Genomic DNA, 72,089 nt, shown 5'->3' with positions numbered 1-72,089 from the left:
GTTTAATTGAAAATTATGTGCAGCAGGTCAAATTTATTACTGGTAAGTACTTTAAATTGATGTACAGAGTAGCAGGAGAACAGCTGATGTGATATTACCGAGTAACGAAACAATTATCACGCTTGCCAGATGGATAGTTCGTTATTCGGTAGAACGATAGTCTCTTAATTTTACAAAAACAAAATACATGTAAAAAACTACCGAATAACGACTAACGAATCAACAAGGCTGGTCTGAATACCCTAATATGTATCATGAAGAATAATATCTACAGATGAATTAGCAAGAACAACTCCTGTTAATTCTCCTACTGTGAATAAGAATACAAACCCTAGAACTCTTAATATAGCTGGGGAATAGTTTACAGCCCTATTCTGAAAAAAACTCTCAACTGAGTTGAGAGGAAATATTTGAGAGATTTCTTGTGAGGCATAATTTGTGAGGCTATTCTTGCTCAAACCTCATAAGAAAAAAGCTTAAAAAAGTCACCACGTGGGGTAAAAAGCTTTTTGCTGTCAAACAGCTTTTTTAATAAAAATAAACTTACAAAAATGGATAATTAGCATATGTAAGTAATTTTGCAAATTTTAAATATACATATATATATATAATAATTTCATATATATAATAATTAAATAAGTAATAATAAAAGTGTAAAAAAATAAAAAAATTAAATAAAATAAAATGAATTATTTAAACATATGTAGATGTCTTTTTATTCATTCTTAGAGAAAGTAAAATGTACAGTGACAGTAAGTAAGTAAGTAACTTACATATATGTATGTATATATCGTCACCTGAAATGCAAAATAACGTATCATCAAAAAAATCGAAATTGAGTGTCTTATTGATTACGCTTCACTACTTCAAATTATTACATAATATTACATATGTTCAACATTTTCTGGTTCTGCGGTCATATATAAACCAGGCTTAACCAATATTAATATTTTGCTTCACTCATGTTCGATTTTATTTCGTGTTTCATTCATGCCAATGTAAATTTCTGAAAATGTTGTTACGTTATTTTGCATTTCAGGTGACGATATGTATATATTTATTTTTACAGAGGATTGGCTCATAGAGAGCATATAACTATTACCAACGCATTTTTGGTAAGAGCCATGCCCGTAAAAATACAAACACGCCAGGAAACGCAGATCAAAAGATATATTCGACTTCTGCATATACAAAGAACAGTTCTCCCATGCTCAAATATTAAAAAAAAAAATGCAAAATATTGATTTAAAACCAAGGTTCTCATTTACTACTCCGTAGCAGCAAAATTTCTACAATTATTGCTATGCTATCGCTACCGCTATCACTTTTCCGGGAGCCACAGCAAAGTCGTAGCATAACAATGTAAAAGAAGTGCTCTACTCTGCTCCGAGTTTTGTTAGGTAAAAAACTATAGCTGGAGCGGGAGCAAAAAATTAAATTCTGCGCTATGCTCTGGCGTAGCGGTAGCAAAAAATTGGGAGCGGTAGCACAGTAGAGCTAATGAAAATTTTCATGTGCTACAACTCCCGCATGTGTTTGTTGTTTTTTTTCTTTTTTTTTGCTATTTTCTGTCATTATATTTGAATTAATTGAATAATTCAAACAAAAAAATGTTATGCAAATCATTTTGGCACTTGTTGCGTCAAGTGACTTTATAAATCTAAAATCAAATATTTTAAGAAATATATTAATACAGTCAATTAGATAATAATTGAATAAATTATATATATTTTTTTATCATGTAAAATATTTACCATTTATTTACCTTGGAAATACCATACAAAAACTTCCTTGAAATGTTTAGCCCTAAATATTAACATTAAAAACTGGACCAAGGAATGTAAAAATTGTCCATAGAAAATACACGACAATCCTGATTTTTTATCTTTAAAGGTATTTTAAGGCATCGCTTGACATTAGACGCATGTTTCTCAGAATTGATCACTCTTCTTCTTCACATTTCGTGCGAATGCGAATTTCTTGGAAAAATCAAGTTTAGAGCCCCGTAATACCTCGCCGGTGTGAGTTTCGACTTTGTTGCTGTGGGCACTTTTGTAGAGTGAACAATTCTGAGAAACATGCGTCTAAAGTCAAGCGATGCCTTAAAATACCTCTGATCTGTAGGAATTTAAAGATAAAAAATCAGGATTGTCGTGTATTTTCTATGGACAATTTTTACATGCCTTGGTCCAGTTTTTAATGTTAATATTTAGGGCTAAACATTTCAAGGAAACTGAAAAAAAAAAATAATAGTTAAAAAAAACACCCTAATGTACATATATAAAAAAGGGGAAAGTAATGTAGTTAAAACTAATTTCGAAAATTCATAGAATTGAGTATTGTAATACATAGAATAGGAATAGATGATGTTTTTGGTAATATAAAAATGGTAAATCTATATATATAAAAATGAAATGGTGTATAATTGTAACGCTAAAACTCGAAAACGGCTGAACCAAATGAAATACTTCCTTTGGGGGATTTGTTTGTTATTACCACGCGCAGGTCATGTCTTAAAATCAGAATAAAATATTAAGGGGGCGTGGCACCTCCCATACAAATTGAATTTTTCAAGTCGAATATCTTCAAAAGTGTTTAAGGTAGGAACATGAAAATTGGTACAGAGCTACAGGATAACAACACCACTCTCACCTATAAAACCGGGGGCTATCGAATAAGGGGGCGTGGTACCTCCATACAAACTAAATTTTTTAAGCAGAATATCTGTGAAAGGGTTCAAGGTAGGGACCTGAAAATTGGTATAGACCTATATGGTATCAAAAGCCTTCTTACACATAAAAGAAGGGATAATCGGAAAAGGGGCGTGGCACCTCCCATACAAACTGAACTTTTCAAGGTGAATATCTTCAAAAGTGTTTAAGGTAGGAACATGAAAATTGGTATAGAGCTATAGGAAACAACACCATTCTCACCCATAAAGCTTGGCGTTATCGAAAAAGGGGACGTGGTACCTCCCTTACAATCTTTAATTATTTTGGTTGTTAATCCACCATATATTTATCTCATTTTCCACCTAGCACGACATTTTGGTTGTTCTTGCTGCAGCGGTTATATGGTAATTTTGGTTGTGTTACGTGCTATTTTTGGTTTATGGAAATGGCAGTTTTATGAAACAAACACAAATTAAATTAAACGTCAATTTTGCTTTGCAATCGAACACGCAAAATTTAGAGGTCAATAAAAATGCGCCTTGCTTTACTGATATATTGATATATTTTGTTTTAAAAAGTGAGTTATTTAGTGAAAGTGATTTAGCATGTTGGCGAATACCGATTTATGTACATTGGAATTTATCATTCAATTGATCTGCTTCCTTAGTTTAATTCATTCATTTTTGGAGTTTTCAAAGGTAAGTTATTGGTCCGTAAAACCTTATATGAACTTTATGCAAATGAATGATCATTTCCAATTAGATATTTGTTACGATGTCAAGAATCAGTACGTATGGTAACACTTCTCGGAGTTCCCAGGCCGCAAGGAGAACACGAAATAGCAGAGCACGTCAAAGGGAAAGTGTTATTGAGAGGGTATCACCACGAAATAGACTGCTGGAGAGTAGCACGCACCAGTTAGAAGATGTCAACCAAACATACAATCAGCAAGAACGATTGAGAAGAAGGGAAGTTCACAATCAGCAACAACGATCGAGAAGAAGGGAAGTTCGTGCTCGCCAAAGTGATGAAGTAAGATCACAACATGCGATTATTCGACGACAACAGCGGCAACATCTTTCTTTTGTGAACTTTGAACGGGCAGGTTTTCGATATGATCCAAACATTCAATATAGCGCATCTGTTCAAATCGGTCAGATGTCAGTAGTTTGTCAATATTGCAATGCAGTCAAATTTAAAAATGAACCGTTGCCAGAATTGCTTCCACCACCACAGCCATTGTTCCAGCTGCTTTACGATGAATCTCCTCACTCGAGCTATTTCTTAAAGCACACTAAAATGTACAACGATTGTTTTCAAATGACGTCGTTTGGCGGTGAAATTGTAAATGAACAAAAATACAATCCAACGTTTAAGGTATTTTTGCCAAACAATATTCGACAGAAACTACAGAGCTTTCCTCCAATTATACACGTTCATGGGCAAATGTTTCATCTCGCTGGATCGCTGTTGCCGCATCCAGATCAAGAACACAAATATCTCCAAATTTACTTTCTGGGAGATTAACATGATGAAGTTAATCGGCGTTGTGCTATCTTCAATACAACGAAAAGAGAAATAATCGAACAATTGCAGCAAATGTTACACGAACACAATGGCATCATTAAACTGTTTACGATTTCGTTGGAACGTATGCCAACAGAGGATCATAGTATAATCATACAAGCGGACAAAAGACCAACAGGGACACATGAAAGACAATGTAATGCACCTACAGTTAGCGAAATATCAGTTGTTGTTGTTGGAGAAAATTTGCAGTCACGTAATATTGTTATCAAACGTAGAAACCTAAACGCACTAAAACGGATAAGTGAGACACATCGGTCTTACGACGCAATGCAATATCCGCTCATGTTCTGCCGTAGAGAAGACGGATATCACTTAGGATATAAGATGATAAATCCGGTGAATGGTTAGTAAAAAAAAATTTTGTTTGCTACTTCATATAGGTAATTTAAGCTTTTAGGTGTCGAGACAAATAAAAAAGTCAGTTCAATGAAGTTTTACGCATATCGAATGATGATTCGCTAAAACTATGACGACCATTTACTGAGATATGGACGGTTATTTCAACAGTATGCAGTTGACATGTATGTTAAAGTTGAGACAGAACGACTTAATTACATGCAATACAATCAGTCGAAGTTGCGATCTGAAGAGTATATTCACTTAAGAGATGCAATGAATGGTGATGCGGATTTTACAGATATTGGGCGACTCTATATTTTGCCATCGACATACATTGGCAGTCCTAGACACAAGCATGAGTACTCTCAGGATGCGATGACTTTCGTGCGCAATTATGGACGGCCGGATTTGTTTGTTACATTTACTTGCAATCCAAAATGGCCAGACATTACGAATCTATTGCATCCCGGTCAATCACCAAGCGATCGCCACGATGTTACAGCACGCGTGTTTAAACAAAAACTCAGATGTTTGATGGACTTTATTACGAAACAACGTGTATATGGCACTGTTCGATGCTGGATGTACTCATTGGAGTGGCAGAAGAGAGGTTTGCCCCACGCACACATTCTTCTTTGGATGGTGGAGAAAATTACACCTGACCAAATCCGCCGAAATTCCTGATGTTGAAATAGATCCAGAGTTGCACGAAGTGGTGATGGCCAATATGGTTCATGGGCCATGCGGAGAACACGATCCATCTTCGGTTTGTATGTCGGACAGTAAATGCAAAAAACGCTGTCCCCGTGCTTTTATTTCGGAAACTCAAACTGGAAACGACGGATACCCTCTCTATCGGCGTCGCCCACCCGCTGACAATGGCAGAACATTCATCACTCAATTGAAAGGAAAGAATTTCGTGGTTGATAACACATGGATCGTTCCATATTCGCCAATTTTGTCTAAGGCATTCAAAACACATATAAATGTTGAGTATTGCAGTTCAATAAAATCAATTAAGTATATTTGCAAATATGTCACCAAAGGAAGCGATATGGCGGTTACTGGCGTTGAACGAGATGAAATTAGCAAATTTCAAATGGGCAGATATGTGAACTGCAAGGAAGCAATCTGGAGAATATTTTCGTTTGCAATTCATGAACGCCATCCTACTGTTGTGCATCTGTCAGCTCATTTGGAGAATGGCCAGCGAGTTTATTTCAACGCAGAGAACATAGTACAGCGAACGGAAATACCGCCAGCAACCACTTTAACAAGTTTCTTTGCAACTTGCGCCAGTGATCCGTTCGCGAGAACATTGCTTTACTCGGAGATGCCTCGGTATTATACATGGAATGCATCGTCTTTCCCCCGGCGCAACATAACCCTGGCGATTCATTTTTAAATTTGACTGCATTGCAATATTGACAAACTACTGACATCTGACCGATTTGAACAGCTGCGATATATTGAATGTTTGGTTCATATCGAAAACCTGCCCGTTCAATGTTTACAAAAGAAAGATTTGTAAAAATTTTGTTAAAGTATTCACAATGAAATTAGGAAAAATCGTTCATATTCTATTAAAACCAATACCGGTGTAATTTTTGAAATGAAAAAAATAGGCGTGTCATGAAGACACGCGATAGAAGTGAAACTGAATGATTGGATCGGCAAGGATTATTTAATTTTCTATGTTTAGAGGGAGAGGAATCATTTTAATCACGTGTCAAACACTTCTTGATAGTAAATATTAATTTATTCATCATAGGGACATTCGTTTCTCCAGAAGCAATCCTCGAATATTTATCGTCATTCCAGAGTAATGTGTGTTGCTGAGCGAACAGGCTCTCCTCCATGGGGATGTCTTCACTCAGTTCATCTATAGGTATCTGATGAACGACACAATCCTCATTAAAGAAAGATTCATCAACTTTGATGTCGTACAGTTGATACAATAGACTCGGCACTAAGCATCTTAGCCATATTTTAATATTTCTCTTGTTTCTCTTTAATAGTTCATTCTCTGTTATTTACACTATTGTCCACACTGTCACGTAAGAGGTTAAACCGTGTTTGCCTCCGTTCCCTGCTATCTCGTTCAATTTCAGTTCTACTTTTTTTCCGTTTTCTATTCTGATCAATTCCTTCACTCGCCCGTTTTTTCTCCCGCCACGTTTTTGTCCTTTCTGCACCCGACTTCGGCATATTTGCACAAAACTCTCGATTTAAGTAATGAGACACGTACGTTGCTTATGATCACTGTGTTAGAAACCAACAGCTGTTTTCCGCGATCGCGACGCCGCCTGAACGCAGAGAATGACATGAAAGACAGAAAGTCTTCCGTCTCATTCTCGCACGATACACGAAAGCCTCTCACTCTCGCCCGATAGACGAGACGTAAGGTAGTCCGTCTCACTCTCGTTCGATTCCCAGAGGCCTCTCACTCTTACTTACTACGTTAGAGCGAGCGTCACCAAAAAGGTTGCCGATCGAGATTTCAAAACCCTCCCATAAGAAGGTTTCACTTCAAAAAAAAATCTATTTTGGGCAGAACGAAGTTTGCCGGATCAGCTAGTATTTTACATAAAAAATATATATATATAATTTATTCAATTATTATCTAATTGACTTTATAAATATATTTCTTAAAATATTTGATTTTAGATTTATAAAGTCACTTAACGCCACAAGTGCCAAAATGATTTGCATAACATTTTTTTTGTTTGAATTATTCAATTAATTCAAATATTATGACAGAAAATACCAAAAAAAGAAAAAAACAACAAACACATGCGGGAGTTGTAGCACATGAAAATTTTCATTAGCTCTGCTGTGCTACCGCTCCCAATTTTTTGCTACCGCTACGCCAGAGCATAGCGCAGAATATAATTTTTAGCTCCCGCTCCAGCTATAGTTTTTTACCTAACAAAACTCGGAGCAGAGTAGAGCACTTCTTTTACATTGTTATGCTAAGGCTATGCTGTGGCTCCCAACAAAGTGAGAGCGGCAGCAAGAGTAAAATGAAATGCTATGGGAGTAGCGTAGTTTTTCAAACGCTGTTTAAAACAAAACAAACACAGATGTTTTCTACTATGATGGCTGCTTTCACACGTCACAGATATTTGTGATAATAGTGAGCATTTGAGCTTTCGAATTTTCACCAGAATAAGGTAACCCTCACCACAGTGAGAAACATCACTGTTGTGAGGTTGGTGACTTTTGTGAGGGCATGAGAATAGGGCTGTTAGTCATGTACCATGTAGTGTAGCTAATCAACTAAAAATCTTGATACCTGTAGGTACAGCAATAATTATTGTAGATGAAGTAACGTACATAACGGGGCATCTCGACAGGATAAAATTGATGACCTACTAACTGTCAAATCTTTTGCTATTGCCATTGCCAAATCTGTAAGTGGGCATTGGTTATCATAACATATTCATTTGCAAAAAGGCGTCGGGTTGGTAGGTTCGAGCTGATGTACCGCATGTTTTGAGCTCTTGAAAATTTTATTTTATCAATTGCGAAATGCCGTCGGGTAGGTAGGTTCGAGTTGATGTACCGCATGTTTTGAGCTCTTGAACTGTTTAAAGTTTTATATGGATGAAAAAATTTATATAGAAAATAACAAAAAAGGGAAATATACTTTTTTTAAAAATGTATTTCTTGTAAAAACAGATTTTATATTTTCGAACTAACGGGTGATTTTTTTGAGGTTAGGATTTTCATGCATTAGTATTTGACAGATCACGTGGGATTTCAGACATGGTGTCAAAGAGAAAGATGCTCAGTATGCTTTGACATTTCATCATGAATAGACTTACTAACGAACAACGCTTGCAAATCATTGAATTTTATTACCAAAATCAGTGTTCGGTTCGAAATGTGTTTCGCGCTTTTTTATCGACAAATTTTGTTCAGCGATGAGGCTCATTTCTGGTTGAATGGCTACGTAAATAAGCAAAATTGCCGCATTTGGGGTGAAGAGCAACCAGAAGCCGTTCAAGAACTGCCCATGCATCCCGAAAAATGCACTGTTTGGTGTGGTTTGTACGCTGGTGGAATCATTGGACCGTATTTTTTCAAAGATGCTGTTGGACGCAACGTTACGGTGAATGGCGATCGCTATCGTTCGATGCTAACAAACTTTTTGTTGCCAAAAATGGAAGAACTGAACTTGGTTGACATGTGGTTTCAACAAGATGGCGCTACATGCCACACAGCTCGCGATTCTATGGCCATTTTGAGGGAAAACTTCGGACAACAATTCATCTCAAGAAATGGACCCGTAAGTTGGCCACCAAGATCATGCGATTTAACGCCTTTAGACTATTTTTTGTGGGGCTACGTCAAGTCTAAAGTCTACAGAAATAAGCCAGCAACTATTCCAGCTTTGGAAGACAACATTTCCGAAGAAATTCGGGCTATTCCGGCCGAAATGCTCGAAAAAGTTGCCCAGTTGCTAAGACGCAGCCGCGGTCAACATTTAAATGAAATTATCTTCAAAAAGTAAATGTCATGAACCAATCTAACGTTTCAAATAAAGAACCGATGAGATTTTGCAAATTTTATGCGTTTTTTTTTTTAAAAAGTTATCAAGCTCTTAAAAAATCACCCTTTATGATAATTATAGCATAAGTTTTGTATACCAATTAATAAATATGACAAATTTGATAGGAGCTATGATACTTTAATTTTTGCTTGCATTGGTTTATGACGGAGCATCTCGACAGGATAAAATTTATTTTATACTAACTGTATTGCCGTGCCTATTGCTTGTGGAGGCTACCATAAATTTATGCCACAATTATTATACAGTAGTCTAAAAATATGAATTCTTATATGTCCCAGAAATACATTTGTAAACAAGGATCTTTATCCTTTTCTTATTTTTCCCAGAAATACCTATGTAAAAAAAGGAACTTTCTCATTTATTTTTATTTTCCACATAAAAGATATAAACAGTTCAAGAGCTTAAAACATGCGCTACATCAGCTCGAACATACCTTCCCGATATGTAGATAACTTGATACGAGTCTCTTTGGTTCGAGAGAGAGTTGTCAAAACTCGCATATTTTATAACATTTGCTAATGATGCCACTGCTGAAAAATATTAGTTTGGGCATTTTATAAAAAAATTTTGGGTATTTCGCAGTTTCCACATTACCACTGAGGTATGCAAATAGCGCATTACCGATATTATTTTTGGGTGCTCGGTTCCATAGTAGGCCTATACCACCCATATATTTAAGTAATTTTACAAACTACTAACATCTAATTTTACAAAGCTTCAAAAACGCACTAATTTTGGCTGTTCGTTTTAGCGCTGTTATTCTGGGATCCCGCCTTTTTCACTAATGCCGGCCATAGACTACACAAGTAAACTGCACAAGTCTGGCACCGCGCAGTGCGTTTGTGTAGTGTATGGGGGTGTTTGTGCTACTTGTGCAGTAAACTGAGCAATATCAAAACGATTTTGATATTTTTACACAAGCCTGAATACTGCGCAGTGAATTTGCGTAGTATATGGCGAAATTAGCTCAGTTTTGTTTCAGTTTTTGTGAAGTTAACATCAAACCAAAAAAAATAACAACGCATTTATTTTAATTATGAGTGATGACAAACAGTTTTGGACCGAGTTCCTTGAACTTTATAAAGAATCACCTTCATTATGGCGAATAAAAAGCAAAGAATATAGCAACAGAATAATGAAAGCTGAAGCATACGAAAAATTAGTTTTAAAATTAAAAGAAAAATATCCCGACGCAAACAGAGATATGGTGGTTAAAAAAATTAATAAATATAGGACAACATACAGAAAAGAATTCAAGAAAATTCATTATTCAACACATTTCAATCCAGACCAACAACAGCAATTTCTAACGTATCCACTCCATCGCCAGTAGAGCTTATAAATGCTCCATGTGACCCAACAACATTTAATTCACAGGAAAGTGAATTTTTTATGTTTTGTATTACCAAATACTAGAGCAAAATAAATAAAAAAAGAATTATTTGTTTTTTGTTAATCCAGTCGTTTATATTATATAATTCTGGTGTTTGGTTAAAAATTATTTTTAATTGGTTGAATCATTGACATTTTTGTTTGTGAGTTTTTCATATATACTGTTTTGCCATGAAACAGATCCTTCAGAATTAAAGTATTTACAAAATTGGCTTCTTATATCTTTTGCATTAGTTGCATGATTTCTTATAACAGTACGATTTACTGGTGCTAGGACTTCTGTTTCTATTGTACCTGCAAGATTACTGTTGGCGTATACTTGGTCATTTTTTTTCTTAAAAAATTATGTAAGTGGCAACAAGCGAGGACTATGAGAGAGCAAGAATGATAGAATATAAGATTACGACACTAGTTTACCGTTAGTTTTTTTCGGTTTAGCTCGTGACAATTCTTACAAAAACAAATACATTGTGCAACAATTTCGTGACGTAACAGTTTTGCGTTGAGAAGAACAAGCATAGAAATGCATACAAATTGTAAACAGAAAAGTAAACACTTTTGGAAATTCAAAAAATAATATTAATTCATTCGTCTTTACAGGAAAAGTTTCAGTGGAATGTTTAGAATATTGTTGCGAGAAAAGATATATGTAAGTAGTTTTAGCCACATTCACAATAAATAGAGTAGCATGTGTGGAAATTGTTCAAATGAAGAAAAGAAGTGAAAGTGTACTGTTGTATAAAATTTCTTTTTAAATTTCTAAGCATAAATATATTAATTTTTTAAAATGAAATGTGCAGTGGCTTGTTGTAATAATTGTTATGCAATTAAAGGATCGAAAACGATTTTTTTCAGTTTTCCGGCCGATTTAAAAGTTGCCAAAAAATGGGTGTTATTTTGCAAAAGAAATGATATATTTAATACTAAATCCTCTTTAATATGCAGAGATCACTTTAGAGATGAAGATATTATGAACCTCTTTTATCATAATTTCATACATCTGATACATCTGAACTTATAATATATGTATATATTTATATACAACACAAGAAACGTCTTCTCCATTTGAATCACAACTTAATAGACAATTTTATTATCAATAGGCCGATATATTTCTTTAGAAATGATTCAAATCTTTTCACTCAACAATATTCAATCGCTTCACTAAAACTTTTCATTAAAATCGAAAGAATTAATAATATTATGCGAATTTACAAAAGTGTTTACTTTTCTGTTTACAATTTGCAAGCCATTTGACAGTTTTTCGCTCTTGTTCTTCTCAACACGGAACTATGACGTTTCGTAATGGCGGTCGTCGTAATCTTATATTCTATCATTCTTGCAAGAGAGCAAGAAAAGAGATTTATCTATGGCATTTCGCAAAAACTATGTTATGATAACAAATCCCCACACACAGAATTGGCAATAACGGTCTTTACACGATCAGATATGCGTGACAACATGGCTTGATGTACAAGTTTGACGTTTTCGTTTACACTGTCATGCATGTGTGTGAACTTCATTTTCCTTCAGCTGTTAACGAGTAAACATGGCGCGCGCATTAGTGGCAGCTCTTCTGATTGAAGAAATTTTAGGAATGGAGGAAGAGGAAGAAATTGCAAAAAGTGGCAAGAAAAAACGAGTTTTGGTGCAAGATTGGCGTAAGAAAAGACCAACACGCTCGCATACAAATTTGTTAAAAGAACTGGAAATATCTTGCCCAAAGCATTACAAATGAATGAAATGAAATGAATTAATTTTACATTTTAAATTGTCCAAGGTAGCGTTACCATGCGTTCATGCGCGACACCATTACTCTTCACTGTCTTTTTTCGACTGAAAAAATGCACTGCGTGCATCATGCAGCCCTTCACACGATCACACTTGTGTGACACACCAGCAGAAATATTAAACAAGTTTAAAAACTTTGAACATGCGTGACAAGCATGTTTTTTCCCCCTTTACACGGTCAAACTTGGTGTGATGTCACACATATTGTCACGCATATCTGATCGTGTAAAGGCCGCTAATGGCAATAGCTAATAGTGATGGGCGATGTTGTGACTTTTAAGGAACACTGCTACTTGTGACTGTGACTTTGTAGTAGCAGTGATTTTAAACTGTGACTAGAATAAAAATTGTAACAGACATAGGCCAATAAAGTAGAACAAAATTGTTTCCTTTTTTCATTTAGGTACAATGTACATATTTATTAGAATAAACAGAAATTAACATAGTAAATTCATTTTTAGAAAATCACCAAATACAAAGTATATACATAAAAGATAAAATTAAATAGTGTTAAAAATATTTACATTAAATGGAAAAGAAGGGCAAAATATCACATTTTGCGAAAACAGCATCCACTTCTTTAAAAAATTGCCACACAAAACTCATTTTGGTTCTTTTTGACACAGACTTCTTTAATTTTTATTAAGTATAAGTAAACTGATTTGTAACAGTTTCGTACAAAAATTAATGTAAATGATTCGTTATTTTTTAAGACGCACATCTTTAAAGTCGCACTAAATATATTCTCTGAAGGTTTTTTTCAATATAAGGATACTCAATAGAAGCTATTTAAAGTAAACGAAAACATACTTTTAAAAATATTTCGTTACTTATAAAATACTTTTTATACGTTTTTTTAAATTACTATATAAATTGATGCAATTTTAAGATTAAAAGTTTTATAATTGGCTTTACTACAGCATTGAGGTTTCTGTAATCAATTTAATTTGTACATGAATATTACCCGTTTAAAAATAAATTAACTTTTTATATGTTTACCAATTTATACTTATCTAAAATTGAAGAAAATTCATAGCTTTAATGAATATGAATTCCTCACAGTCGCAATTTTTTATATTCCACGGTGAATGCTATTTTGTCACAGTCGCAATTTTTCATATGATACTGTGACTGCTACTTTGTCACAGTCGCAATTTTTCATATGATACTGTGAATGCTATTTTGTCACAGTCGCAATTTTTCATGTGATACTGTGACTGCTACTTTGTGCGTTAATTCCAGTCACTGCTACTTTAGAAAACTTGTCACAGCTGTGACCAGTGATTTTTAAGTAGCAGTGACAAAGTCCCAGGTACTCAAATATTTGCCATCTCTATTAGCAATAGATTTGGCAATTAGTATGACATAAATTTTATTCTGTCGAGATGCCCTGTAAAGCAAGGCATACACACATCAATTATTGTATCAACTTCAACGAATTGAACAACTGATTGCTACGTATATGGGGCAGTTGGATGAGTTGAATCAACTGGTTGAATGAAAATGAAAATTTTTTGATATTTTGTGAAGTTGGTTGTGTTAGTTGAATAGTGTTTGGGTTGGTTGTGCGATTTCAAACGATTTCGCCATTTTATTTCGGCTGTCGAAGAGAGCGCGTCATATGTAATAAGTAAAGCAGCAACTTCCGAGCTCATGTTTAAGCTACGAAGTGAATATTCAAAATGAAGTTGGCCTCAAAATTGTATTAAAAGTTGTGTCGTGTGTAGCGACAAGGGCAATTTCTAGCCCAACTCAATCAACCAACTAATTGATGTGTGTATGCCTTGCATAACGTTAATGTATGTACGTAGTTGGCTTTTCATTTTATTGATTCTGTAATTGACCGTAAACCGTTTAACAAAAATTTGTTGGGAGATTAATCCGTTCCCTAAGTGATATTAAACATTTTTTACTACAAAAATATCTATACTGTTATATTGAAATTTGATTTCATCATAGAGGACTACTAGAAGTTTTGAGAATGTCGGCTGGTGACGCATTATCCGCACAGAATATACAGCTCTCCCCTTTACGAAGTTTGGATGACTTTATATTAGGGTCTGCTCGTTTTCAAATTCCAAATCTAAAAGATGTGGATAAGTGGGGCAATCGTGTAGTAAAAAATTTACTATATTATCAAACAAACTATTTTCTCCTATTTTTGGTTATTTATGGTTTGATGATTGTATTGAACCCTCATAAAATTATTTGCGGAGTTACGGTACAAACACTAATAATAGTGGTTGTGTTGGGATTTTTCTTAAAGAAGCCGAAATCAAAATTTAAGCATTTTGCCAATTGGTCAAGTATTATCCAAGAAAATCCACAGCAGAATTGGTATTTCCTTTTCGGTGTTGTTTTGAGTGGCTATCTTACATTGCGCTGGTTGAATGCAATGTTATTGTCAAGTTTTACTCTACTTCTTCCCATGTCGTGTAAGTATCATTTAGTTATTGACCAAACAAATTTTTAAACTCTGAACAAGTTATATTAAGTTTGGGCACGATTCTGATTGCTTTGGTGGTAGGGTGAAAAGAACTAATTTCGGTATAAGTGATGTACATATATAAGGGATATACTGTGTAAATGTGATTTATATTTAATATACACAAATAAGTAATTACCAATTCTCGATCAGCCTCAAATATTGAGAGTATCGATAATTCGAAAACGATCATGAATCAATAGTGGCCATTCGAATTTACAACAGCTCTGCCATAATTTCGAACATACCTTGCCATTTTCGTTGAAGTGAAGTGATTGTAAAGTTTTTCATATTTTTATAAAAATAACAAAAAAACCTATTTATCTTATTGATAAACGAAAGAACATCCATAATTAGGTAAATGTTCAGGAGAGCGGCTTTTCCGAAAACGTGCACCAATTTTCACGGGAAATGTCTTAAAAAATTCGTTTTTAATTCCGATTCACGAATATGTATGGCGCGTTATCTAATTTTATGTATTTTTGCAATAAAAACAATAAAAAATATTTCGATTTTGCACAATATTCACGCTATAAATGGCATCACTATTCGAAATTCAATTGAGAACTAGTGATAAAAGCAGTGATCGGGTTCGAAATATCGATACTCTCGATATTCTAGACTAAACAAAAATTGATAAAAATGAGAGATATATAATAGAAAAATATTATTAATTGGAAAAATAAAAATAAATTAAAATATCGATATTCTCAATATTCGATTTTGAAAGAAAATTGGTAAAAATGAGAAATACACAATAGAAAAATAATAATAATTGGGAAAATATAAATAAATTAAAATATCGATATTCTCAAAATTTGAGGCTGATCGAGAATTGGTAAAAATGAGAAATACATAATAGGAAAATTTATAATTCATTATTATTGCAGAAAGAAGAAGAATTTGGACACAGAAGAATTTTGAACACCGGGGTTTTGGACCGACCAGGGATATTATTTTTCGAGCGCTCGACCCCGGTGTTCAAAATTCTTCTGTGTCCAAATTCTTCTTCTTTCTGCAATAATAATGAATTATAAATTTTCCTATTATGTATTTCTCATTTTTACCAATTCTCGATCAGCCTCAAATATTGAGAGTATCGATAATTCGAAAACGATCATGAATCAATAGTGGCCATTCGAATTTACAACAGCTGTGCCATAATTTCGAACATACCTTGCCATTTACGTTGAAGTGAAGTGATTGTAAAGTTTTTCATATTTTTATAAAAATAACAAAAAAACCTATTTATCTTATTGATTAACGAAAGAACATCAATAATTACGTGAATATAACTTATAGAAAGTATAATTTCAACATCCAAAGACGTGTAAAGTGCAAAAATGAATTTTTGATTTCGGGAAATACGATGTTTTTTGATAAAAACAAAGAAAATACTGATTTTAAAGGCACGCGCCTAACATATTCGTAAATTAGAACTAAAAACGAGTATTTTAAGACCTTTCCCGTGAAAATTGGTGCACGTTTTCGGAAAAGCCGCTCTCCTGAACATTTACCGATAATTACGTGAATATAACTTAAAGAAAGTATAATTTCAACATCCAAAGACGTGTAAAGTGCAAAAGTGAATTTTTGATTTCGGGAAATACGATGTTTTTTGATAAAAACAAAGAAAATACTGATTTTAAAGGCACGCGCCTAACATATTCGTAAAATAGAACTAAAAACGAGTTTTTTAAGACCTTTCCCGTGAAAATTGGTGCACGTTTTCGGAAAAGCCGCTCTCCTGAACATTTACCTAAAATTTTTATCATGTCGGGATGACTGAAGTACTTTCGAGTAGTACTTCTTTCGGATGCGATTTAGAATAACATCCCCGGATTTCGGGGTTAAAATGGGTATGTACGGATAGAGGAGGTCCTCCAGATCAAGAATATATCTGCATATATGTATGTAGTTGCAGCTGACTTATGGTTTTTGAGATATTTGCATTTAAACTTTTGGCACGACTACGATTTTCCGTCCTCAGACTCGTAGTTTCCGAGATATTTCACTTTAAAGTTCCACAAGTTTACATGCAATTTAGTCCTATTTTGTTTTGTTTTGTTTTTCTTCACATGTCATTACAAGTACCAGTGTTGCCACATATTGTGTTTTAAAGAAACTATGAAAAATTTTTCTATTTAACATTTATAAAGAAAATGGTACAAATGGTTTTTGTATCTTATGTTAATTGATAAATAAAGATAAAAAATAACATTCCTTTGTGTCGAACTACTTTCTGCACTGGCGGCCTTCGGCCGCGCTTCAAAAAAAATAACCCTCATCGATCGAACACCGGGGTATTCATAGTTCCTTTGTGTCGAACTACTTTCTGCACTGGCGGCCTTCGGCCGCGCTTCAAAAAAATAACCCTCATCGATCGAACACCGGGGTATTCATAGTTCCTTTCTGTCGAACTACTTTCTGCACTGGCGGCCTTCGGCCGCGCTTCAAAAAAAAAATAACCCTCATCGATCGAACACCTATTTTAATCAAAAAGAGAGAAAAACTGAAAAAATTTCCATTCTATAATACGTTTTTTCTATTTAATATATAATATAGACATTTTTGATTATATTTTCAGGACACAAAGTATGGCAACACTGCTATTTGTCTTAAATGTAAACACCCAAATGTATGTGCGTTTTCCGAATTTACTTTCGTCAATCTGCACTACCTTACCTGGACCACCAATCTTCCCTTTGAATTCTTGGTGGTCTAACTGAAATATAACTACCGCTTCCATGCAGTAGCTATACCAGTCGGAGATAGTGGCAGATGACAATTTCTTTCCAGCTCTGACGTAATCCTCCCTATAAATGCCTTCCCGAGTAAAGCGGTGGGCAAAGCAATACATTAAGTAGAACATGTGGGGAAAGTTTAATTTTACGCCTTCAAACCACGTGCCCGCTGCCCTTGAAATAAGGGACTTCGTCCTACAATTGCCCCTAGTGCATTTAAAATACCCTACTGGGTGGCGTTTGTGCAATGCCATTTGAGCTTTGTGAATGGCACAAAGCCGGCTTTTTGGTAACAAACCGTATACCTCGGCAAATAATACGCACGATTCATGTGTGCCCAAGTATTTTACCATTTGTGCTAAATTCCACTGCTGTATCATCTTAACATCACGACGCATTACTGCTGCAGCGCCCGTGGATGGAATATCATCATCTTTGAAAAAAATTAGATATTATTTTATACGATACTGTTTTCAAAGAAAATTTCAAAGCTCCCTGAAAAGCGCCGCAGGCGAAAATTCCACTGCGCGATTTTTTATTCCAAATTTTCGTTATATTTTCAATATAATATCTACATATATTACATTGAAACAAGCGCCGCAGGCGAAAATTTGGAATAAAAAATCGTGCGATTATATGGACGTAATATATTGCCTACTTTTCAGAAAGCTAAATAACGCATTATATTTACCTGATTGGTTATTTGCCATCATTATCAAGTTATTTTATTTAATTGTATTAATAATTTCCAATTGCGTCAATACGTTTAAATTAAGGCACGCGAATATACATAGTAAAATAAAAATTTGAATTCCATTGAAATCAATAAGCCGTTAATACAGAAGTAACCGACCCTTAATTGAGCGTGGCCCTAAGGATCCACCCCACCCCACCCCTTTTCACAAGTGTTAATACTGTTACGAATTTACTGCTTGCTAGTTTACTTTGTTAGGTTCGTATCTCTGGATTGACAAATAAAATCAACACTGTTTAATTTAATTCAACAATTCTTTATTTCACAACTCGTCTACACTATAGCAGTTTACTCTTAGCACTGATTGATTACGTTGGCGCTGCCACGGCTTATATAGCCACGCACTTCTCGCTGATGCCGACGTGTCCTTCTAGAATATCGCGTCTGGAAATTACCAGAACATACGGCTATACGGCGCCAGACGCAAGCAGACAGTCGCGGCGCCAGACTCAGCAATTGTTTAACTAGACAAGCAGACAGTGCGGCGCCAGATGTCTATTGTTTCGACAAGCAGACAGCCGTGGCGCCAGATGTCTACAACAAGACAAATGCTATTCCATATACCCACAGCTATTGTTCATAATCAGGGATGCATATAGCAATACAAATACAACTTAATACTACTTTTTGTAACACTGCCCTCCACTAAAGCCTAATCGTCCCGATTAGGCACAAATCCTCTTGAACCAAATGGGGCGAGCCTCTCCAAATGTACTACTTTCATTTTACATCGTGCTTTCCCATTTCTTTGTATGCGGTATACCACATCATCAAGTCGTTTCATCACCATATAGGGTCCTTCCCAGGCTGTCTGCAGTTTCGGGGACAAGCCTTTCTTTCGAAGTGGGTTGTACAACAGGACCAGATCACCTTCTTCAAAACCTTTTGAATTTGCCGCTTGATCGAACCGGTCCTTCATCTTATTGCTCATCAGATGCGTATGCTGTCTTACCATTAGATGCAATTCATTCATTTCTTCCTTTAAGGCAGAACAATAATCTCCATCATTTCTTACAGCTGTAGGATTTGTTCCAAACTTAAGATCAGCAGGGAGTCGCAGATCAGATCCGAAAATAATCTTTGCTGGCGTGTAACCAGTTGTCTCGTGCTTCGCTGAACGATACGCCAGCAGGAACATCTGGATGCACTTGTCCCAATTCCGTTGATCTTTATCAACGATTTTCCGCATATGTTCTTCGAGCGTTCGGTTGAATCTCTCCACCATTCCATCTGATTGTGGATGTAACGCTGTTGTCCGTGTCTTGTGGATGCCCAATAATGTACAGACTTCTTGGAAAATGGAAGATTCGAAATTCCTGCCTTGATCTGAGTGTAATTCCATGGGCACTCCGAACCTTGTTATCCAATTTTCTACAAACGCTTCGGCTACTGTCTTCGCTTCTTGGTTTGGTAAGGCATATACTTCTGGCCATTTACTGAAATAATCCATGACAACCAGTAGATATTTGTTTCCGGTCGTACTGGTTGGGAACGGACCTGCAACATCTATTGCGACTCGTTCAAATGGTGATCCCACGTTGTACTGTTGTAGCCTACCGCGACTTTTGGCTTTAGGACCTTTAGCTGCCATGCACTCTACGCAATTACTTATCCATTCTGCTATGGAATCTCGACAACCGATCCAGTAGAACCGTTGTTTAATCTTCTCTATAGTTTTTGTAATTCCAAGGTGCCCTCCACTAGGTCCATTGTGATATTCTTTCAATACTTTCGGGATCATGGACTTCGGTACTATGATCAGCAGACGAGACTGTTTGCCATCTTCGCTTTCCCAGGTACGATGAAGGTATCCATTAACGAGGTTTATGCTGTTCCATTGGGCCAAATATGCTTTTGCAGTTGGACTCTCGCTACTTATTTGTTCCTTTGGTGGTCGTACCCCATTTTCTTTGGCCATTACCAGCTTTGCAAGATCAGGGTCCTCCAGCTGATTGATTCTGATGCGGTGAGGAGTCCAATCATCTTCAGGTTCTATATTCAGTAATCGCACGTCGATTATACCTTCTTTTCCTTCTGATTTGGAGCAATGTTTACATTCCAGTGGACAAGGGCGACGTGATAATGCATCCGCATTTTTGTGGTGAATCCCCTTTCGATGTTCCGTTTAGAAGTCGTAATTCTGTAATCTTTCGATCCATCGTGCAATTTGGCCTTCCGGATTCTTAAACTGTAATAACCATTTTAATGCTGCGTGATCAGTCCTCAGCAAGAATCGTTGTCCATACAAATACTTGTGGAAATGTTTTACACATTCCACCACAGCTAGTAGTTCTTTTCGCGTCACACAGTAGTTTTTCTCTGGTTTCCCGAGCACTCTGCTGTAATACCCAATTACTCTTTCTTGTCCGTCGATGAGCTGAGACAGGACACCTCCAATTCCATAAGCGCACGCATCTGTATCCAGGATGAATTTCTTTCCAGGTATTGGATAAGTCAACATCGGCGCCGTACAAAGTAGTTCCTTAAGCTGCTCAAACGCTTTTTCTTGTTCCAACTGCCATACAAACGGGCGATTCTTCTTTGTTAAATCATGTAAACTTCTAGCCACGTTCGCAAATCCAGGTACGAAACGGCGGTAATACGTGCATAAGCCGAGGAAGCTGCGGAGTTCATGAATGTTGGTGGGTCGAGGCCAATCTTTCACTGCTTTTATTTTTCCTTCCTCGGTGTGAATTCCCTCAGTTGACACTTTATGTCCGAGATATGTGACCTGCTTCTTCCATAATGAACACTTTTTGGGATTCAAGCGTAATCCGGCTGATGCTATTCGCTGAAAGACTTCCTCTAGATTTTTCAGATGATCATCAAAACTTTTTCCCATGATGATAATGTCATCAAGATACATCAAACATGTCTTCCAGTTCAGTCCTTTTAACACATGTTCCATCAGTTGCTCGAACGTTGCAGGCGCATTACATAACCCAAATGGCATCACAGAGAATTCCCATAACCCGTCGCCCATACTGAAAGCGGTCTTTTCACGGTCACATTCATCAATCTCGACTTGCCAATATCCACTTTGTAGATCTAATGTAGAAAACCATTTCGCTCCAGACAAGGTGTCTAATGTATCGTCGATTCTTGGTAGAGGATAACTGTCTTTCTTTGTGACATCATTCAACTTCCTATAATCTACGCAGAAACGGGTGCTACCATCTTTCTTTTTAACTAAGACGATAGGTGAGCTCCATGGACTTATTGAAGGTTCGATTACACCGTTTTTGTGCATGTCTTCAATAATTTTGTTAGCATCCTCACGTTTTGCTAGTGGAACCCTACGCGGAGCTTGTCGGAATGGTTTAGCGTCTCCAGTATTTATGCGATGTTTGACAATGGCGGTTCTTCCTGTGTTTCCTTCGTTTGCAAATATGGATGCGTATTTTTCTAATAGTTTTTCTGCTTTTAATTTTTCATTTCCATGCAGTTCGTTCAGCAAATTATTTAGGAGTGTAGGACTTATCTGCTGTGGCTCAATAGTAGGTTTCTGTTGTGACCGTTCGCATCGTGCTATTGCACTTATATTCTGGCACTGTCCAATTACTGCTCCTCTGCTTTCTCCAGACTTATAGGCGTGTTGAATTCATTCACTACTCTGACCGGAATGGTGGCGTCTTCACTAGTTTTCACAAGCGTTCTTCCTACCAATATGGGTGTATCTATTTTTGTTGGTTCCACAATCCACAACTCTTCAGTCCCACCTCCTTCATTCACTTTAGCCCATACAATCACCTCAGATTTTGGTGGAATACTCTGATTATCATTAACAATCACCCTCTTACTTTCAACGTTGGTCACATATCCGGTGTTTATAGGCATCTCCATGTTCTGGCAAAACAGCATTTGCTTGTTTAAATCCAATCACGGGGTTACGATCAATCATGAAATCTACTCCCATTATAATTTCATCCGATGAAGGTGTGATTAACTTCCAGGGTACCAATCATCACTTTGCAAAACACTTTTCCCGCGACAGCTGCTTCCTCCCCGGTGGCCGTTCGAAGCTTGCAACCGACTAATGGTTCAACCGTTCCTCTTACCACATCCGGTCGAATAATTGAATGTGTGGCACCAGTATCCAAAGTAAGCGTTGACAGTCGTCCATTTACGATGCCGTTGATAGTAAGATTGTTGTCATGGCGACCTATTTGTGATATCGAGATGGGGCAAATAGTTGTGGGAACCAGCTCACGCCCCTTTGAACTGTTCCGTTTTAGTTTAACGACTTGTGAGATGTGGATGCTCCGTCCTCGTTATCTGTTGGTTGTTTCCGTTTTGATGGGTTTACTTTTATATTGCAATTTCGGGCAAAGTGACCCGCTTTTCCACAGTTGAAACATCTTCCTGTTGTATTTACTCGCGGTGCAGCAATTGTCTTCAGAGTCTTCAATATTTCTTCCATCAGCGCCGGTTGTTCCATTTCAACCCTTTGTACTTTGTGTGCTGGTTTACTTAGTAGGGAAGCTGTTTCCTGTGTGAGGGCGTGCGAAACCGTTTCAGCAAACGTTCTTTTTGGCAATGCATATGTGGCGCGTTTGGTGTCCACATCACGAATTCCATTTATGAAACATTGACTTTTTACCCTCTCAATGTAATCCACAGGTGCATCTGCATTTGCCAAATGAGCCAGTCGTTCGATTTCAGTTGCGAACTCTTGCAATGACTCGTTCATCTTCTGACCCCTATTTTGCAGTTCGATCTGGTATATTTGTTTCCGGTGCTCATTACCATATCGTCTTTCTATCGCACTCATCAATGCCTCATAGTTGTCCCGTTCACAGTCCGGAATAGTCTGAAGGATTTCTGCCGCAGGTCCTTTCAATGATACAAACAAGGATGCCACTTTGTCCGCTGCATTCCAGTTATTGGCCATTGCTGTCTTTTCAAACTGAAGTTTGAAAATTTGAAATGGAATACTTCCATCGAATGTGGGTGCCTTCAATCTTTGATTATTTGTTGATGGTGCAGGGCCATGTAGTTGCAGTTCTCGCACACGATTACTTAATTGAAGAACTTCTGATTTTAAATTTTCTTCGTCATTTTTTAAAGTGCTTAATTCGTCTTCAAATTTTGAAAATTTCTCTTGCACTTGTTTTTGTAGTTGTGTAGTATTTTCCGTAATCTGTTGTGTAAGGCGAGACTCTAACTGTGATGTATTTTCAGCTATTTGCGTTATTTGCTGTGCCAGACGATTTTCTGTTTGCACTACATTTTCTGCTATTTGCTGTACCAGACGATTTTCTGTTTGCACTGCGTTTTCTGCTATTTGCTTAATAGCCACTAACAGCATGTTCGTGTCTACGCTTGATGATGTTCGTTGTTCTTCTACTTTTTCTTCTACCTTTGTAGAAGTTTCTGGGCCATCAAATTCGAATTCGTCGACATTAATTCCATCCGCTTCCATTGCTTCACGTAATCGTGCCTGCAGATCCGCCTTTTGCCCGCTTATCGGCAAATTACGCTCCTCCAGTTCCTTTTTTAATTGCTGAATTCTCAATTCTCCGAATTTAACCATCTTGAATTTGGATTATTTGACAATCCCACTTCTGACACCAATTGTTACGAATTTACTGCTTGCTAGTTTACTTTGTTAGGTTCGTATCTCTGGATTGACAAATAAAATCAACACTGTTTAATTTAATTCAACAATTCTTTATTTTACAACTCGTCAACACTATAGCAGTTTACTCTTAGCACTGATTGATTACGTTGGCGCTGCCACGGCTTATATAGCCACGCACTTCTCGCTGATGCCGACGTGTCCTTCTAGAATATCGCGTCTGGAAATTACCAGAACATACGGCTATACGGCGCCAGACGCAAGCAGACAGTCGCGGCGCCAGACTCAGCAATTGTTTAACTAGACAAGCAGACAGTGCTGCGCCAGATGTCTATTGTTTCGACAAGCAGACAGCCGTGGCGCCAGATGTCTACAACAAGACAAATGCTATTCCATATACCCACAGCTATTGTTCATAATCAGGGATGCATATAGTAATACAAATACAACTTAATACTACTTTTTGTAACAATACTTACAACCGTCGAGTCCTATTTAAAGTAACCCAAATGTATATAAGACCTACCATTTTGATTCGTTGGGTTATTACTGTCTTCCTTTTGTGCTTATTCTTCGTCGTTTGACAGTTCATATTCAGTAATTTTGCTTACATTTCAAGGAACAGTATAACACGTAATTGAAAGCTGTTTTATTTATTAAATTGTACATAAAATTGCAACTTAAAATTCATAATTTATCATTAAATCAATTAAATATATTTCAAAGAATGTGTGTGTGTTAAATTGGTTAAATTTTTTGCAAGCAGTGCAACAAAAACTTCAAAAGAAGAGAGCCATTGTTTGAGCAAATGTGAAAATGTGCGTTTTTTGCTTACTTATATCTAAAAAACAAATTAACATTTAACAATAAATTTACATTTAAACAAAAGTTTAATTCATTGGCTATCCGTGCTATATAAATTTAAAAAAATCCGTGCACGCATTTAAGAGGAATAAGCAGTGAAAATGAGATACTAAACTAAACCCAACCCAAAATAATTTTTAAAGTATATTTATTTTCTTAAAAAATATACAATTAGTGTAAATTTTTGATAAATACGAATGTGTACAGTGTAATTAAATATATATTAATTAAAAAATATGTGAAAAGTGGGTTAAACATAGTCAAATAACGAGCATTGTTTTTACAAATTTTTGAAATTTAAAGTGAAATATCTCGAAAACTATGGGTCTGAGGACCGTATATGTGTATACATTTTTTAATGCTGAGGACCTCCTCTATCCATCCGTACCATCAAATCGCGGCGCCGGAAGAATCGTAATATTGCCAAACTTTTATATCCACTAACACTACACTAATTCGTTTCTAATCATTTATTTTATTTTAAATAGTGGAAAAATAACATTAATTCCACATCAAACTTTAGTTAAAATCCATTTATTCATAAAATAAGGAAGTGGTTGTAAACGAACAAAAAATTAGTGTTACCATATTTTGTAATGAAATAAAAATAAGAAAAAAGAAAGATTATGACGTCATAACTAAATTCATTATCGTGTGTTGAGTAATGTGAAATTTTTCAGAATTCTCATTATCTTGATGAATTCCGGTGTTGGGTCGGACAAAAAGAAGTTCAACGCAAAAAAAACTGAGCACGCTCAGGTGTTGGTCCGACTGAGGGTTATTTTTTTGAAGCGCGGCCGAAGTCCGCCAACGCAAAAAGGAGTTCAACGCAAAAGAACTAAGCACGCCCAGGTGTTGGTCCGACTGTGGGGTATTTTTTTGAAGCACGGCCGCCAATGGAGAAAGGAGTTCTATGCGAAAAACTAAAATGTTATACATTTCCTGTAATTGGGGTATTATTTGTTTCCTTTATTTCTTTTGGTTCTTCTGTAAAATATGGACGTAAGGTAGCACAGATTATTAGTTAGAATGCAACGCTTTTGTTATTGTATTAACAAAAATAAATGAACAAAAGTTTAATGTTGAATAAAAGTATTTTTTGCACTATTTAATATCAAATAAATGTATAGAAACGATTTAGTGAAGAGTTAGTAGATATAAAAGTTAAAAATATAACCATAAAATTCATTATAAAAGGGAAAAACACGAATTTTTAATAGTTTAGTTTTTGAACTTTAAATTCAAATATCTCAAAAACCATAAGTCAGCGGCAACTACATATATGTGTACTTATTCATGATCTGGAGGACCTCCTCTATCCGTAAATACCCATTTTAACCCCGAAATCCGGGGATGCTATTCTAAAATTTACCCTTTCTGCGTTGGCGGCCTTCGGCGCGCTTGTAAAAAATAACCCTGGTCGAGACAATACGCAGGGTGACTGAAGGACTTTCGCCTAGTACTCTTTGCGTTGGCGGCCTTCGACCACGCTTAAAAAAAAGGCCCCGAGGGGTAAAAAAATTTCCAATTTCCGAATTTCCGTATAAATAAGGTATGTGCGGATTGAGGAGCTTCTCCAGAGGAGGAATATCCAAAATTAATATAAAAATAACATTTATTTTCTAAAATATTCACGTCTAAAAATTCAAAAATCAATTCATTTACATTTCAAATTTATTATGTAGTTTTTCAGCTCAATTTTGTAATTTAAAAATCACTAATCAAATTTATGGCTGAGAAGTTTAGAGTGTTTAAAATTATGAGGTAAATCAGATTTGCCACATCTTAAAAACCAAAAGTGAAAGATTTTTCAGCGTTTTCTTTGTTTGTATTTTCGAGTGATTCTTTTTTCTTTACTAACTATAAAAAGAAACTATAAAGAACATTTTTCAAGCTAAAATTGAATAAGTGAACACACTTGCATATAAATACATATATGAATATGTGAATAATATGCGATTTATATTTAATAAACACAGATAAGTAAAATCATGTGATAATATTTTAATATTTATATGATATAATATTACATTTTTATATATATGTGAATTAACCCAACAAAATATTTGTAGAGATCTGTTTGCATCCTAAACTTATTCTCAACTGAAAATGTCACTTTTTGAGCCGAATTCTCGACATTTGCGGGAAATTTTGCTTTTCTTTTTTAATTCCAAGAAAAGTGCGGCTGAGGACCCGTCCACGCTTTACTGAAGCTGACACATACATAGATAATATTATTACTCTACTACTACCATCCATATGATTCCTATTAAGTATTAAAAAAATAAAGGATTTTTGTAAAGCAACTTGTGTTAGTTTACAAAAAAAATGGATCATAAAGCATTTCGTGTGTTAATTAAGCATTGCTTTTTGAGCGAATAAGGGAAAACACTTTTGGACCGTTTTTATACAAGAAAGCCTTAAATTTACAAAACAAAAAAAAACGGCGGAAGCAAAGCTGTAGACCTAATATAATCCTTAATCTGTCGCTCACCACTCTTCAAATCCCCGATGTGTGGAAAGTCGGAAGAGTGGTCCCACTACTGAAACCTGGGAAACCCGCCAACAAAGGGGAATCTTATCGTCCGATAACTCTCCTCTCCCCAGTAGTGAAGACACTTGAGGCCTTGTTACTCCCGACCTTCACTCACCACCTGAGCCTAGCCAGCCACCAGCATGGATTCCGCAAAGTGCACAGCACCACCACAGCACTTAGCGTCATAAACGCTCAGATAGTTCGTGGCCTCAACCAGAAACCACCCTGCGAAAGAACGATCCTCGTAGCGTTGGACCTGTCAAAAGCTTTTGACACGGTCAATCTAACAACGCTACTGCAGGACATCGAAAAGACCACTCTCCCTCCAGGGCTAAAGGGGTGGACCATGAACTATTTGAGCGGTCGTCAGTCATCCGTACTATTTCGAGGTGAAACATCCAAACTAAGAAGAATTAAACAGGGGGTTCCGCAGGGTGGTGTCCTCTCCCCGCTACTGTTTAATTTCTATATCTCGAAACTTCCCCAACCACCAGAGGGAGTTTCCATAACCTCGTACGCAGATGACTGCACGATATTGACGTCGGGCAATGGAGTCGATGGCATGTGTTCGAAAGTAAACGGCTACCTCTCCGACCTTTCTCGTTTCCTCACTGCACGAAATCTCCAACTTTCACCCACCAAATCCACAGCGACCTTATTCACAAACTGGACGAAGGAGTATAGACTTGAACTTAATATTGCAGTCGATGTCGTCAAAATTCCGACTGTCAATAACCCTAAGATTTTAGGCGTAACCCTCGATAGTCTATGCTCCTTCCCTCCCCATACGACCGCGATTATCGCCAAGGTACAGAGCCGCAACAAAATCCTCAAATCGCTAGCCGGCAGCACATGGAAAAAAGACAAAGAAACGTTGCTGGCAACATACAAGGCAATCGGCCGGTTCTCAACTATGCAGCACCAATATGGTCGCCTGGATGCAGTGGTACGCAGATGAGGAAACTTCAGGCCTGTCAGAATACAGCACTCCGGACCACGACGGGATGCCTCTTGATGTCTCCCATTGAACACCTCCATAGTGAGACGCGCATGCTACCCGTAAAGGAGCATAATCTACTCCTCTCCAGGCAGTTCCTGCTGGGTAGTTTCCGTAGGAATCACCCCTGCAGCCATCTGCTTGGAGCGGAACCGCCTCCCAGGAGCATCAAGAGGTAATTCCTCGACTATGTCGACGACATCGAACAGTACGCCGACCAGACTTCGGACGCAACAAACTTTCGACAGGCACTGACCGCCATTCACAGTGGAGCCATCAACACCTTCACCGACTCCCTTCCCGTGAATGGCGTTCTTGGAGTCAAACCACCACCTATTGCAGACGAAGAGCTCCAGTTGCCGCGAGAAACGCGAGTGACCCTAGCGCAACTTCGTTCTGGATACTGTAGCAGGTTAAACTCCTACTTATCCAGAATCGACCCCGACATACCTAATGTATGTCCTGCATGCAACGAGTCCCCGCATGACACTGGTCACCTCTTTGCATGCCCCACAAACCCTACCCATCTAACACCTTCCTTCCTTTGGTCCGACCCCGTCGAAACAGCACGTTTCTTGGGCCTACCGTTAGATGACCTCGACGACAACACAAACCACAACAACAACAACAACATAATATAATAATTTATAATTGCGTTCAGAGCTTCTGAATTTTTCTATGTTCACATCGTTTGGAAATCTAGTCCAAACAAATGAGCAGTCCTTAAAATATATAAATCCTGCGCAGAGTACATTTTTTTATGGTAATTGTTGCAGATTAGCGTCTAAGGAAATCCTGGCGATAATTTGTTGGTTTGTCAAGAAGATGTCCATGGTCATCTTAATAACTGGCGAAAACAAAATAAAGAGTCTTCTCTAAGTTGTGGGAAATATAGTAGATTACTACAGTTAACTTAGGGAAGTAGCGGAAATTATATGTTCAAATGCAGAGTTTTGTCTCGGTGGAAAAGGTAAGACGGTGCAGATTGACGAGACGTTTCTAACGAAACGTAAGTACAATCGTGGCCGTTTAACCGAACAGATGACAATAACTGTATTGGGAATACTAAATAAGGAAGACAAAATATGCCGCTTTTTTCGAGTGATTGGAAAAAGCAAGGCAGATTTGTGGCCTCATATTAAAAACTTCGTTCATCCAGATACTACCCGCATCTGCACTGATGGCGGAAAGCAGTATCATGGAATACAACGAATTTTTGGTAAGAATACCACTTGCTTAACCACCAATCACAGTATTGGTGAGAATGTTGAGCAAGGTAATACCGAAAATACAATCAACGATTTGGAATGCAGAAATCGTTGATTGAAAAATGGGATTAAAAGTCGTCGGAGTCCAAAACTTCTCCATCAACTTCCTTGAGAAGAATTATCGTGATGATCTACGATCTCAGATAATGAAGATGCTTATAGACAATAAAAAATTGTACCCGGGCTATGTGAATAGAATTCTACAGGCAGGGATGAAATTAAAAAATTTAGAAGCCCCTACTGTAGAGTCAGAAGATTTGAGTGACATTGTTCCTCCACCAAAACATTTTTGCCCACATGACTATTCAAGATCTCATTGATGCACTGTTTGATGAAGATCAAGATGAGGCACTTGAAATTGATGATCCTGAAGTCAAGATTGAAGATTATGGTAAATTTACACACATACAATCTTCTTCTTTACCGGCGTAGACACCGCTTACGCTTTTGCCGCGCTTTAAAAATACCCTGGTTGAGCCACAGGGATGTTTATCAATAGATGCGGTTATCCAATTCTTGGATTTTTTAAATTGATTTTAAAATAAGTAGTATGTACGTGTTATATCTGAAATATATTTATTGATAATCTTCAATATTGAATTCAGGATCGTCAATTTCAAGAATTTCTTTGAATTAATAAATTCCTGAAAAATCGTTGACATGGTGCGAGTTTATACAATTTGTGGAATGTTAACTAAATTGTGAGACATTTAAAAATATTGGTTTCGCATTTTCAAGACTATTAAATAATATTAGTATAATTAATTATTCATAGTATTATATTTATATTATAAACAAAATAGGCATATTATAACGTAATATCATATATTACACTATCCCTAGAACTTATTATGAAATTAGCGGCCTTTGGTCACGCTCTAAAAAAATAACCCTTGTCGAGCGAATACCCGGGGTGACTGAAATACTTTCGCGTAGTACCCCTTTCTGCATTAGCGGCCTTCGGCTGCTCTCTAAAAAAAATAACCCTGGTCGAGCGAATACCCTGTGTGACTGAAGTTTTTTCGCGTAGTTCTGCGTTGGCGGCCTTCGGCTTCGCCCTAAAAAAATAACACTGGTCGAGCGAATACCCGGGGTGACTGAACTACTTTCGCATAGTACCCCTTTCTGCGTTAAAAATATATTGAGTTTTTGTTATAAAAAGGTTAAATATTGGTTTTTATATCTGTCAGCGATTTCCATTTATTTTTGATAACACGTTGGTTTGTATTTTAAGTGACAGTATATATAATATTATTATATAATATTATTACAATATATAATATCATATAATACTACTATATAATATTATTTATTTGTTTATTAAATTAAGGGGCGCACCTAGTGTAATGGCCTAAAAAAAGGTGATTTTTGGAAATTTTTATTAAAAAATACTTTATCAATTATTTCAAAATTTTAAGAATATATTTTTGAAGAAAAAAATTAAATATTTTTTGAATTATAGTCGATCACCAACGGCGCGAAAAAAGGTCCTTCACTGCTGCAGTGATTCCGGCTTCCTCCGTGGATGAAATCTAAAAAAAAAAGTCTCGTTAAACTAGATAATATTGTCTGTACCAAAAATCATATGTTGACAACATGGCGGCGTTTTAAAAAAATTCGAATTTTACCCAAAAATTTGATCAGATCAAAAAACGATAGGTCATTGTACGGAGAACTATATATAGAACAAAAAAATGTCGATAGTGATCGGATCATTTATTTTTGAGTAATCACTGCAGCAAATTCGGAAAATTCTGTTTCGAGAAAAACGCGTTTAAAGATAAAATGATCGTTATCTACCGAGCGGCTACTCTTTTAAATGGCTGCAACTCATAAACTGTTTCAGATATCGATTTGAAACTTTAGTCTGTTATTTTTAAAAGTATAACCTATCGAAATATGAAAAAAAAATAAAAATCGATTTTTTGAAAATTTCACACTAGCTGTGCCCCTTAAATGAAGAAAATATCCATATGCATGAATAGAGAAATTTTCGCGAAAAAGGAATTTCTGCGAATTGCCTTACTATCATATGCTCCATTTCGTCGTAATTGTTAGCACATAAATGTTGTTTATTACGACTGTAAAATTTAGTTTTTAAATAAAGATGTTTTGGGAAAAAAACGTGTAAAAAGTATAAAAATATGGATTTATTCAAATGTTTATAGTTTGGTTTAATTAATTTGAAGTGAAAAATGTGCGTAGAGTGTGTAAAACGTGGCGAAATAGCTTGTTGAAATGTTAGAACATTGGAAATTTTTAAACCATAAAGTCGAAATATCTCGTAAACTAAGCGTTTGCGGTACCTATAACCCTATACATATTTTTATCAGGAACACTTCCAACGGCCCCTTCAGATCGCGGCGTCAAAGAAATCTGAGTTGTGCCGAACTAAGATTGCTAAATAAGGAAAGTGGAACTTTAACTTTAAGGAAAAAGAGAAATTTCAGTGAATTCCTCATATATGTGTATTATCATACGGCAGTGCTCAATTTTCTCATAATTGTTAGCACATAAATGCTGCTCACTACGTGTGTAAAAATAATTTTTAAAATGAAAATTTCTTACTTATAAAACCTGCAAAAAGTGTAAATTGTGAATTTGTTTAAATGTTTACAGTTAAATACATAAATTTGATCTGAAAAATGTGAAAATGTGTTAAATATAGTGAAATAGCTTGTTGAAATGTTCGAATTTTCAGAATTTTTGATCGTTAAAGTCGAATATCTTATAAACCAAACGTTTGCGGTACCTATAACCCCATATATTTTTTTTTTTATCAGGAGGACGTTCTCTTTCCAACGGTTCCTTCAGATCGCGGCACCAAAGAAATCGAAATTGTGTGAAAAATTCCAAAATTTTTATTAATAACACATCAGGCGGAGGATGGAGTGATATGTAGAAGTTCACCCAAGTGAGGACAGTTCTCTGATAGCCATGCAATTGGTTATGGCCATAAACGATTCTTTTACATATGGCTCAAGCAGCTCGACTTCCGGTCTTTGACCATGTATCCTCTGGGTAGCCTAAGAACATCCGTTTGAAGGCGAGTTAAAGTGAGAAGGCGAAACATCCCCTACATAGGGTTGTGCTCTGAGTTTGGGACCCGCCACGAAAAAAGCACCCCCAATGAATAGTAACAACCAGCCTCGGATGAGAGACCACCCTTTTGATGACGACCATGGAAAACGAAAGAAGGACTACGAATTGAGGGCATGCACATGGAATGTCCGGTCCCTTAATTGGGAAGGTGCCGCTGCCCAGCTGGTTGATGTCCTCGTGAAAATAAAGGCTGACATCACCGCCGTCCAAGAAATGCGATGGACGGGACAAGGACTAAGAGGAGTAGATCCTTGTGGCATTTACTACAGTGGCCATATAAAGGAGCGCAAGATTGGTGTGGAATTCGTGGTGGGAGAGAGACTCCGTCGCCGAGTATTATCATTCACTCCGGTGGATGAACGTTTAGCCACAAACCTCATCAAAGCGAGCTGATCGCTGATTTAAGCCCACGCCCCGACGGAAGAGAAGGACGATGTGATCAATGATGCCTTTTATGAGCGCTTGGAGCGCACTTATGAGAGCTGCCCCCGCCACGATGTCAAAATCGTGCTTGGCGATTTTAACGCCAGGTTGGGCAAAGAAGGTATCTTTGGCACTACGGTCGGTAAATTCAACCTCCACATTCCCAATGGGTTGAGGCTGATCGACTTCGCCGGGGCCCGATATATGGTTATCTGTAGTACTAGATTCCAGCATAAAAAGATTCATCAAGCTACCTGGCTGTCTCCGGATCGAAAAAACACCAATAAAATAGATCATGTTGTGATAGACGGATTACACGACTCCAGTGCTTTAGAGGTGCGTACGCTCCAAGGTCCTAATATCGGCTCGCACCACTATTTTGTTGGAGATACGCAGCCGCCTCTGGCCGCAAAAAAAGCACATAAACAAACACAAGGAAGGTTCGACGTCGAGAAGCTGCAATCATAACAGACAGTAGAGCAGCTTTCGACTCGATTTGCACTCCTGCTTTCTGAGAGCACTCATCAACACCTCTTGCGTATAGCTGCAAACGAAACCATTGGTTTTCGGAAAATGCAAAAAAAAAACAGCTAGTTAAATAAGGAGTGCTTTGTCGCAGTGGAGAGAAAGCAGACTGCTTAAGTCGCAACGCTACGATCGACCACAACACGTACGGGATGGGATAGATACCGAGAGTTAAAGCGAAAGCGAGACGCATTTGCTGGCAAAAAAAAAGAGAGAGGAGCCGAGAGGCGTGAGTACGAAGAGCTTGACAAGCTGGCCGACTGGTGTAATGCTTGAAATCTGTACGAAAAGATGTGGCGACAAACAGAAGGCTTCAAGACGACCGGAGAATACTCTTGATCCCCAGAGCATACTAAAATGTGGAGGGAACACTTTTCCAGCCTGCTGAATGGTAGTGAAAGCATAAAGCCAGGAGAAGGCGAACCCGATTCCCCAATCGAAGACGATGAAACAAATGTTCCATTGCCCTTCATCGGGCCTGTCTTTATCCCGCGAAGTTTGAATTTGGTATCCTCGTAAAACTAATACGGTTGTGTAAACTGAAGTTGAGCAATACCAAAAGCTCGGTCAGAATCGGGAAGGATTTCTCCAAGCCGATCGATACTAAACGAGGTTTCAGACAAGGCGACTCCCTATCGTGCGACTTCTTCAATCTGCTTTTGTAGAAAATAATTCGAGCTGCAGAACTTAATCGAGCAGGTACAGTCTTCTATAAGAGTGTACAGCGGCTGACGTATGCTAATGATATTTATATCACTGGCCTCAACATCCGCACCGTTAGTTCCGCTTTCTCCAAGCTGGAAAGGAAGCGAAGGAGATGCGTCTGGCACTGAACGAGGGCAAGACGAAATGTCTCCTGTCATCAAACAAACAGTCGTCACACTCTCGACTTGGCTCCCACGTCACTGTTGGCAGTCATAAGTTTGAAGTTGTAGATATTTTCGTCTATATTGGAACCAGCATTAACAGCAACAATAATGTCAGCCTCGAAATCCAACGCAGAATAACTCTTGCCAACAGGTGCTACTTTGGACTGAGTAGGCAACTGACAAGTAAAGTCCTCTCTCAACGAACAGAACCAAACTTTTCAATATTTTCTGTATCTATTGGATCTGCTTTTTTTAATCTATTTAAAAACTAGACAGGCTCAAGTAAGTGATTGAGCTGGGTTGGTGATACGCTCCTTGGTACGCGGGCATATCTCTTCTTTTAAGGCGTGTTTGATTGCAGGAATGTATCAAAGCATTAGCCATAGGGTTTGGGTGATCTCGGAGTTTAGATATACTTATATTTAATTCTGCTATCTTTAACTTCATACTTTACCATAGGAATACCAAGGGCTTTATGGATATTTTCGTTACGCATGTATCATGGTGAACACGTAATTGTTCGAATCATTTTCGATTGGAAACTTTGTATTACATCAATATTACTTATACAGGTCGTACCCCACAGTTGAATGCCATAGATCCAAATCGGCTTTATGACCGCATTATATAAAAGCACCTTGTTGTCTAGGCTTAATTTAGAGTTTTTATTTAAAAGCCAATTTAAATTTACAGTTTTACAAATTTACTCTAATCTTCATACATGTTATTTTACTAGAGATGTGTTTTCTCCATGTGAGCCTTCTATCTACGTGAATACCAAGATATGTTACTTCGTTCGCTTGGGGTACTAAAATATTGTTTATTTTTACTGCCGGGCACAGTTTTGGTGTAAGTGAAAATGTAACATGCTTACGCTTCTGTTCATTCACATTTATACGCCAGTTCGCTAGCCATTCTTCGACAGAACTTAAATGCTCCGCTAATATTCTTGATACTAAAATGTGGCAGTTGTTACAGCACACAGTTAGTTAGCTGTTAGAAGATCTGCTGTATATATGGTGTACATATCGCTCATTTGCTGCAAGACCGGCATAAGTCAAAAAAATCGATTCGCCAGAAAACGCGTTTAAAGTTTTCAACTTACTACAACCTTACACGGTGACTCCAACCTTACACCTCTTCTCAAGCGGAGCATATAAGAGGTATTCATATGAATTTTTCACTCAACATGAAGTATGATATAACGAACAATTCTGCAGCATTAACTCAAAAATCACGTTTTTTGAATTATGCCGGTCTTGCAGCAAATGAGCGATATAGAGTTGGGCCTAAAACGCTGCCCTGTGGTACACCAGCTCCTTATATGTCCTTCATCAGATATGAAATCTTCTACTTTTATCATAAATTGTCTATTATTTAAATAAGACTTCAATGTTTTATACAATTCTAAAGGTAGATTTTTTTTTATCTCGAAATATTGCTGAACAGTACTTCCTGTGCTCAAATGGTTTCCTTATCTCGTTAGTAATTCTATTGACTTGCTCTATTGTGCCATGTTTCGCACTAAATCCGAATTGATGCATTGGTATTGTATTATTTTCGTTGAGGAAAGGAGACATATTTGATAGTAATACTTTCTCAAATACTTTAGAAAGACAGCGTAGAAGACTGATTGGTCTGTATGAAGACGGCGACTTTTTCCATGAAACTGGATAGTATCCGAAGCTAAGAATTGCATTGAAGAGCACCGCTACAGCAATAATTGGTAACTCAATTAACATTTTTGGGGAAATATTATGATGCCCCGGCGACTTTTTTGGATTAAGTTCTTTGATGATTCCAATAACTTCAGAAGGTGATGTCTTAAAAGACTCGAGTGACTCTTTAGCTGTGTTGGGTAAGATTGACAGCTTAAAGTTGTTCTTTGGCAAACTAGGTTGAAATACCTTTTCTAGGTGATTAACAAAACAATTAGTCTTTTCCTCGTCACTTCGAGCCCAATTTCCACCCAAGTCTCGTATAGGCAAGTTGGAGTCATTTGGTGACTTCATGGACTTTTGGGCTTTCCAAAGGGAATTTTGCTTGTTTGAATTTGGACACAGTTTCTTTATATACAATTCGGTGTTCAATTCTTCCTAACGTTTAAGCGCTTTTTTTAATTTACGTACAGCAGATTTTAGTTGAAGCTGAGTGGAAGGGGAACGATTTATCTGCCATTCACGTCTTGCACGCCTTTTTTTATTTACAAGCTTTTCTATTTCTCTATTAGTGACTTTTCTGGGACCAAGCGGTTTATAGTTTTTGTTTGGTGTTGCTAAGACAGCTGCGTTCGTTATTATATCACTGACTTCTCTTATGCTTTCATCAATAACTCTTCCTGTATTTATTTTGTACTCAATATTAATGTGGCTACTCACGTATTTTTTATATTTTAGCCAATTCGTTTTATAAGTTAGACTCACTTTTGGATTAACGAATAGGGGTTGTTCACATATCTTTATTAGTACCGGAGAGTGATCAGAAGATAGATCAGTACATGCATCAGCTGTTATCTGCGATTTATCTATATCTTTGATTACAGCAAAATTTATTAAATCTAGTATTTTGTTACGATCACTAAGCCAATATGACGGCTTACCAGGAGATATTATTTCAAGGTTATTGTGCCTATTTATAACAGTTTGATACTGCTGTCGTCCTTTCGGATTAATAAGACGCCCCAGTACGCGTGTTTTGCATTGTAATCTCCACCTGCTAGACATCTTTGACCTAGTATTCCAAAAAAGTCTTAAAATTGGATTTCTGTAATTTTAAACCGCGGTGGGCAGTATATGGCCGTCAAGTTTAAGTCCCCTCCATTTGGAGGATTTTGCGGCAGTTGCATTTGCACAGTGTTGCCTTTCACCACATTTGCATAGCTTCCTGGCATATTATTGTTGATAGAAGTAATAGGATTTGAACTTTTCTCTGACGTTGCTATAATTTCATTATTTGTAACATGTGGTTACGACGTGCTTGAATACCCTGTGACAACTTCGATTTCAAATCTTTATATACAGGACAACCACTGTAGTTAGAAGTGTGATTTCCTCCACAATTGCTGCATTTTTCTTTTAATTCTTCTTTCTTAAAGGTTTATTTTGAAGTGGGATGTAAATCACCACATACCACAGAAACACTGCGTAGAGTGCAATATGATTTAGTATGTCCATATTCTTGGCATTTAGTAACGGGTGATTTTTTTGAGGTTAGGATTTTCATGCATTAGTATTTGACAGATCACGTGGGATTTCAGACATGGTGTCAAAGAGAAAGATGCTCAGTATGCTTTGACATTTCATCATGAATAGACTTACTAACGAGCAACGCTTGCAAATCATTGAATTTTATTACCAAAATCAGTGTTCGGTTCGAAATGTGTTTATCGACAAATTTTGTTCAGCGATGAGGCTCATTTCTGGTTGAATGGCTACGTAAATAAGCAAAATTGCCGCATTTGGGGTGAAGAGCAACCAGAAGCCGTTCAAGAACTGCCCATGCATCCCGAAAAATGCACTGTTTGGTGTGGTTTGTACGCTGGTGGAATCATTGGACCGTATTTTTTCAAAGATGCTGTTGGACGCAACGTTACGGTGAATGGCGATCGCTATCGTTCGATGCTAACAAACTTTTTGTTGCCAAAAATGGAAGAACTGAACTTGGTTGACATGTGGTTTCAACAAGATGGCGCTACATGCCACACAGCTCGCGATTCTATGGCCATTTTGAGGGAAAACTTCGGACAACAATTCATCTCAAGAAATGGACCCGTAAGTTGGCCACCAAGATCATGCGATTTAACGCCTTTAGACTATTTTTTGTGGGGCTACGTCAAGTCTAAAGTCTACAGAAATAAGCCAGCAACTATTCCAACTTTGGAAGACAACATTTCCGAAGAAATTCGGGCTATTCCGGCCGAAATGCTCGAAAAAGTTGCCCAAAATTGGACTTTCCGAATGGACCACCTAAGACGCAGCCGCGGTCAACATTTAAATGAAATTATCTTCAAAAAGTAAATGTCATGAACCAATCTAACGTTTCAAATAAAGAACCGATGAGATTTTGCAAATTTTATGCGTTTTTTTTTTAAAAAAAGTTATCAAGCTCTTAAAAAATCACCCTTTATATTGTACCGGACCGTTTTTTTTATGTGGTTCTTCAACAGTTACTCTACGATGCAGCAAATATTTCAAATTATATATTGGATGTGTTTCATTGTTTTTAAGTTTATTTGGTTTCTATTAAATATATTTACTACTGTTGTAATAGCAAAACCGCATTCTTCCAATGTTTCTTGAACTTCACTAGGGTCTACGGCGGACTCTATACCCTTAATTACGATAACTAAGCCCTAAGAGCTCTTCAATTGATACGAATAATAGTTTTTGTTTTTATTTGACAAAAATTTAACGATTTCCATAGATAGATAGATATGTTATTTGAGGTAATGCACCACGACGACGGAATTTTTCACGGGGGAAATGAATTAGTTCCTTAAGCCTGGAGAGATTGTACTCTCCTAGAAGCAGCTTGGCGTGGCGCATACTTGCTGCCTGCCGCCTGTGACGTTCTCTCTCCACTCTCTCCTCCGTGCGGAGCAGCTCCTTAAGAGTGTGGGGTCCTACCGCTATGCATGGCTCTGGTCTCAACATCTTGGACGCTGCCGCATCGCGGGCCAGTTCGTCGGCCTTCTCATTTCCTTTTACTCCTTTGTGCCCTGGCACCTACATTAGGTGGACCCGGTTGCACAAGGACAGGCGGTTTAGCCTTTCTATGCATTCCTCGACTAAGAACGATTTGGTCCCATATGATAAGATCGCTTTTAGTGCCGCTTGACTATCATTGAGAATAGCTATGTGCTGGTTGCGATAGTTGCGGCTGAGGTTGACTTCAGCGCACTGACAAATGGCAAAAACTTCAGCCTGGAAGATACTTGGGAAGCAATACCTGTCCCAGACCCAAATTAGACCTTTTTATTTTATATTATTGTATATGTATACTAGCTGACCCGGCAAACTTCGTTCTGCCCAAAATAGATTTTTTTTTTCATTTCAAAAATTACACCGGTATTGGTTTTAATAGAATATGAACGATTTTTCCTAATTTCATTGTGTATACTTTAACAAATTTTTTACAAATCTTTCTTTTGTAAACATTGAACGGGCAGGTTTTCGATTTGATCCAAACATTCAATATATCGCATCTGTTCAAATCGGTCAGATGTCAGTAGTTTGTCAATATTGCCAGGGTTATGTTGCGCGGGGGGAAAGACGTCGCATTCCATGTATAATACCGAGGCATCTCCGAGTAAAGCAATGTTCTCGCGAACGGATCACTGGCGCAAGTTGCAAAGAAACTTGTTAAAGTGGTTGCTGGTGGTTTTTCCATTCGCTGTACTATGTTCTCTGCTTTGAAATAAACTCGCTGGCCATTCTCCAAATGAGCTGCCAGATGCACAACAGTAGGATGGCGTTCATGAATTGCAAATGAAAATATTCTCCAGATTGCTTCATTGCAGTTCACATATCTGCCCATTTGAAATTTGCTAATTTCATCTCGTTCAACGCCAATAACCGCCATATCGCTTCCTTTGGTGACATATTTGCAAACATACTTAATTGATTTTATTGAACTGCAATACTCAACATTTATATGTGTTTTGAATGCCTTAGACAAAATTGCCGAATATGGAACGCTCCATGTGTTATCAACCATGAAATTCTTTCCTTTCAATTGAGTGATGAATTTTCTGCCATTATCAGAGGGTGAGCGACGCCGATAGAGAGGGTATCCGTCGTTTCCAGTTTAAGTTTCCGAAATAAAAGCACGGGGACAGCGTTTTTTGCATTTACTGTCCGACATACAAACCGAAGATGGATCGTGTTCTCCGCATGGCCCATGAACCATATTGGCCATCACCACTTCGTGCAACTCTGGATCTATTTCAACATCAGGAATTTCGGCGGATTTGGTCAGGTGTAATTTTCTCCACCATCCAAAGAAGAATGTGTGCGTGGGGCAAACCTCTCTTCTGCCACTCCAATGAGTACATCCAGCATCGAACAGTGCCATATACACGTTGTTTCGTAATAAAGTCCATCAAACATCTGAGTTTTTGTTTAAACACGCGTGCTGTAACATCGTGGCGATCGCTTTGTGATTGACCGGGATGCAATAGATTCGTAATGTCTGGCCATTTTGGATTGCAAGTTAATGTAACAAACAAATCCGGCCGTCCATAATTGCGCACGTAAGTCATCGCATCCTGGGAGTACTCATGCATGTGTCTAGGACTGCCAATGTATGTCGATGGCAAAATATAGAGTCGACCAATATCTGTAATATCCGCATCACCATTCATTGCATCTCTTAAGTGAATATACTCTTCAGATCGCAACTTCGACTGATTGTATTGCATGTAATTAAGTCGTTCTGTCTCAACTTTAACATACATGTCAACTGCATACTGTTGAAATAACCGTCCATATCTCAGTAAATGGTTGTCATAGTTTTGGCGAATCATCATTCGATATGCGTAAAACTTCATTGAACTGACTTTTTTATTTGTCTCGACACCTAAAAGCTTAAATTACCCATATGAAGTAGCTAACAAACATTTTGTTTTACTAACCATTCACCGGATTTATCATCTTATATCCTAAGTGATATCCGTCTTCTCTACGGCAGAACATGAGTAGATATTGCATTGCGTCGTAAGACCGATGTGTCTCACTTATCCGTTTTAGTGCGTTTTAATTTCTACGTTTTATAACAATATCACGCGACTGCAAATTTTCTCCAACAACAACAACTGATATTTCGCTAACTGTAGGTGCATTATATTGTCTTTCATGTGACCCTGTTGGTCTTTTGTCCGCTTGTATGATTATACTATGATCATCTGTTGGCATACGTTCCAACGAAATCGTAAACAGTTTAATGAGGCCATTGTGTTCGTGTAACATTTGCTGCAATTGTTCGATTATTTCTCTTTTCGTTGTATTGAAGATAGCACAACGCCGATTTACTTCATCATGTGAATCTCCCAGAAAGTAAATTTGGAGATATTTGTATTCTTGATCTGGATGCGGCAACAGCGATCCAGCGAGATGAAACATTTGCCCATGAACGTGTATAATTGGAGGAAAGCTCTGTAGTTTCTGTCGAATATTGTTTGGCAAAAATACCTTAAACGTTGGATTGTAGTTTTGTTCATTTACAATTTGCTTTAAGAAATGGCTCGAGTGAGGAGATTCACCGTAAAGCAGCTGGAACAATGGCTGTGGTGGTGGAAGCAATTCTGGCAACGGTTCATTTTTAAATTTGACTGCATTGCAATATTGACAAACTACTGACATCTGACCGATTTGAACAGATGCGCTATATTGAATGTTTGGATCATATCGAAAACCTGCCCGTTCAAAGTTCACAAAAGAAAGATGTTGCCGCTGTTGTCGTCGAATAATCGCATGTTGTGATCTTACTTCATCACTTTGGCGAGCACGAACTTCCTTTCTTCTCGATCGTTGTTGCTGATTATGAACTTCCCTTCTTCTCAATCGTTCTTGCTGATTGTATGTTTGGTTGACATCTTCTAACTGGTGCGTGCTACTCTCCAGCAGTCTATTTCGTGGTGATACCCTCTCAATAACACTTTCCCTTTGACGTGCTCTGCTATTTCGTGTTCTCCTTGCGGCCTGGGAACTCCGAGAAGTGTTACCATACGTACTGATTCTTGACGTCGTAACAAATATCTAATTGGAAACGATCATTCATTTGCAAAAAGTTCATATAAGGTTTTACGGACCAATAACTTACCTTTGAAAATTCCAAAAATGAATGAATTAAACTAAGGAAGCAGATCAATTGAATGATAAATTCCAATGTACATAAATCGGTATTCGCCAACACGCTAAATCACTTTCACTAAATAACTCACTTTTTAAAACAAAATATATCAATATATCAGTAAAGCAAGGCACATTTTTATTGCCCTCTAAATTTTGCGTGTTCGATTGCAAAGCAAAATTGACGTTTAATTTAATTTGTGTTTGTTTCATAAAACTGCCATTTCCATAAACCAAAAATAGCACGTAACACAACCAAAATTACCATATAACCGCTGCAGCAAGAACAACCAAATTGTCGTGCTAGGTGGAAAATGAGATAAATATATGGTGGATTAACAACCAAAATAATTAAAGATTGTAAGGGAGGTACCACGTCCCCTTTTTCGATAACGCCAAGTTTTATGGGTGAGAATGGTGTTGTGTCCTATAGCTCTATACCAATTTTCATGTTCCTACCTTAAACACTTTTGAAGATATTCACCTTGAAAAGTTCAGTTTGTATGGGAGGTGCCACGCCCCCTCTTCCGATTACCCCTTCTTTTATGTGTAAGAAGGCTTTTGATACCATATAGGTCTATACCAATTTTCAGGTCCCTACCTTGAACCCTTTCACAGATATTTTGCTTAAAAAATTTAGTTTGTAAGGGAGGTACCACGCCCCCTTATTCGATAGCCCCCGGTTTTATAGGTGAGAGTGGTGTTGTTATCCTGTAGCTCTGTACCAATTTCCATGTTCCTACCTTAAACACTTTTGAAGATATTCGACTTGAAAAATTCAATTTGTATGGGAGGTGCCACGCCCCCTTAATATTTTATTCTGATTTTAAGACATGACCTGCGCGTGGTAATAACAAACAAATCCCCCAAAGGAAGTATTTCATTTGGTTCAGCCGTTTTCGAGTTTTAGCGTTACAACTATACACCATTTCATTTTTATATATATAGATAAGAGAAGAAAAGAACTACCCACAATATACTAAGTAAACGGAGCAGGTAGCAGCATAACCAAAAAATATATAACCACAACATAATTTGATATTTAGAGTGGTGTTGTGCTACTTTATACTGACCTTTACCGAAATTTTAAGTTTTTATGCCCAACATGCCTCCTAAAGGAAGCACACAGCCGACGCACATGTGTGGCAAATGCAATTCCATCGTTCATGCTAAATCACCAAGTGTATTATGTACTGGCTGCCGTATATGGACTCATTCTAAATGCACTGGGCTCACTAGACCTGAATTCACTGAACTAGCCAATAATATCAAGTTGCAAGGCTTCGAATGGAAATGTGACCCCTGTAAATTAGAGGTTAGTGTTGTCACCGAAGACGACCCTAAATCCGATAGCGATGATGATGACAATATAACTATGTGCAAGTTAAAAAGTCTGCTTGATGCCTAATATTCTAAACTTGTTGCCTCGTTCGACAGCAAATTCAATAGTTTTAAGTCTTCCATCGAAAAGAATATTGTTGACATTAGGAAGGATGTCTCGAACCTAACCAAGAAGCACAAGCATACGGTCGACAAATGTACTGGGCTTGAAAGCAGACTGAAAACTATTGAAGGTAAGCTCAAAGACTTCTCTAATGTTCTTGCTCCAGCAGAAGATGTCTTCGCTGAACGTAAGAGATGTGAATCGAACGTCGTCTTGTTAAATGTCACTGAATCAACGAAAGCAGACGGTAAAGACCGTCTTGAAGACGACAGAGCTAATATCCTCTCAGTTCTGCCTCCGGACTTGACTGGTAACGTGGACCAGTTTAAGATTCGTCGTTTGGGCCGCCCATCTCTCGGGCGCAATTGTCCACTTCTCGTTGAAACTCCATCTCCAACTGTAGCGCGAGCAATACTCAAATCTAAACCGCTGGAACCCGCTGCTGGTTCTAATAAAGTGATCTTTAAATCTGATCTCACTCCATCTCAGCTAAACCACCTCAAGAACCTCCGAGCGCAGTTAAATACCTTAACGAAGAATGGTGATACATCTAAGACTATAAAGTATGTCAATGGTGTTCCTAAATTAGTAGATAAAAATTTTCGCTCGATCATCGATAAGGGAAACACAATTTAGTCTGCAAGTCCATTACCAGAACGTAAGAGGCCTTTGAACCAAGCTCAGTGATTTTATCTCTGCGACGTCAACTAGTCACATCGATGCCTTCTGTATTTCTGAGACATGGCTTCATCCTAGTATTCACGACGGGGAGGTATTAGACGACACATTTAACATTTTCAGGCAAGACAGAATAATTCCACAAGTATCAGTGAACGCGGTGGTGGTGTCCTCATAGCATTAAAAAAGTATTTCCATGCTGAGCGCATCCACATCCCCGATGATAGCCTAGAACAAATATATGTGAAAATTAAGTGCTGTAACTCTAATATCATCGTTGGATGTGTTTATATTATGTATTTATATATGATAACCTCAATAATTTTTATCTAAACACAGATTAGTCTAATCTCTACTCATTGTTCTCCATAGACAGCAAAATCAAAGTTGTCTACGACATAATACATGTTGGTATCTCAACCTATGTTCCTGCTGGTATACCGAAAAACAGTCTCTTTCCTCGTTGGTTTCCAAGTGAACTGAAACATAAAACGCTACTCAAGAAAAAAGCTCACGCTACCTTTAAGAAACACAAAACTAGTCCGAACTCTAGTAAGTTTTGTGGGCTCAGGCGTGAATGCAAGCAACTCAGTGCTGAATGCTACAACAACTACATAAAAGTCAAAAAGTCAGTCAAAGTCGAACTACGGGTCCAAGAGAACACTGATGCTTTCTGGCATTTGGCAAGAACAAAAGAAGATGCAGCAGCGATTTCCCATCAACCATGTCCTGGAACAACTGTACAGCCACCTCAGGCTTGGAGATCAGCAATATGTTCGCATCCTTCTTCAAAAGTGTATACATTCAGGGTCACCCAATAATGAGCCTGCAACTATTAATATTTTAGATGAGTTTGCTGTCAGTATCAGTGAAGTCCACAAATGTCTAATGTCTTTGAATACCAAGAAAGGAGCTGGTCCTGATGGCCTACCAAACATCTTTTTCAAAAGATGTGCCACCAGCCTCAGTGAACACCTCACACATATCTTCAGTTTCTCGCTTCACAATGGTACTTTCCCTACTGATTGGAAGATCTCTTTTGTGTGTCCTATTCATAAGGACGGCCCAAAAGCAGATGTCTCCAACTATAGGCCAATTTGCATTCAATCTGCTCTTGCTAAACTCTTTGAAAAGATAGTTCTTCCTCAACTGACTGCTTTCTTCTCAAACATCATCACCAGTAAACAACATGGATTCGTCGGTGGGAGATCGACTACCTCCAACCTGTTCATCTACGTCAATTACCTGCTTGAATCTCTAAACAACGATAAAGTAATTCATTCCATCTACACATACTTTAGCAAAGCCTTCGATAGAGTGGATCACAACATCTTACTGAGTAAACTAAGCAAGCATGGCATCCAAGGTAACGCATTTAACTGGTTATAGTCGTATTTGATTGGTAGGCAATTCCAAGTGAAAGTTGATGGTAACCTCTCTATCAAGCATGACGTAACATCTGGGGTGCCGCAATGTTCGCATTTGGGTCCCACTCTTTTTAATATATTTGTTAATGACATTGGTGATTTCTTCAGATCTGACTATCTGCTTTATGCAGATGACCTAAAGTTATTCAGAGCTATATCTTGCGAACCAGATACGGTTACTCTCCAAAGTGACATTGATACACTCTCGACCTGGTGCCACAAGAATAAACTTGATCTGAATATCAAAAAGTGCTCTGTCATATCATTTTCTCGGTCGCACTCATGCACTCCACCTAATTACAACCTAAATAATGAGGCAATAAACGTAGTTGAACAAGTAACGGACCTAGGCATACTCATCGACAACAAATTGACGTTCAGCAAACACATCGACAAGATCGGTCCTGATGGAATCAACATGCTAATGTTAAAGCATCTAGGATCGACGGAAGTAAAATATCTCACCAAGGTCCTCAACCTGTCGCTCACCATTCTTCAAATACCCGATGTGTGGAAAGTCGGAAGAGTGGTCCCACTACTGAAACCTTGGAAATCCGCCAACAAAGGGGAATCTTATCGTCCGATAACTCTCCTCTCCCCAGTAGTGAAGACACTTGAGGCCTTGTTACTCCCGACCTTCACTCACCACCTGAGCCTAGCTAGCCACCAGCATGGATTCCGCAAAGTGCACAGCACCACCACAGCACTTAGGGTCATAAACGCCCAGATAGTTCGTGGCCTCAACCAGAAACCACCCTGCGAAAGAACGATCCTCGTAGCGTTGGACCTGTCAAAAGCTTTTGACACGGTCAATCTAACAACGCTACTGCAGGACATCGAAAAGACCACTCTCCCTCCAGGGCTAAAGAGGTGGACCATGAACTATTTGAGCGGTCGTCAGTCATCCGTACTATTTCGAGGTGAAACATCCAAACTAAGAAGAATTAAACAGGGGGTTCCGCAGGGTGGTGTCCTCTCCCCGCTACTGTTTAATTTCTATATCTCGAAACTTCCCCAACCACCAGAGGGAGTTTCCATGACCTCGTACGCAGATGACTGCACGATATTGACGTCGGGCAATGGAGTCGATGGCATGTGTTCGAAAGTAAACGGCTACCTCTCCGACCTTTCTCGTTTCCTCACTGCACGAAATCTCCAACTTTCACCCACCAAATCCACAGCGACCTTATTCACAAACTGGACGAAGTAGTATAGACTTGAACTTAATATTGCAGTCGATGGCGTCAAAATTCCGACTGTCAATAACGCTAAGATTTTAGTCGTAATCCTCGATAGTCTTGCTCCTTCTCTCCCCATACGACCGCGATTATCGCCAAGGTACAGAGCCGCAACAAAATCCTCAAATCGCTAGCCGGCAGCACATGGGGAAAAGACAAAGAAACGTTGCTGGCAACTTACAAGGTAATCGGCCGGCTGGTCCTCAACTATGCAGCACCAATATGGTCGCCTGGATGCAGTGGTACGCAGATGAGGAAACTTCAGACCTGTCAGAATACAGCACTCCGGACCACGACGGGATGCCTCTTGATGTCTTCCATTGAACACCTCCACAGTGAGACGCGCACGCTACCAGTAAAGGAGCATAATCTACTCCTCTCCAGGCAGTTCCTGCTGGGTTGTTTCCGTAGGAATAACCCTTACAGCCACCTGCTTGGAGCGGAACCACTTCCCAAGAGCATCAAGAGGTCATGCCTCGACTATGTCGACAACATCGAACAGTACGCTGACCAGACTTCGGACGCAACAAACTTTCGACAGGCACTGACCGTCATTCACAGTGGAGCCATCAACACCTTCACCGATTCCCTCCCGTGAATGGCGTTCTTGGAGCCAAACCACCACCTATTGCAGACGAAGAGCTCCAGTTGCCGCGAGAAACGCGAGTGACCCTAGCGCAACTTCGTTTTGGATACTGTAGCAGGTTAAACTCCTACTTATCCAGAATAGACCCCGACGTATCCAATATATGTCCTGCATGCAATGAGTCTCCGCATGACATTGGTCACTTCTTTGCATGCCGCCCCCACCCCCACCAATCTAACACCCCTTCCCCTTCGGTCCGACCCCGTCGAAACAGCACGTTTCCTGGGCCTACCGCTAGATAACGTCGACGACAGCGTGGATAACCCTTACAATCCTAACGGGGACTAATAACCGTTAAAACAACAACAGTCGCTCATTATTCCCGTTCCGCTATATGGTGCAGAGGAATGGACGATGACAACATCTGATCAGCTGGCCCTAGAGTTTTGGAAAGAAGGTTTCTGTGAAATATTTATGGTCCTTTGCGCATTGGCCACGGCGAATATCGCATTCGATGGAATGATGAGCTGTATGAGATATATGACGACATTGACATAAATAGTTCAGTGAATCAAGAGACAGCGGCTGCGCTGGTTAGGTCATGTCGCACATAGGTTTCTGCTAGTGCATACTGCGGCTAAAAATATAAGGAGTTGTCGCAGGACAATGACATTTGGTACATCATTGTTTTGGATTCCAATCAAGAAAAAAATGAAAAAAATTTTTTAAAAAATTTTATTTTACGCCCACCCTTCTCTTTTATCAAGTCTCTTTTAGCAACTCTTTTACATCTTCGTGACATTCTGACATTGTTTTTTTCAAGGGGGGCAATTTGGGGCAGCTGAATTTTTTTTTTATCGTTTAGCTGAGACTTCAGGCTTTAATTCGGTATATGTATGTCGACAGCGGTAGACAGCGCTAAAAGGATGCACCACTTTGAATTTGAAGAACATTGAAATTTTGACGTCCAAATTATGTTGTTCCACAAAATTTTTTATGCATAATTTTTTTCAATGGATTTTGATGCAAATTTTTTCTTTGGGTATTTCTGGACAAAAAACTAATGCAGATAGAATCCTAATACTTTGGGAAAATAATGTATAAATAGTTGGTAACAAACTGTGAAATTTTCATTCAAATCAGACAACATGAAATTTTTGAATTTCGGCCACAGATATCCCAATGTGTGTCGTTCGTATGAACGATAACGCTCCAGCTCACAAAGTATTCGACGCAATACCCGCCGAAGGAAGCAGAGGAAGAGGAAGAAATCCATTCCCTTGGAAAAAAGATAAAATCGGGTCGATACTTCCCCAACTCCCATATACTTAGTATAAAGATTTTAATTTTTCTAACAAATCGAATGCCGAATTTGTCGGTTAGTGTATATATAGGGTAGTCTTTTCGTATTTCTTATCAAACTTCTACTTATCTTTTTGACTCCACTTTTCGTCTACTGCTACCATTCGCTTCAGAATTGGTTCGATTTCATTTCGTTTCGGGAAAGAATTCGGTGCATTAAATTTTTTACAGACAATTCACGTGGTACCCAAACATCGAGCTTCTTCTTGTAGCCAGCATTTTTTAAATGGTTCAAAACCGTTTGATGATGAATGTTAAGTTCCTCATGTGACGGTTCTGGTCAATTCCATAATTTCATCGTATTTTTCAACGATAGGTCGACTCGAGTGAGGAGATTCACCGTAAAGCAGATGGAACAATGGCTGTGGTGGTGGAAGCAATTCTGGCAACGGTTCATTTTTAAATTTGACTGCATTGCAATATTGACAAACTACTGACATCTGACCGATTTGAACAGATGCGCTATATTGAATGTTTGGATCATATCGAAAACCTGCCCGTTCAAAGTTCACAAAAGAAAGATGTTGCCGCTGTTGTCGTCGAATAATCGCATGTTGTGATCTTACTTCATCACTTTGGCGAGCACGAACTTCCTTTCTTCTCGATCGTTGTTGCTGATTGTGAACTTCCTTTCTTGTCAATCGTTCTTGCTGATTGTATGTTTGGTTGACATCTTCTAACTGGTGCGTGCTACTCTCCAGCAGTCTATTTCGTGGTGATATCTTCTCAATAACACTTTCCCTTTGACGTGCTCTGCTATTTCGTGTTCTCCTTGCGGCCTGGGAACTCCGAGAAGTGTTACCATACGTACTGATTCTAACAAATATCTAATTGGAAATGATCATTCATTTGCAAAAAGTTCATATAAGGTTTTACGGACCAATAACTTACCTTTGAAAATTCCAAAAATGAATGAATTAAACTAAGGAAGCAGATCAATTGAATGATAAATTCCAATGTACATAAATCGGTATTCGCCAACACGCTAAATCACTTTCACTAAATAACTCACTTTTTAAAACAAAATATATCAATATATCAGTAAAGCAAGGCACATTTTTATTGCCCTCTAAATTTTGCGTGTTCGATTGCAAAGCAAAATTGACGTTTAATTTAATTTGTGTTTGTTTCATAAAACTGTCATTTCCATAAACCAAAAATAGCACGTAACACAACCAAAATTACCATATAACCGCTGCAGCAAGAACAACCAAAATGTCGTGCTAGGTGGAAAATGAGATAAATATATGGTGGATTAACAACCAAAATAATTAAAGATTGTAAGGGAGGTACCACGTCCCTTTTTCGATAACGCCAAGTTTTATGGGTGAGAACGGTGTTGTTTCCTATAGCTCTATACCAATTTTCATGTTCCTACCTTAAACACTTTTGAAGATATTCACCTTGAAAAGTTCAGTTTGTATGGGAGGTGCCACGCCCCCTTAATATTTTATTCTGATTTTAAGACATGACCTGCGCGTGGTAATAACAAACAAATCCCCCAAAGGAAGTATTTCATTTGGTTCAGCCGTTTTCGAGTTTTAGCGTTACAACTATACACCATTTCATTTTTATATATATAGATAAGAGAAGAAAAGAACTACCCACAATATACTAAGTAAATGGAGCAGGTAGCAGCATAACCAAAAAATATATAACCACAACATAATTTGATATTTAGAGTGGTGTTGTGCTACTTTATACTGACCTTTACCGAAATTTTAAGTTTTTATGCCCAACATGCCTCCTAAAGGAAGCACACAGCCGACGCACATGTGTGGCAAATGCAATTCCATCGTTCATGCTAAATCACCAAGTGTATTATGTACTGGCTGCCGTATATGGACTCATTCTAAATGCACTGGGCTCACTAGACCTGAATTCACTGAATTAGCCAATAATATCAAGTTGCAAGGCTTCGAATGGAAATGTGACCCCTGTAAATTAGAGGTTAGTGTTGTCACCGAAGACGACCCTAAATCCGATAGCGATGATGATGACAATATAACTATGTGCAAGTTAAAAAGTCTGCTTGATGCCTAATATTCTAAACTTGTTGCCTCGTTCGACAGCAAAAGAATATTGTTGACATTAGGAAGGATGTCTCGAACCTAACCAAGAAGCACAAGCATACGGTCGACAAATGTACTGGGCTTGAAAGCAGACTGAAAACTATTGAAGGTAAGCTCAAAGACTTCTCTAATGTTCTTGCTCCAGCAGAAGATGTCTTCGCTGAACGTAAGAGATGTGAATCGAACGTCGTCTTGTTAAATGTCACTGAATCAGCGAAAGCAGACGGTAAAGACCGTCTTGAAGAGGACAGAGCTAATATCCTCTCAGTTTTGCCTCCGGACTTGACTGGTAACGTGGACCAGTTTAAGATTCGTCGTTTGGGCCTCCCATCTCTCGGGCGCAATTGTCCACTTCTCGTTGAAACTCCATCTCCAACTGTAGCGCGCGCAATACTCAAATCTAAACCGCTGGAACCCGCTGCTGGTTCTAATAAAGTGATCTTTAAATTTGATCTCACTCCATCTCAGCTAAACCACCTCAAGAACCTCCGAGCGCAGTTAAATACCTTAACGAAGAATGGTGATACATCTAAGACTATAAAGTATGTCAATGGTGTTCCTAAATTAGTAGATAAAAATTTTCGCTCGATCATCGATAAGGGAAACACAATTTAGTCTGCAAGTCCATTACCAGAACGTAAGAGGCCTTTGAACTAAGCTCAGTGATTTTATCTCTGCGACGTCAACTAGTCACATCGATGCCTTCTGTATTTCTGAGACATGGCTTCATCCTAGTATTCACGACGGGGAGGTATTAGACGACACATTTAACATTTTCAGGCAAGACAGAATAATTCCACAAGTATCAGTGAACGCGGTGGTGGTGTCCTCATAGCATTAAAAAAGTATTTCCATGCTGAGCGCATCCACATCCCCGATGATAGCCTAGAACAAATATATGTGAAAATTAAGTGCTGTAACTCTAATATCATCGTTGGATGTGTTTATATTATCTATATATATATAAAAGAAAGTTGATGTTAGTTACACCATTTATAACTCAAGAACGGCTGAACCGATTTGGCTCAAAATTGGTGGAGAGGTAGCTTAGAATCAGGGTAAGGACATAGGATACCTTTTATCTCTTTATGTCAAAATTTAATACAACTCATAAATACAAAAATTATATTTTAAATCATAAGCATTTGTTCAAAATTTATGTTTGTAGGAATCATTTAAATATATGCGTACAATTTTAAACAGTCTTCTCAAAAATAATACAATTGCTAAATATTTGGAATAGAAGAAAAGAACTGCAACCAAATACGCAGTATAATAGATTATAACTGGTTCAGTAATCAGTCGTTGAGTATGTATTATAGCACGTGCTTCCCAAAAGGCTGATGTCATAACCTTTCCCGCCGTCTTTTTCGTTTTTGCTCGCCTGAGAACCGGTTCATCATGTGCAGTCCACTACAATGACTGTCGATTGGACTCCAGTGGGAAATGATGGAGCTATGTTTCTATCACTGACGAAAAATTTCGGCTTTATTCTTTAGAGAGCACTTAAACACTTCTCAGAATCAGTTATTCGTCGTTTTTGTTGGATTATGAACTTGCGAGGCACCTACTTTGCTCATTTCGCCTGTTTCCAGGTTAGCAAATATCTTTTCAACGGTGGATTTCCCTGAGCCCAAATTCAACAGTATTTTCCCCAAAAAGCCAAATGCTTTATTAACACACGAAATGATTTATAATCCATTTTTTTGTAAACTAACACAAGTTGCTTCACAAAATATTATATCTCATTAACTAATAGTTATAATCCAACTAATAGAAATCATATAGATGGTAGTAGTATTATCTATGTATCAGCCACAGTGAAGCGTGGACGGGTCCTCTAGTGTATTTATATATGATAACCTCAATAATTTTTATCTAAACACAGATTAGTCTAATCTCTACTCATCGTTCTCCATAGACAGCAAAATCAAAGTTGTCTACGACATAATACATGTTGGTATCTCAACCTATGTTCCTGCTGGTATACCGAAAAACAGTCTCTTTCCTCGTTGGTTTCCAAGTGAACTGAAACATAAAACGCTACTCAAGAAAAAAGCTCACGCTACCTTTAAGAAACACAAAACTAGTCCGAACTCTAGTAAGTTTAGTGGGCTCAGGCGTGAATGCAAGCAACTCAGTGCTGAATGCTACAACAACTACATAAAAGTCAAAAAGTCAGTCAAAGTCGAACTACGGGTCCAAGAGAACACTGATGCTTTCTGGCATTTGGCAAGAACAAAAGAAGATGCAGCAGCGATTTCCCATCAACCATGTCCTGGAACAACTGTACAGCCACCTCAGGCTTGGAGATCAGCAATATGTTCGCATCCTTCTTCAAAAGTGTATACATTCAGGGTCACCCAATAATGAGCCTGCAACTATTAATATTTTAGATGAGTTTGCTGTCAGTATCAGTGAAGTCCACAAATGTCTAATGTCTTTGAATACCAAGAAAGGAGCTGGTCCTGATGGCCTACCAAACATCTTTTTCAAAAGATGTGCCACCAGCCTCAGTGAACACCTCACACATATCTTCAGTTTCTCGCTTCACAATGGTACTTTCCCTACTGATTGGAAGATCTCTTTTGTGTGTCCTATTCATAAGGACGGCCCAAAAGCAGATGTCTCCAACTATAGGCCAATTTGCATTCAATCTGCTCTTGCTAAACTCTTTGAAAAGATAGTTCTTCCTCAACTGACTGCTTTCTTCTCAAACATCATCACCAGTAAACAACATGGATTCGTCGGTGGGAGATCGACTACCTCCAACCTGTTCATCTACGTCAATTACCTGCTTGAATCTCTAAACAACGATAAAGTAATTCATTCCATCTACACAGACTTTCGCAAAGCCTTCGATAGAGTGGATCACAACATCTTACTGAGTAAACTAAGCAAGCATGACATCCAAGGTAACGCATTTAACTGGTTATAGTCGTATTTGATTGGTAGGCAATTCCAAGTGAAAGTTGATGGTAACCTCTCTATCAAGCATGACGTAACATCTGGGGTGCCGCAATGTTCGCATTTGGGTCCCACTCTTTTTAATATATTTGTTAATGACATTGGTGATTTCTTCAGATCTGACTATCTGCTTTATGCAGATGACCTAAAGTTATTCAGAGCCATATCTTGCGAACCAGATACGGTTACTCTCCAAAGTGACATTGATACACTCTCGACCTGGTGCCACAAGAATAAACTTGATCTGAATATCAAAAAGTGCTCTGTCATATCATTTTCTCGGTCGCACTCATGCACTCCACCTAATTACAACCTAAATAATGAGGCAATAAACGTAGTTGAACAAGTAACGGACCTAGGCATACTCATCGACAACAAATTGACGTTCAGCAAACACATCGACAAGATCGGTCCTGATGGAATCAACATGCTAATGTTAAAGCATCTAGGATCGACGGGAGTAAAATATCTCACCAAGGTCCTCAACCTGTCGCTCACCATTCTTCAAATACCCGATGTGTGGAAAGTCGGAAGAGTGGTCCCACTACTGAAACCTTGGAAATCCGCCAACAAAGGGGAATCTTATCGTCCGATAACTCTCCTCTCCCCAGTAGTGAAGACACTTGAGGCCTTGTTACTCCCGATCTTCACTCACCACCTGAGCCTAGCTAGCCACCAGCATGGATTCCGCAAAGTGCACAGCACCACCACAGCACTTAGGGTCATAAACGCCCAGATAGTTCGTGGCCTCAACCAGAAACCACCCTGCGAAAGAACGATCCTCGTAGCGTTGGACCTGTCAAAAGCTTTTGACACGGTCAATCTAACAACGCTACTGCAGGACATCGAAAAGACCACTCTCCCTCCAGGGCTAAAGAGGTGGACCATGAACTATTTGAGCGGTCGTCAGTCATCCGTACTATTTCGAGGTGAAACATCCAAACTAAGAAGAATTAAACAGGGGGTTCCGCAGGGTGGTGTCCTCTTCCCGCTACTGTTTAATTTCTATATCTCGAAACTTTCCCAACCACCAGAGGGAGTTTCCATAACCTCGTACGCAGATGACTGCACGATATTGACGTCGGGCAATGGAGTCGATGGCATGTGTTCGAAAGTAAACGGCTACCTCTCCGACCTTTCTCGTTTCCTCACTGCACGAAATCTCCAACTTTCACCCACCAAATCCACAGCGACCTTATTCACAAACTGGACGAAGTAGTATAGACTTGAACTTAATATTGCAGTCGATGGCGTCAAAATTCCGACTGTCAATAACGCTAAGATTTTAGTCGTAATCCTCGATAGTCTTGCTCCTTCTCTCCCCATACGACCGCGATTATCGCCAAGGTACAGAGCCGCAACAAAATCCTCAAATCGCTAGCCGGCAGCACATGGGGAAAAGACAAAGAAACGTTGCTGGCAACTTACAAGGTAATCGGCCGGCTGGTCCTCAACTATGCAGCACCAATATGGTCGCCTGGATGCAGTGGTACGCAGATGAGGAAACTTCAGACCTGTCAGAATACAGCACTCCGGACCACGACGGGATGCCTCTTGATGTCTCCCATTGAACACCTCCACAGTGAGACGCGCACGCTACCAGTAAAGGAGCATAATCTACTCCTCTCCAGGCAGTTCCTGCTGGGTTGTTTCCGTAGGAATCACCCTTACAGCCACCTGCTTGGAGCGGAACCACCTCCCAGGAGCATCAAGAGGTCATGCCTCGACTATGTCGACAACATCGAACAGTACGCTGACCAGACTTCGGACGCAACAAACTTTCGACAGGCACTGACCGTCATTCACAGTGGAGCCATCAACACCTTCACCGATTCCCTCCCGTGAATGGCGTTCTTGGAGTCAAACCACCACCTATTGCAGACGAAGAGCTCCAGTTGCCGCGAGAAACGCGAGTGACCCTAGCGCAACTTCGTTTTGGATACTGTAGCAGGTTAAACTCCTACTTATCCAGAATAGACCCCGACGTATCCAATATATATCCTGCATGCAATGAGTCTCCGCATGACATTGGTCACTTCTTTGCATGCCGCATGATCGCGTAAATGGGCACCTTTAGCTTTGACAGCTAAATGCACTCTTTTTTCGACATTTTCCATGACTTTGGCCAATGTTTCGGATGATATGGCGGCTGTTTCACGTCGAATGTTGGCTTTCAGTTGAGCTAAGGTCTTTGGCTTATTAGCGTATACCTTGGATTTCAAATAACCCCACAAATAAAAGTCTGGTGGCGTCAAATCTGGTGATCTCGGTGGCCAGTCAACATCACCATTTTTCGATATCAATCGCCCGGGGAAAAATGGTCGCAATAAATTGATTGTTGGTCGAGCTGTATGGCATGTAGCCCCGTCCTGTTGAAACCAGAAGTTATCCATGTCATTTTCGCGAATAATGGGTATCACAAAATCCGTTATCATGGCTCGATAACGCTCACCATTGACTGTTGTCGTGGCTCCATCATCGTCTTCGAAAAAATACGGTCCGATGATCATATTCGCGCAAACACCGCACCAAACTGTTACTTTTTGGTCGTAAAGAGGCTGTTCTTCAATTAATTGAGAATTTTCGGTGGCATAAAATCGGCAATTTTGCTTGTTTACGCCTCCATTCAACGAGAAATGTTTTTTGCGAAACGCACGTTGAGTTAACACAATTGAAAAGTTATTTTGAATATAAAGCTGAACAATTTCAGCGGGTTCTTTTGGAGTGTACTGTTCCATGGTATAAATTGTCTTCGAATGACGCTTCTAACGCGGTATGACATTAGCCGATTTGTCAGCGCTGTTAAAAGTTACAGCGTTGCCAGATGGGTCAACTTTAAATGGCCTACCCTGTAGTTCAGTGAATCAAGAGACAGCGGCTGCGCTGGTTAGGTCATGTCGCACATAGGTTTCTGCTAGTGCATACTGCGGCTAAAAATATAAGGAGTTGTCGCAGGACAATGACATTTGGTACATCATTGTTTTGGATTCCAATCAAGAAAAAAATGAAAAAAATTTTTTAAAAAATTTTATTTTACGCCCACCTCCTATATAAGGTGAAACTTAATTTTTGACCTACAGCACTGATTTTTGATACATAGCATTTTTATGACATTATATATCTTGGTGTTAAATTTAAATAATATCCGCCCTCTTTTACGCCCACCTCCCATACAACTAAATTCTCTTTTATCAAGTCTCTTTTAGCAACTCTTTTACATCTTCGTGACATTCTGACATTGTTTTTTTCAAGGGGGGCAATTTGGGGCAGCTGAATTTTTTTTTATCGTTTAGCTGAGACTTCAGGCTTTAATTCGGTATATGTATGTCGACAGCGGTAGACAGCGCTAAAAAGATGCACCACTTTGAATTTGAAGAACATTGAAATTTTGACGTCCAAATTATGTTGTTCCACAAAATTTTTTATGCATAATTTTTTTCAATGGATTTTGATGCAAATTTTTTCTTTGGGTATTTCTGGACAAAAAACTAATGCAGATAGAATCCTAATACTTTGGGAAAATAATGTATAAATAGTTGGTAACAAACTGTGAAATTTTCATTCAAATCAGACAACATGAAATTTTTGAATTTCGGCCACAGATATCCCAATGTGTGTCGTTCGTATGAACGATAACGCTCCAGCTCACAAAGTATTCGACGCAATACCCGCCGAAGGAAGCAGAGGAAGAGGAAGAAATCCATTCCCTTGGAAAAAAAGATAAAATCGGGTCGATACTTCCCCAACTCCCATATACTTAGTATAAAGATTTTAATTTTTCTAACAAATCGAATGCCGAATTTGTCGGTTAGTGTATATATAGGGTAGTCTTTTCGTATTTCTTATCAAACTTCTACTTATCTTTTTGACTCCACTTTTCGTCTACTGCTACCATTCGCTTCAGAATTGGTTCGATTTCATTGCGTTTCGGGAAAGAATTCGGTGCATTAAATTTTTTACAGACAATTCACGTGGTACCCAAACATCGAGCTTCTTCTTGTAGCCAGCATTTTTTAAATGGTTCAAAACCGTTTGATGATGAATGTTAAGTTCCTCATGTGACGGTTCTGGTCAATTCCATAATTTCATCGTATTTTTCAACGATAGGTCGACCAGAGCAAGGTGCATCTTTCACATCGACATTCCCAGAATGGGAATGGTGGCTTGCGTAGAATTCTTCCATTTTGTATACAAAAATTTCGAAATATGGCGAATTTCTTCTTTTTTTTACTCATTTTTGAACAGCTGTAACTTTTTCAACTTACCGGAGTTTAATTAATTATTCAAATAACATGAATTTTAAACACATTTTTATGATTTGAAGTATTATTTTGCTGATTTTGAATTGTATTGATTTTAACTTAAAGATATAAAAAGTATCCTATGTTCGTACCCTGGTTCTAAGCTACCTTCCCTAAGAAAATTAAAAACAAAAAAAAAAAGACAATTAACGGTGTTCAACGTAACTCGGCAGGAAATTATTCAAATTATAATCTTTCTTCCCAAAGTCCTTTGACAGTTTTATATTTCGAATTTGGCGGCCACTTGAAGTGTAAACTGTTATTTTCCACTAAAAATTCCTTCGTTTTGTAGGGGGAAAACACCCTTAACACATAGAGTACCATGACTCCTAATACTTCGTGGGGTGCCAAGTCGCACGAATGTGTACAACGGAGGATGTTTCGCATTCCACCTTATCGTGCGCATTCGTGTGTCATTACTTGAAAGTTTTTATGTTAGGCTGATGTTTGCAGAAAAATTTGGTCCAATTTTCATAGCGCTAGAATAATTTTTGTTTGTTTTATTATAAAATCTCTGAGGTACATTTTGTGTTTGATTATTCTCAGTGTAAATATTAGTTTTTAAGGTGCGTATATTTTGGAAAACAATCGATACATAATTGGGGTGTATTGGGACATTGTGGGCAATAATCAATAAAAAATCATCACTCGTTTCCAAAGTCTTCAATATTTCACTTTCTGTAACCTTTCGCTTCGTCATTTTTAACTAATTCTTACAAATCAATCTAAAGAATTAAAATAAAAAAGTAAAGCCAAAATAAAATCAAAATAAAACTAATAAATACAAAGTAAACAGCGCGGCGTACGAAAACAATTATAAAACCCAAAGTAAACAATAAAACAGATCGGGAATGGCTCGGATATAAATATATATTACTTTTACATCGCTTTATAACAAAAACCCACCTTGGGATCCGGAGAAGAGTTTTGTCAAATCCGCTTGGCACTTAATGTGTTAATGTAAACAAAAAAATTTCAAAACGTTGGGGCGGTATTTTATGTGTTAAAAATGTGTACAAAGTTTGAAATGAATCGGTCAAGTTGTTTTGAAATGACAGTGAATACGCTCTAGTAGTTTTGAGAAAAAGTTGTCTAAAATTTATGAACTAAAAAAGTGACGAAACACAATATTGTCCTATATTGTCAAAAGTGTGCTCAATAATGTACAAAAGGTACTTTGAAATCCTTAAAAAATAAATAATGTGACTTATATTATGAAGTGCTTAGTATTTTTATACTCTCGCAACAAAGTTGCTAAGGAGAGTATCATAGTTTTGTTCACATAACGGTTGTTTGTACGGGTTGGATTTAGTTTAGTATCTCATTTTCACTGCTTATTCCTCTTAAATGCGTGCACGGATTTTTTTAAATTTATATAGCACGGATAGCCAATGAATTAAACTTTGGTTTAAATGTAAATTTATTGTTAAATGTTAATTTGTTTTTTAGATATAAGTAAGCAAAAAACGCACATTTTCACATTTGCTCAAACAATGGCTCTCTTCTTTTGACGTTTTTGTTGCACTGCTTGCAAAAAATTTAACCAATTTAACACACACACATTCTTTGAAATATATTTAATTGAATTAATGATAAATTATGGATTTTAAGTTGCAATTTTATATACAATTTAATAAGTAAAACAGCTTTCAATTACGTGTTATATTGTTCCTTGAAATGTAAGCAAAATTACTGAATATGAACTGTCAAACGACGAAGAAAATAAGCACAAAAGGAAGATAGTAATAATCCAACGAATCAAAATGGTAGGTCTTATATACTGCGGCGCTTGTTTCAATGTAATATATGTATTATATTCAAAATATAATGAAAATTTGGAATAAAAAATCGCGCGATTTTTTATTTCAAATTTTCGCCTGCGGCGCTTGTTTCAATGTATGTAGTATATTATGCTGAAAATATATTCAAAATTTGAATAAAAAAGATCGCGCGATGAAAACCCAAATTTATTATTTAGGGGTCTTGTATAAATGGTTGGTTGGGTTATCTTGGTACTTCAACTACTTGCATGCATTATTACCGATGCATATACAATTTTTAATTTTCAGTGTTTTTATTATTTAAATAAAGTGGATTTCCACTTTAATTCATTGAAATAATAAAAATAATAAACATAAAGTCACTCTATGCGTAAAAATACATAAATTTTATAATAATTAGTGAAAATTATATGGAAAAACTACGATTTTACACCATTTTCAAGAGGCTGCCCTAGAGCCCCCCGTGGTCCTAAGGGGGGAAGGGTGCTATTATTCAGAAGCTCCATTCATTACCTTTCAAATGAGAGGGGTAGCAAGCCCCCAGCCCCCTCCCCCTTTGCGCAAAGCCTCTTCCAAATGGGATACTAAACTAAACATTCCCCGTTTGTACGTCCTAAAACTAAAAGAGTCAGATATAGGGTTATGTATACCAAAGTGATCAGGGTGACGAGTAGAGTTGAAATCCTGATGTCTGTCTGCCCGTCCGTCCGTGCAAGCTGTAACTTGAGTAGAAATTGAAACTTAGTACACGTATTTCTTAGCTCCATAAGAAGGTTAAGTTCGAAGATGGGCAAAATCGGCCCACTGCCACGCCCACAAAATGGCGAAAACCTATAAAGTGTCATAACTAAGCCATAAATAAAGATATTAAAATGAAATTTGGCGCAAAGGATCGCATTAGGGAGGGGCATATTGGACGTAATTTTTTTGGAAAAGTGGGCGTGGCCCCGCCCCCTACTAAGTTTTTTGTACATATCTCGGAAACTACTATTGCTATGTCAACCAAACTTTATAGAGTAGTTTCCTTCAGGCATTTCCATATACAGTTCAAAAATGGAAGAAATCGGATAATAACCACGCCCACCTCCCATACAAAGGTTATGTTGAAAATCACTAAAAGTACGTTAACCGATTAACAAAAAACGTCAGAAACACTAAATTTTACGGAAGAAATGGCAGAAGGAAGCTGCACCCAGGCTTTTTTTTTTTAAATTTAACCTTCAAGCGGGCGCGCGGTCATTTGTAACGGGAGCGGGCGCGCGTAACCGAAAAGACGTTTGGGATGAATAAAAGAAATAAAGCACTAATTATTCAGTAATTATTTATTTATTTGTACTTAGATATATTATCATTGTTCTTAAAGTCTATTTTGTCAAAAAAAGTAATTAAAATTATTTAAAAAAAAACAATTATTAAACTAATTAACATAACTCAAATATTCTTTGGATCAAAACAAAAATTAGGAATACAAAACCCTTTCACATATCTTAGACTAGTATATATACCTATAATAATAGAAAATACAAAATAAGAATAAAAATGAATTAAATTTGGTTTAGTTTTCATCAGAATCAGTTTCTTCGTCCATATAACATTGATTGCAAATAAATGTTGTATGACTTCTGCAAATATTTTTCATACATTGCGTTTTTGATTGCCTCCTTTTTTGGCTGGACATATTTTACAGGTTCTTCTGGATGTGCCAGAACTAACTGCTCCTGTATCAGCAGCACCAACTTCCATATTCAAATGTTCCCTTATGTTTCTTTTTAGTTTTCTTGGAAGGCCTACTATCGTTGATCTCCTTTGGACGTACTCTTTTGTCAATTCAGTGCCTAATGTCCGTAAATACATTCGCCTTTTCCTTAGATTCATCTTATTTGCCCTCAATATCACCATACTATTTATTCCTGCAATATCCAGAAGACGAAGGAATAGTGTCAATGGTCATCTATTATTCTTCCTTGAAACCGAATACATTTTGACTTTTTTGTCAACTTCATCGACACCGCCCTTTGTTTTATTGTAAAAAGTAACTATGCTGGGTTTGCGCTTTTCATTTGTACTTTCATCAATTTCTGCAGCATAATGAAGTGATGATATAGGAACTACAGATCTTTCTTTTTTTAGGCACATAAAAAAGTCCAAACTTTATTCAATAATAATGAATGATGGCCGAAGAACTACTATGAGCCTGAACGAGTATATGTCGCATTGAGCGTCGCGCGTAACCTTTTCGACGACAGGCGCGTGTAGTCTTTTCGACGACTGAATCGGGACTAATACAATTGCGATCTGTGGAGTGGGGAGAGCGCCCGAGCGACGTTTTATACTTTGTTTTACTCCCAATGACATAGCGACAGGCTACTAGAAGTGACAAATAAATGTACTGGGTAATAATAGTAATATGAACGTAAATGTGCTAAGCGCGGTCGATTCGACTACGCGCGCCCGCTTGAAGGTTAAAATGGGCGTGGCGTCGCCCACTTATGGACCAAAAACCATATCTCAGGAGCTACTAATCTAATTAATTTTACAGCAAAATAAAAAAATATGTAAATGACGGATAATGAAATGTCGATTATTACTTTATCATGCGAGAGTATAAAATGTTCGGTGACATCCGAACTTAGCCCTTCCTTACTTGTTTTAAATAATGTTGTGTTTATAATAACTCACACATCCAAAAGATTTTTAATATTTTCTGCCTATTAAAATGATATATATTCATAACGAGTGGATATATTAGCACAAACTTGATTATATGTTTATACCAAATCTGTAAAAATGTTCTTACTGTGTAATTTTTTATAATAAAGCATATTCTGAACTTAAATATGATATGAAAGCCAATAATAAATAATACCAGTACGCATACATATGTATATAGAAATATGGAAAATGTTTTTGCACTCATTTCCGTACGACTTGACGTTTTGCCTTTGCCTTTATTGACTGCGTTTGGAAAGAATATTGTCATGCATGATTTGCTTGTTGAGAACAGAACATTGCAATGTTATGTTAAACAAACGAATGACTTGAAACACACTGTAAGTCGACTTAAGCAGCTGTTTAATATAGATTATCACCCCTATCATGCATTTCGATTACGTTCCCGCTCTACGCTCCGCCGGAATCGAAATTAGGTATCATGCGTTGCAATTGGATTGAAAGAAGAAGAGGAAGAGCTACAACTCTTTCAAAATCAGCTGTTTGCTTTGAAATATGTGAAACTGGAACATAACAAAGCAAAAATACATAAATTACAGCTGTTCAAAGAAAATAAATAAAAGTAAAACTTTTATATTGTTATTATTTTTATTAAACGTAACTATGGAATCTTTATCCGCGGCGATATTACTGGTTGAGGAGGAGAGCAGCGCATCTCAGAATGCTGGGGTGAGAATTGAAAGGAGAAGATTACGAGATATGTGCGATCCCTTCCAGATGAATAACGGGCTGTAAGTAATTGCACGTGAAAGTAGACATTTTTCTTACAATTTGTTTACTTATTTAGATTCAAAAAAACTTTCGTCTGAATAAGGACGCATTCAAGTATGTCCCAGATACGTTTGCGGAAGAAACGACGGCAAGTAAATTTGATGCTTTTTAAGAAAATTAAAAAAAAATCACGCAAATAATAATATTTTTGCAGCAAAATAAAAGCACAAAGAGTTCTCCGCCAACAAAATTGCAACTTAGCAGAACGGAGCTACGATCGAAATGCATGATAGGCAGAATTGTAAATTTTGAAGTTGAACTGAACGAGAACGGAACGCATGATACCAAAGTCGTCAAACGGAGAAAATTTCAATCCAAGTCGAAATGCGTGATAGGGGTGTATACCTTCGGTGAACCGAACTTAAGGTTTTTTTTGTGGTTAATGTTGGAAACTTATAAAATAGATACAACACTACTTTAACACTCTCGTAGTTAAGAGCAAAGTTATAACCAATGATTATATATATTATATACAGTATTTTATTTCTTTATTTTTATTATAGTGACGTTTATACACGCTTCATTACGTTTGAGAAATATCAAAAACAAGGTGGTAAATACAATGGAAAGCTTCAATCCTTCCACACCAATGGGTGTATTTCTAGATTTGCTGAATATTACTATGGACAATTGAATATACCAATACTTTATTGTTAAACTTGTCTTGTAAAATATGAAATTCATAGTCAAAAAACATATTTTTTATTATCCATGTAAACTTTACATTTATATGTATAAGGAAAACTTAAGAAAATTCCCCAATTTCGTGGATAAAAAGGGTATTTGCATAGAGGATGTTCTCCAGTAAGAATATGTACACATATAGCAGCAGAAAACGTATAGTTTTCGAGATATTCTCGTTTAAAATACAAAAAATACACTCATATTATACAATGTTATATCCAGTAACATATTACTAAATAGCTTTTACCCATTTATTAAATAGTGCACAAATAGTTGTAAATCTTAATTAAAGTTTTCTTAAATTTTATGGATTTACACAATAACAAAATGGTTACATGTAAACAAATAGTAAGCGTGACCATACCTGTACTTTACAAACGAACTAAAATAAATAAAATGGAAAAAATTAAACAGCAAATACAAGAATCAAATACTTAGAAATTTACATGATAAAAACTTGACTATTTGATTTTTAACTTCGTTGCTGTTGTTGCTTAAACTTTGGTGGTTTTACTTCATGTCATTATATATTTTTTCCATTCTTTTATATTTATATTCTATGTGAAAAAAAACAAATAGTTTTGTTATAATTGTCTTTAACAAAAAAAAAAGTTTTGTCAACCGTCACTGGAGTTCGAACGGTTGGATATATGCGCCATCCTTAGGGTTTGATGTACTACACGTTATTTAATTATAAATATTTAATAATAAATAAATATTTAATATCATTTTATTTTATAAATTCACACAAGTTCACTCGGAATCGGCAAAGCGAAAAAGAAAAGGTACATTGTTTCAAATGAAATAGTAAAAATTCCTGTTAAAGAAAAGTAAGTGTTAAAGAGAGAGTCATATCCTCCATGACATTATTGGTTTTTTGCTTAAAATTTTTTTCTGAATTAGCCCTTAAAATGTTCATACGTCTTTTGCGTCGAACTATTTTCTGTATTGGCGGCTTTCGGTCGCGCTTCAAATAAAAAAGTAATCCTAATCGTTTCAACACCGAATTGTACATAGTTCTTTCGCGTCGAACTAGATTCTGCGTTGGCATTTATCAAGAGAAGTGAAACACTGAAAGGTGTAACGAACCCATCACATGATTATGATTTCTGTATTACTCGTTTTGTTATTGCGTAAATCTGTCAAATTTATTAACGATTTAAAGCTATTTGTGCACTATTAAATAATAAATAAATGTGCAAAAACTGATTCGTGTTGTGTTAGTGGCTAAGTAACTATAATAATATGAGTAAAATTTATACTGCATAGAAAAAATTAATTTGTAAATTTTTGCACATTAAATGCGAATATCTTATTCATCCTCTATTCGCCCATTCCACTTTTATCCGTGAATTTGGGGATGTTATACAAAAGCCCAGCCCATATATATTTTGGAAATATATTGTAGATCTTGTAAAATGTTTATAAAGATCATTAGCGGATAAATTTTAGAATACCATCCCCCGGATTTGAGGTAAAAATCGGTATGGGCTGGTAAAAGAGGTTCTCCAGATTAAGATTATGAATACATACATATATATGACGGTTTTGAAAGTTATTTGTGTTTAAAATTTATAAATTCAACAATTTTAAATGTGTATGTGTTTGTATAATATTTAATTTTACACTTTTATAATGCACTTTTCATACGATAACACCAAACTGATTTAATTCAATATTTATAGTTTTAATATCTATCATAATAACGATAATGTAAGTACTTTGCTACAGAACCAAAAGAAATAAAGAAGATAAAATATAGAATAAACTCCAATTTCAGGAAACAAATATTTACATTTTAGGTTTCCGTGTAGCACGTAGGCAGCAGCGAATATCCTCTGTTTCGACTCTAGCATCATAATTGCTTTTATATTTAAGTTGCTAGTTTTAAAGAGAAATTCATAAGGTACAGCCGAATCTCATATTATTTATAATTTATAATATTTCATACAATAGAGAAATATTGTATACCACAATCTTATAATTGACGCCCAACGCGACAACTCGCAACAAACCACCCTAATCTAGAAAGAAAATCGCAAGAAAAAAGCAGTAGCAGCAACAGCAGCAGGCGAAGTAGATAGATACGTAAAATTGCAGATATAAAAACACACCCTATATTTACACACAAAGGATTATGTAAGTAGAGTACTTATTGAATATAATAAAATAAATGATAATTTTTAATATCAAAATCGTTGCATCAAACTTACGAGTGTTTGTAACAAGAAACCTTGTAAAGAAGTGTTATTGACCGTTTTCAAAAAATAATTTTCATGATCATGATTCAGAAAACTGGACCGATTTAAATCTAGCATTTAAAATGAAGCTTAAACACCAAAGCGACAATCGAGTTTCAATGTTAACTGCAAAATTGAAAGCTTAAAATTGTAGCTTAAGTTTTGAGCAAAAGTTGAAAGATGCGGAAACCCAGAGAAGAAGTATTTAAAGATGCTGGAATAATACCAGGCCTTCACTGCGATGAAATAAGACATATTTATAAGACATTGTAAAGTCAGAACCTGACTTTAAAGGAAAACATCAGGTATACGTCTCATCGTTTCATGAAATTTATTATTATTTATTATATTATGAAATTTATTAATTATTATATTATGAAATTTATTATTATTTAGTATATTTCTTATAAAATGAAATTTACGAAGTTCGAAACACTAATATAAATAAACGGATGCGCTGAAATGGTGTGTCCTCATTATTAACTGGCTAGAGGGCTTCAGGACGGCTTCAAGTCAGAATGGCCTTTAAATCTGACCGTAAGTTATTCGGTCATTCATATAAAACCGCAGTTCGGCGGTTTCAGGCCCTGGAGAGAAGAAAATTAAGAGATCCAGAACTTCGTAAAATGTATCTGGACTTAATGAATGAATATGGAGCACATGGGCCACATACATACAGACATTACTAAAATGTATCGCCAAATAATAATGCAGGACGAAGACAGAAATTGTCAACTTATTGTGTGGAGAAAACTTTCTAGAGAGCAAATACAAAATTTTCGTCTTAACACCCTAACATACGGCACTGCGCATGCTCCATTTTTCACAACACCGTGTTTGCAAATGCTCAGTGATGCTAGTACAATGAAATATCCACTTGGTTAATTGGCCATCAAAAGAGACTTTTATGTTGATGATTTATTAACAGGGTCCGAAAATTTTGAATCTCTCGATCTTGAGAAGTGAGATAATTCATATATTAAACTCGGCAGAATTCACCACCCTAAATTTTTCGACAGTGATTGCACTGGAACGTCATTAAGCTTCATTGACAAAAATTCTACTAAAACGTAAGGAAACCGAAGGAGGATTTGTTTCGATTTGTTTTAGATGACAATTTTAATGATCTGCGAGGTACTGCGAGGGAAATCCAACGCAGGATTACTCTTGCCAACAGGTGCTACTTCGGACTGAGTAGGCAATTGAAAAGTAAAGTCCTCTCTCGACGAACAAAAGCCAAACTCTATAAGTCGCTCATAATTCCCGTCCTGCTATATGGTGCAGAGGCTTGGACGATGACAACAACCGATGAGTCGACGTTGCGAGTTTTCGAGAGAAAAGTTCTGCGAAAGATTTATGGTCCTTTGCGCGTTGGCCACGGCGAATATCGCACTCGATGGAACGATGAGCTGTACGAGATATACGACGACATTGACATAGTTCAGCGAATTAAAAGACAGCGGCTACGCTGGCTAGGCCATGTTGTCCGGATGGATGAAAACACTCCAGCTCTGAAAGTATTCGAAGCAGTACCCGCCGCGGGAAGCAGAGGAAGAGGAAGACCTCCACTCCGTTGGAAGGACCAAGTGGAAAAGGACCTGGCTTCGCTTGGAATATCCAATTGGCGCCACGTAGCGAAGAGAAGAAACGACTGGCGCGCTATTGTTGACTCGGTTATCATCGCGTATGTGGTGTTTACGCCAGTAAAGAAGAAGAAATGGTTTTCGAACCACCCTAAATTTTTCGACAGTGATTGCACTGAAACGCCAGTAAGCTTCATTGACAAAAATTCTACTTAGACGTAAGGAATCAGTTGGTAACCGAAGGAGGATTTGTTTCGATTTGTTTTAGATGACAATTTTAATGATCTGCGAGGTACTAAACGAAACATACTATTAGTTTCTGCTCGCCTTTTTGATCCCATTGAATTACTAGCCCACTAGTTACCAAAGCAAAAATCTTATTGCAAAAGATTTGGATCCCGAAACTAAATTGGAATGAGTCGATTCCATTGCGCCTTGACACTAGCTAGCAGAATTTTAAAACCAACCTAATGCAGCTCTCAACTATAAGCATTCCCCGTTACGTTAACGTTGAGTCGAGTGCCATCTGCCAAATACATGGTTTCGCCGACGCATCAATAAGGGCGTATGGATGCTACATATACATATATACGAAGCCAATCGTCTAGTAGTATTAAATGTATGCTGCTTACTGCAATGTCTAGAGTGGTTGCGCTGAAGACCAAATCTCTTCCTGCGGCAAGTGTCTCGGGGTTGTAACGTGGACGAATTGAATAATTCGATATGGTTTGGCGGTTCACAGTTCCTCATTGAAGAACCTGCGTTATGGCCAGTTAATACCCACTTCCAGCTCTCACCAGAAGACGAAGCATTAGAGAAGTAGAAAAATACATACACTCTAATTTTGACTACCAAGAAAAATTCAATATTGGACCTTATTGAAAAATTCTCTTCTCATAAAAACTGCTTCGTGTGTTCGCTTATATATTACGATGGATCAGACAACCAAGAAAATCCTCCATGGGATGGTGGTTCAACATTCAGAATTTTCGGATGTTGTTCAAAAATTGCAAACATGCAAAAACTTAACCCGCGGTAGACCACCCGTAAAAACATATGTTGCAGTTTCCGTTTGCTGCACTTCAAAAGCAGTACATTTAGAATTAGTTTCGGACTTATCTCCTAAATCATTTATTTTCGTCCTAAAAAGGTTCATTAGACGCCGAGGAATGCTGACGAAGATATTCAGCGACAACGCCAGAATCCCAACGACGGCGAGGCGCTAACCCCAGCACATCTACTGATAGGCTGCTCCCTGCGAGCATTACCTCGAGAGTAGGTGTCAGTGGACCCAATTCGTTGCTGCGAGAGATGGCAACTTATTTGCTCTCTCAAGCAACAGTTTCGGCGAAAGTGGTCTGAAACATACCTGACGGGCCTTTAGGAACGTAACAAGTGGCTGCACTCCACACGCTATCTGCAGGTCAACGACCTCGTCCTCGCCACAAACTGGCCTTGAATTAAGGAACTTTATTATATACTTCTCCTAATATTACATTTGTAATACTAAAATATTACTTGCCTTAATACTTACCTTAACTAAATTCAAAGTTGGAAAATTTATTATACTTACCCCTTTATAATAAATACTTACGTTACCACTAGTTTAAGCCGTTAGTTTTAAGGTTTAGGCTAAGCAATTAGATCAAATGTAATAAAGAATTCTGTTTTATATGAATCGCTGAAACCGGAGTAACTTTCTCGCGAGTTTTAATTTAAAATTGCGCATCCCTAACCTTTTTCGCATCTCAAAAATGCTTGAGATCTTTCGGGCAGCTTTGAAATCGACGAAAAGGTGGTGAGTGTCGATTCTCTTTTCACGAGTCTTCCAAGATTTGGCGTATGGTCAATATCTCGTGGTGGTTAACGGTGGTCTTTAATCTTTCACACAATACGCTCGATAGAACCTTATACGCGATGTTGAGGAGGCCTAACCCACGGTAGTTGGCGCAGATTGTGGAGTCTCCCTTTTTGTGGATTGGGCAGAGCACACTTAAATTCCGATCGTCGACCCCCGCCGCTTTGTTGTTCTTCAGGCGGGTAATAGCTATTCGCGCGCCGCATTTTCGCTCGTATCTCGGGAACGGTTTGTCCTATGATCACATATACCATTTCGGTAGCAAATGATGTGACAAATAACTTTTGTTTTATACATTTTGCCATGAGATGCGTATTTCAGGCGCTAGGTAGACAATTTCACGATTTTAGGCGAATTTCCGAAATTTCAAGGCTGGAGTTGGGGTTGAAGATGCAATCCGATCTCAAAACAAAAAGTTGCATTGGAATCAGAAGTACTAAGGCAACTTTTTCGCACTATTAGAAATCCCGTATCGATAAAGTCCGGAATCGACCCACCCTAGTGTATTATATCTCATGAGGATTACTTTAAAGGGGACAAAATAGATATTCATGAATAAATAAATAATTTTTGAAAAAACACAAAATTCGCGATACTTTTTGAACACACCTCGTATATAAAAATGAAACGCAAAATGTGTTGCTATGCGCATAACTCAACAACGCCTACACCAATTTGATCGATTCTTTTTGCTAAATGTTCGTTGAGGTTCAAGGATGGTATTTTTAAATTTCGAATAATTGCCGGAAAACCCTTAAAAACAACCCCTTTCTTATCCCATACAGACGAATGAATGTTTATTGGTTAGTAATGCAAATTCTCGAGAACGGCTGCACCAATCTTAACGAAATTTTCAGAGGTTGTTCCCTATGGATCGGGGAAGGTTTGTAAATAAAAAAAAAGGTTTGGAAAACCGTATGCATTTTGTGAGGAAAACCCGGAAAATTGGAAAATTCCAAAAAGTAACTTTTTCGTACACATTTTTTTCATTTTTTGTTTGTTTTTCAATATATTGATTTGTAAATTATTTGAATCGTTCAATTTTGTGGGTTGCTTTCTTTATTCCGGCTATTCAAAAAAAAAAAAAAATTGACAATTATTCAGTGAAAACTTTATGAGTGTTTTACACAAAGGGATCAATTACAGATTTAAATTTGTTACGAAGCTAGGAAGAGGTCGCTCTAATATCGGTCGCTCTAATATCGGTCGCTCTAATATCGGTCGGCGTTCTTTTTGTCATCAATATATGGCAGCCCAACCCACATGAACGAGTACTCCCAGGATGCGATGACATACGTGTGGAATTATGGATCGCGGTCAATCAGCAACCAATCGTCACGATGTCACAGCACGACTTTTCAAACAACAGTTACGATGTTTCATGGACTTTATCTTGAAGCAACATATATGGTGCTTTTAGGTGCTGGATGTACATTGTTGAGAGGTACAAAAGAGGTTTGTCGTACGCCAAAGAATATGTTTTGGATGGTAGATGGTGGTTACACCATATCAAATTGATGAAATCATTTCTACAGAAATTCGTGATCCAGAATTATACGGAGTGGTGAAAACCAATATGGTTCATGGAGTTTGCGGGAACCACAATCCCACTTCCGTTTCAATGTCTGACAATAAATGAACGAAACACTATTACATTTTCCTTCAGAAACGCAAACTGGAAATGATGGATATTTGTCATTATTGTCAAATTCATATTTAAAACTCATATCAAAGTTGAGTATTGCAGTGAGGTAAAATCGATCAAATACGTTTGCAAGGACGTCACCAAAGAAAGCAACATGGCGATTATTGGCCTTGAACAAGATGAGATCAGAACAAGATGAGATTCGTCGATGCGTGAACTGAAATGAAGCGTTTTGTGAGATATTTACTTTTGGAATTCATTAACGTTTTCCGACTGTTGTGCATCTCGCAGTTCATTTGGAGAAGGCCAAAGAGTGAATTTCAACCCAGACAATACAGTACAGCTAAAGGACACACCACCAACAACAAAA

General features: G+C 37.6%; 1 protein-coding gene and 1 long non-coding RNA gene across 2 annotated transcripts; both read left to right on the top strand.

Moving 5' to 3' along the window:
• The first annotated feature begins 14,169 nt into the window (after nucleotides 1-14,169).
• LOC125779184 (PRA1 family protein 3) lies at nucleotides 14,170-66,167 on the top strand. Its single transcript, XM_049459826.1, has 2 exons — nucleotides 14,170-14,795; nucleotides 64,213-66,167. The coding sequence occupies exons 1-2, from the start codon at nucleotides 14,342-14,344 to the stop codon at nucleotides 64,341-64,343; spliced, it is 585 nt and encodes a 194-aa protein (XP_049315783.1). The 5' UTR covers nucleotides 14,170-14,341; the 3' UTR covers nucleotides 64,344-66,167.
• LOC125779224 (uncharacterized) lies at nucleotides 38,236-61,572 on the top strand. Its single transcript, XR_007423193.1, has 2 exons — nucleotides 38,236-42,862; nucleotides 43,147-61,572. It is a non-coding gene; the product is annotated as an uncharacterized LOC125779224 (long non-coding RNA).
• Nucleotides 66,168-72,089: the final 5,922 nt, after the last annotated feature.

Source organism: Bactrocera dorsalis, chromosome 6 (genome assembly GCF_023373825.1).
Source record: "Bactrocera dorsalis isolate Fly_Bdor chromosome 6, ASM2337382v1, whole genome shotgun sequence".
NCBI classification, from domain to species: Eukaryota; Metazoa; Arthropoda; class Insecta; order Diptera; family Tephritidae; genus Bactrocera; species Bactrocera dorsalis.
The sequence above is the reverse complement of the archived record's forward strand: the minus strand, read 5'-3'. Positions and strand labels throughout refer to the sequence as shown.

Coding starts and splice junctions, on each gene's coding strand:
- LOC125779184 (XM_049459826.1), top strand. CDS start 14,342: ATGTCGGCTGGTGACGCATTATCCGCACAGAATATACAGCTCTCCCCT. Junction 14,796..64,212: donor TCTACTTCTTCCCATGTCGT/GTAAGTATCATT, acceptor TTTTTATTATAG/TGACGTTTATACACGCTTCA.